Source organism: Helianthus annuus, chromosome 9, assembly GCF_002127325.2.
Source record: "Helianthus annuus cultivar XRQ/B chromosome 9, HanXRQr2.0-SUNRISE, whole genome shotgun sequence".
Taxonomy (NCBI): Eukaryota; Viridiplantae; Streptophyta; class Magnoliopsida; order Asterales; family Asteraceae; genus Helianthus; species Helianthus annuus.
Genome location: NC_035441.2, coordinates 104275309 through 104341719, shown reverse-complemented (window position 1 = coordinate 104341719; position 66411 = coordinate 104275309). Strand labels below are relative to the sequence as shown.

General features: G+C 37.3%; 1 protein-coding gene, 1 long non-coding RNA gene and 5 other non-coding genes across 7 annotated transcripts; all 7 read left to right on the top strand.

Annotated features, from left to right (window-relative positions):
- The first annotated feature begins 27960 nt into the window (after window positions 1–27960).
- Window positions 27961–33770, top strand: LOC110878183 (DEAD-box ATP-dependent RNA helicase 18). Its single transcript, XM_022126456.2, has 11 exons — window positions 27961–28298; window positions 29394–29630; window positions 29724–29984; window positions 30078–30157; window positions 30240–30345; window positions 31118–31231; window positions 31341–31439; window positions 31520–31609; window positions 31695–31801; window positions 32557–32700; window positions 32812–33770. The coding sequence occupies exons 1-11, from the start codon at window positions 28029–28031 to the stop codon at window positions 33080–33082; spliced, it is 1779 nt and encodes a 592-aa protein (XP_021982148.1). The 5' UTR covers window positions 27961–28028; the 3' UTR covers window positions 33083–33770.
- Window positions 33771–35088: 1318 nt separating this feature from the next.
- Window positions 35089–35161, top strand: TRNAK-CUU. Its single transcript has one exon. It is a non-coding gene; the product is annotated as a tRNA-Lys (tRNA).
- A 4894-nt stretch (window positions 35162–40055) lies between these two features.
- On the top strand, window positions 40056–40128 carry TRNAK-CUU. Its single transcript has one exon. It is a non-coding gene; the product is annotated as a tRNA-Lys (tRNA).
- Window positions 40129–41199: 1071 nt separating this feature from the next.
- Window positions 41200–41272, top strand: TRNAK-CUU. The gene has a single exon. It is a non-coding gene; the product is annotated as a tRNA-Lys (tRNA).
- A 4516-nt stretch (window positions 41273–45788) lies between these two features.
- Window positions 45789–48696, top strand: LOC110878185. The gene is made up of 2 exons (XR_002557657.2): window positions 45789–45985; window positions 48368–48696. It is a non-coding gene; the product is annotated as an uncharacterized LOC110878185 (long non-coding RNA).
- On the top strand, window positions 46342–46414 carry TRNAK-CUU. The gene has a single exon. It is a non-coding gene; the product is annotated as a tRNA-Lys (tRNA).
- Window positions 47257–47329, top strand: TRNAK-CUU. Its single transcript has one exon. It is a non-coding gene; the product is annotated as a tRNA-Lys (tRNA).
- Window positions 48697–66411: the final 17715 nt, after the last annotated feature.

The following is a 66411-nucleotide window of genomic DNA, read 5'->3' as shown; positions in this document are numbered from 1 at the left end:
TAGTCAACGAAGATCCATTGTATTTGTCTTGTTCTTCACGAAAACCCCATATATTCTTCGTCAATGTGTAACAATCGGTGGGCAAATTATTCAAAATCATTCTTCGTGGATTTGGGCTCACGAAAGAATTATTGGGCTTGAACCTTGAGTGGGCCGAGAAACACTAGTTATGGTATCACACTTTTGTCTGTTTCCCACGAAGACTATCATTTGTCCACCATCTTTCCTTCTTTTGTCTTTTTGTGCGGTCAAGTATCTCTCACGAAGAACACAGGATCTTGGGCTCATCAGATCACTTGTGGTGATAATATTTGGGCCTAATATTATTGGTAAAACATTTATCTTTTGTGAACATTCCTTGAAAGCCCACACCCTCACGAAGTACCCAAACTGTTTTCATATTATTCGTGGAATGTTGTTGGGCTCAGGCAAATTTTTGGGCCGTTTTTTTATTGGGTCTTCTTGAATTATTTCTTTGTCCATCAATTGGTTGTAAAGTTGTTTGTCTCACTTCACCATGATTTCAGATTGGTGGGGTTGGAAACATGATCCTAATGCGGATATGTATACGAGTAAAGGTTCAGGTCCAGTCCCTTCATGGGCTCAGACTCCCACGTCTTCGTCATCATCACAATCGAGTTCAATTACAGCAAACCAGTGGGCTTTTGTTACAAACCAAAACCAAAGTATTCAAAGTCTTCTTTTGAGCGAAAATGAAACCAGTAGTAACAACCGCCCACCAAAGCTCATGCATATGAACGAGTATCCCGGATGGCAAGAGAGATTTCATACGTATATTCTTGGGCAAAACACAGAGTTGTGGTTGTCTTTTACCAAGGAGTTCGATCAAGCACTTGAAGAAGTCGGGTCAACTGCCGCGACATTTGCGGATCTTTAGGTCGATTATAAGAAGACATATGATTTAGAAAAGAAAGCATTCTCAATTCTAACTCAAGCCTTAAACAAAGATATTTATCATCAGTTTGTGGGATTCAAGACAACAAAAAGTTTGTGGGATGCACTAAAGGCAAGAGGTCAAGGAAATGCGTCGTCACGCAAACTGAAGCATGATCTGCTAAAAGGAGTTCGACGGCTTCATGTGTATGGAAAGGGAGTCACTGGGAGACATGACAAGTCGATTTTATCACCTGCTGAGTGAGATGGGTAATTTTAAGGTCGCGGTAACTCCGGAAGAGGTTGTCACAAAGTTTGCCAACGCATTGCCAACTCAATGGAATGGTTTCTTGGAGATTCTAAAATATAATGGACGCTAGCTACAACCAACATCCATGATTTCATTCAACTCTCGGAGAACAAAAATCAAGATGAAATCAGGAAGGCAAAAAGAGTGCCGGTACCACAAAATCCCGAGATGTACTATGGAAATTGTGGAGGTACCAGCACGGTTGCAAGACCTGCTCAACATGCTCAGCTACAAACGGCATTTGTCTCGAGCACCGATATGTATGGAACACGACAACCAGTTGCCCTAGAGCAAAGCTATCATTTGACTGTTTTATATGCATTTGCATAATCAAACACATCATATGATTTAATTGTTTAAATTAATAACACTATCATCCAACATTTCGAGCCATAAAAAATATGAATGATAAGAACTACGGGGCCTGGTCCAGCATAACACTTCATTATATATATATATATATATTCTCAACTCCAATAGTCCTGCTATAGAGAGAGATCTAGTGAAAAATGGGTTTCTCAACACAGCCCAAGCTTCCAATTAAGTTTAAACTTGAATTCAAGTTCTTGGCCTACAAAGTGCGACGAAGTTAGACGTGCACTTGAAGAATACAGTTGCTTCATAGCCGTGTATATTGGTAGAGAGGTCATCATATAGCTAGTTCTTTTCTCGACACACTACAACTTAAAAGAAAACTTAATTTCATAAAAATATAATCCTACCATTCATAGCTGTTGAACAACTATACTAATTATACCAGCCGGTTTTTTTTATGAACCAGTGACTTAGGGTGTTTTTATATCCTTATTAGGCATGGACAAATGGAAGAATTGAAGCACCAACTCATAGGGTGATGATGGCTGGGGACAAAGACAGATGTATTGGGGCTGTTTGTGTCTTTCAGGGATCACAATATACAAGTACCGCAACAACTCATTGACGAAGACCACCCACTGCAATTTCGCGCATTTGATATTATAAATTCATACATTTCTATCACACTGATGAAAGGATGAAATCAGAGGCACCGTCAAAACTTACTGTGGAATTTGAAGCACTATTCACTAAGAAATGGTTGTTGTTGCATTTTATTGTTTTATACAATAAGTTATTAGACCTTATGCATAACTGTGTTTGCTCCGTTGATTTGTTATTTTCTTATCGCCTGCCCAGTTGGGTGCGTATTTCAAATTCACACATCGGGCTAGGATGGGTGTGCCGGGGTTGATTACATCATTGTAAGCTTGCTACTTATCGTTTTATTTCTTCTTATGCAAATGGATAATTAATTATTAATTTTGTAGGTCAACCGGCACACACAATTCCAAGACAGGCGGTGTTTTTTGTTGTATCAACCGATGGACGTAACCGCTGGTTAAGCCCTTTTTGTCATGTGACTGCAACCAGATACAACCAGTGGTGGGAAAAAGACGTTGCGACAAAACCATGATGCTTGTGCTTTTGTAGTACAAAAAAAATCGGTTGGGTTTTTATTTTTTTGTAAAAGCAGTATGCTTATAGTTGTAATAGTCTTTATCTTAGGAAAGCAAACAACTTTATTACTTTATAGTGTATTACATTTTGTAGCAAAGTGTTGTGTACTAGAAAGTAACAATATGTAACAACACTTGATGGTTAGTCTATGTTATAAACTAGTGTTATGCCCGCCCGCGTTGCGGGGCGTTAAACCGAATATTTCTTAGTTTAATAACATGTACATCTTATTTCGGTCACTTATACATGCTATTTATAACACAATCTAAAAATATATACATTGAGTGAAACAATTAAACCAAAACACTACTATAGTTTTACCAAAAAAATAACTAAAACGATGGCAAGCTTGTAGTTTAGAGCTGGGGGCAAAACAATAATTTGTTAGGACCAATTAGCGAGTGCTAGGCAGCTGTTTGGCACGAATAAAAACTACACTGAGTCAACCAAGTAAAATAAAACACTACTATAGTTTTATCAAAAAAAAAACGATGGCAAGATTGAACTGAGGTAAAACCGTAATTTTAAAATGGGGGCAAAATCATATTTTGAACTAAGGGCAAAACAATAATTTTATTTGAACCGGGGAAAAATCGTAATTTTTAACTGAGGGCAAAATCGTAATTTAAGTTGCGGAAAAAACAAAATTTTATTTTGAACTGGGGATAAAATCGTAATTTGGCAGGACCATAGCTGGGGGCAAAAGTATAATTTTATTTTGAACTGAGGGCAAAGTCGTAATTTTTAACTGAGGGCAAAATCGTAATTTTAAGTTAGGGGCAAAACCGAAATTTTATTTTAAACTGAGGGCAAAATCGTAAATTTAACTATATATATAAAAAAACAGACCTTGTATTGGTTGCCGCCACTTTTGGCCAACCAAGTAAAACAACTATTCCCGCCGAAATATCAAAGTTATGTTTGTAGTAGTTGTAAATGTTTTGCGATGCGCGGACATAACTCTAGTTAGTTTAATTAATCAAGTTATTCCGGTTGGATACACCTTGGCTAAAGGAACATATTCTTTGCGCACAAATTAGCTTCAGAAAAATTGAAAGAAAGACATTTCTTGATTTTAAGGGTAAACATTGACAAAATAAGAAGTATGTTGATACAGTTTTGTGTGAATGTGGTTCGGTTCGGTTCCCCAAGGCTGTCGTCGCAACATTCATCCGCCGTGCGCCCCAGAGATCGTCACACGAAACATGAAGAGTCGCGAACCGTTATCACCATGACACACTATGACATCACCATGATGATGTCATGACCTTTGACCAAAATGCATGCAACAATGAACTTTAGTAAATATACCATGCATGAAAACGTTGAATTAATGCATATTGGGCCATTTGCTTTGATTGGGCCTGTGTACTCAACGAAGAACCACGTTACCATAGTGGACGAAGAATCTAATGGTGTCAACGAAGAATCATGCAACGAAGAACCAGCATGTTTTCCATCCTCACGAAGAATCCTCTGGCGAAGAATCAATGCATGACGAAGAATCTAGCGAAGAACCTCCACGAAGAATCATCAATTCTTCGTGGATATTGATTGTTCGTAGACTGCACATTGTTCGTGGGCTTTGATCAGGCACAACTCTATTCTTCGTTGATCTGTGGATAAGGTTGATCATAAAAGGCATGTTGCAGCAACAGATAGAAGGATAGAACACAGTGTGAGAAATGAGAGAGTTTGAGAGCATTTTCTAGCTTTATATTTTTGTATCAAACTTTCTGAAAGTAATACATTGAGCTTTAAAACGTAGAATCTTGTGTGTATTGTGTGTTCTTGAGCTCGGTTTGCATACCCGTTTGGTTTCCGCACAACCGGGTGTGTTCGGTAACAAGGATAAGGTTTCTTAGATCCTCCTCTAAGGACCTACAAGTGGTATCAGAGCAATGGCTCTCATCCTTGTTAAAACTGTCACACCCCCAAAATCCACAAGCGGAGTATCACTGCAGGAGGCGTGACTGACCAGTATCCAGCCACCAATCATATTGAACAATATTATTAAATAAGTAAAAGTCCAAACCAAACAATATAATTGGTTTCAAAACAGTTTAACAAGTCTAAGTTATCAGCAGAAGCAAATAGTTCAAAACCCAAATCATAAGTTTAAAAGTTCATAAGTTCATCATGAACACTCAATGTCCATGCTCCACAACGGCACCTCCCATGCAAGCTCCAGCAAAAAACCTAATGACCTGTAAAGCATGTGGTAACGTGTCAACAAAAAGGTTGAGCGAGTTCACAGTTGGTTGTCTGTTTTAAAGTTGTTCCAAAAACCATAAGTTGTTTCGAAAACCACGAGTTATCCAATTCCTTGTTTCCCAAACCATAACCAGTGGGGACTTCCCCGTGTTAACCACTAGACCCGTTACCATATCGACTACTGACTGTAGTTATGTTTATGTGCCCTGCGTCAATGTCTATCATCATTGACTAGTGCCCAAGTCCATTAGTCCACACTCGTCCTCTGCGGCACGGTGTGAGGCTTGTCAAACCTAATAGCGCTATTTAACTAATGACCCGTTCGCCATTGGCCGGCGATTAAGTCGATATAAAAATGAGGGACTTAAGAAACTCCAAATTTCGTCAAATTACGACCCAGTTACAGCCGAGTAAAGTCGGCTATAACTGCGTGACAGTTTGTTGTTTTCACTTCCTGAACCCGCAAACGATCAACTAGCAAACCCGCGACACATCAATATTAATTACATGAGGTTATAGGTTGATTTATCTCAGATTTGTTGCACCATATCATCAATATCATAAAGCATAACGACCCTAAACAAACCATACATATCCAGAACTTAACAAAACCGAAATACCAATACTCCTATATGTTTCCCATGGTTTCTAATCTACCAATTACGAACCATAACATCATGTATTCACATAAACATTTAATATGAGTTACGTAACAAGAAAACGCAGCCAAGTAAACATCAAAACTAACAGCCAATACCGCAAATCACTAACCGAGAGGAGACAGATACGCGAGAGATGGATGTTCGACTGGAGAGAGATCGCGCTAGAGAGAAAGGGCTGCTCCCTTGGCTGCCGTAAGCTTGGGGAGAAAGGAACAATAGGGTTTTTAGTTTCTTTCTTTTATTTTATTTTATTTTTTTTTTTTGCTGAATGCTCCCAAAAACATGCATCCTACATAAATAAAAGGAGCATGGGGCAGTTGGGATTTCCTTTAGGCCGAATTTGCTTAAACCCATTTAAAATGGGTGATGCTGGTTGGGCTAATTCATACATAATTTGAGGTGTTGGTTGGGCTACAATCGTAGGAGGGGGCAAGGGATAATGGCAAATTTGGTTGATGCAAACTTTAATTTACTAACTTAATTAACTTTTTTTTACATACATAATAAATCAACTAATCAATATAATAAATCAATTAATCTAATGTATTATGATGATGTTAATACGATGAATACTAATCAAGTTATGGTTTGGGCCTCATAAGTTCGAGTTACGCGAGTTAAGCCACGGTTCAAATGGTTCGGGTCGTTTCAATTACTACGATAAGGATTTGACTTCAAGTATTCGTTTGTATATAATAAATTACATACATATAATTAATTCGTCAAACAGGTTTATGCATTTATATAAATGAGATAAGTATAACGGTGCTAACCTCGGAAGTACAGGTTGTCACAGCATCCCCAAGTTAAAAGAAATTTCGTCCCGAAATTTAGCAAACAGTTACTGAGGAAGCTAGCTTTGTTGGGCGTTTTCACGGATTGTCACATCATCCCCATGTTGGTTTTAAATTTCATCCCGAAATTCAGTAGTAGCTTTAGTACTAGACTCACCTTTCTTGAACAACTGGGGATACTTGCGTTTCATCTGGTCCTCTCGTTCCCAGGTGAACTCTGGGCCACGACGGGAGTTCCAACGAACTCGAACAATCGGTATCTTGGTACGTTTGAGAGTCTTGAATTCCCGGTCCATAATTTCCACAGGTTCCTTGACGAAGCGCAACTGGTCGTCGATCGTGAGTTCCTTGAAAGGGATATTAAGGGTCTCATCTGACAGACACCTCTTTAGATTCGACACGTGATAGACGTTGTGAACACTACTATGCTCTTCGGGCAAATTCAGTCTGTACACCACCTTGCCGATTTTCTTAGTGATTTCGAAGGGTCCGACATAACGCGGATTAAGTTTGCCCCATTTGCCCAAATCGAACTACACCTTCCCAAGGTGAGACTTTAAGTAGCACACGATCCCCAACCTGGAACTCGAGCAGTTTCCTACGCTTCCAACGTAGCCTTTCTGTCGGTCCCGAGCTGCCGTCGCTCGTTGTTGGATTTGGGCAATCTTTTCCGTTGTGTCGATAACAAGTTCCGGGCCAGTGATTTGGTTGTCGCCCACTTCTACCCAGCAAAGAGGTGATCGGCATTTCCGCCCGTACAAAGTCTCGAACGGAGCAGCCTTGATGCTGGTGTGGTAACTATCATTGTATGAAAACTCCACTAAGGATAGGTGTCTTTTACAGCCGTTACTAAAGTCAATGACACATGCTTGGAACATGTCTTTTGGAGTCTGGATGGTGCGTTCAGTCTGCCCATCCGTTCGAGGGTAATAAGTTGTGCTCATGCCTAAACGTGAGCCGAAGGATTTGTGCATCGCCTGCCACAAATCAGATGTAAAGCGCGGGTCACGATAAGAAATGATAGAAGTTGGCACTCCGTGCCTAGAGACTACTTCCTTCAGATAGATGTCTGCGAGTGTAGAAAACTTGTCAATTTCCTTGATTGCCGGAAAGCGTGCGGACTTGGTCAGTCGATCCACGATCACCCAGATGGTATCGTTTCCTCGCTGAGATCTAGGTAAGCCAATGATAAAATCTATGGACATCTGCTCCTATTTCCACGTGGGAATTTCTGGTGGTTGGAGTAGTCCTGATGGCTTCTAGTATCCAACCTTAACCCTAGCACAGGTCAAGCATTTACTAACATAGGTCGCTATGTTAGCTTTCATTTGGGGTCACCAGTATAGAATCTTGAGATCTTGGTACATCTTGTTAGAACCAGGATGCACTGAGTGACGAGACTTATGTGCTTCGTCCATCACAAGCTCTCGTAAGTCTCCATAGAATGGAACCCATACACGTTCCATGAAATAATAAGTGTCGTCTTCCTCGCATTCTAGTTTCTTCTCCATGCCCCGTAGGGATTCTGCTTTGAGGTTCTCTTCCTTCAATGCTTCAATCTGAGCGTCACGAATCTGGGTAGGAAGACTGGAGTGGATAGTAAGTTGTAACGCACGTACACGCTTAGGTTTGGTTTCCTTACTACTGAGGGCGTCAGCCACAACGTTGGCCTTGCCTGGATGATACTTGATTGTGCATTCGTAGTCATTAAGGAGTTCGACCTATCGACGCTGTCGCATGTTCAACTGCTTTTGATCCAAGATATGCTGGAGACGCTTGTGATCGGTGTAGATGGTGCACTTGGTACCGTACAAGTAATGTCTCCATATCTTGAGTGCAAACACTACTACTCCCAACTCCAAGTCGTGGGTAGTATGGTTCTTTTCGTGAGCCTTGAGTTGGCGTGATGCGTAAGCAATGACTTTCTCACGTTGCATCAACACACAACTAAGTCCTTGGATAGTCACGTCACAAAAACAACGAAATCGTTTGTGCCTTCTGGTAACGAAAGAATGTGTGTACTACCAAGTTTCACCTTCAAGTATTGAATCGCGGATTCCTGAGCAATCTTTCGAGTTAGAGTTGCGGGGGGTTTGTGCATACGATCGAGAAAAGCAGGCTTCGCACCGCCAAAAGTCGTTCGTTGGAAACTAAACATAAGGTTGTTTATGTTGTAGGGGCTCCATGGTAAGATGTAGGTATCGTTCGGATTCCTACCGGTTCCTTGAGTAGTTTCAGATGTCGTCAAAGAAAACAAGTGGCATATCCGTCAAGGTAGGCTGAATTCCAATGTCATGACTGAGAATCTATATTGGTCGTACCGAGTTCCAAGGACAGTGCTTGTGATATCATCATATCTGTGACATTCATGGCCCATTACTCCTCGAGTAACGTTCGTAGAGAGTAACTCTTCTAAGCGAGAGTTCGCGGAGAATGTTGTTAGGATGGGGGTCATAGGATTCGAGAAGTTTATCGCGACTGGATGTGGAAACATGCAAAAAGGGTAGTCGCAATCGATGCGTAGGTGTTTAAGAATCCATAGCAGGGGTTTGCCTGTTGTCGAGGGTATAGCTGGTCGTACACAAGTTGCATAAAGTTAAAATAAAGAACGCCGTTTGCCAAAAAGAGGCGCCATGTTTGTATATTATGCATAACAAGGATTACCATAGAAGAATGGTTGTTGCACGAGTTTGTAGAGTTATGGTTCACCGAGACTTCTGTCTAAGTTGTCGGGCTCGCCCGCCTGTGAAGAAGAAATAATTCACCTTGATCCATGAACTTAAATGAGTTTGCGATTTATCGAGTCGGTAAGCAACCAAATTCGGAGGAGTTTCCTTAGGTCGTGTGAATGAATCTAAAAATATGCCTGTGTAGTCAAGAAGTTTCAAAGAAAGGACGCGAAAACATGTTTAAGAGGGTATGATTGTATCAATAATACATCACCATTCTCAGGGTTTCAAGAAGTGATCACCAATGATCGAAAGTCGAGCCTTCCAGATTCTCTAAACTAGAGTGAGTTCGTATTAGTGTCCCTGCATGGAGAAGTTGGGATGTAGTGTCAATGTGGTAAAGGATTGATTGTTTTGTTGAAGTCAATAGTAAAAATTTGGCATGACATCAATTAACAAGTATAGGTAGATACAAAGGCCAGCGAAAAGGTTTCACATAATTAAGATAAACTTTCATAGGATCAAAATGCGACTTTGATAGTATAAGGGGGAAAGGGGTGAGGTGAATGTGTAGTTCATCGTGTCCGTCTGTAGGTTGAGCAATCCGTATCTCCGTCCTCGAATGTCCCGAAGACTATCCCATCATTAGGAGGCATCCACTTGCTAAGTTGGGTATACAAAGGTGTGAATCAAAGTAGAATTAGAATTAACCACCCAACAGGGCAATGTGGGGGGGGTAATCTTGTGATCAGTGGAAATCGTGGTATGGTTGTTAGCATTTCATTATATCGGTTGTGAATCGAAGAAACAGGAGGTTGGTGAGGTTCATATGAAGAATTGAGTGAAAACAAAAATCCAACAAATAACCAAAGAATCTCACCGACTATTCTGTTCTCCAAATACAATTCCAGTAATGTGGTGGCAACGACACGAAAGAAAAAAATCGTTGCATCATGGTCACGTGAGTATATCATTGGTCCGAAACAGAGTTTGGATGATAGGATTTCGAGTTGTACAACAACAAACGCGTGTAACTGTGACTGCTTCGTTTCTGGTGACGACGACTAGTGGAGATGATAGGGTTCGTCAACATAGACGCGTGGGTATATTGTTCTCCTAAATCCGAGTTCGTTGGGCCAGTTCTGGTCTACGTGAATGTCGACATGCAAACCAAGTGTATGGAGGGTCAGATATGAATTCTAACTGTAATGACGATGTCATGTCGAGACAGTCGTATGGATAAATAGAATGCATAACACAGTTGTCGCAGTGGGGTGAGGAGAAAACAGGAAAAGAATTTGATCACTACTTGTCAAGTTTCAAGCAAACAGTTGAGTGTCAAAGCGAGCACACTAGGGCTAATAAGGGCAACATGCTACTACGTTAACTAAGCATACCATAAACAACGCACCATGCAAATGTAACTAACAAGTAGGTAACATAATCATAGACCTTACAATCTAAAGGGTTGAGCCTTGCACGTGGAGCGAAGTGTCATTGTGGATCGTTGAGCACTGAACAGGTTATAGTCTGGTTTTATCAAAAAGATTTTCTTCCCTTTTAAAACCAAGTTCATTATAACCAATGGCTCTGACACCAATCTGTCACACCCCCAAAATCCACAAGCGGAGTATCACCGCAGGAGGCGTAACTAACCAGGATCCAGCCACCAATCATATTGAACAATATTATTAAATAAGTAAAAGTCCAAACCAAACAATATAATTGGTGTCAAAACAGTTTAACAAGTCTAAGTTATCAGCAGAAGCAAATAGTTCAAAACCCAAATCATAAGTTTAAAAGTGAGTGAATTTTAAGGATTGTCCTTTATATTTATACCCATTTTCAGGCGCTGTCCTTTATCTTTAAAATTGACGAATTTTGTACTTAATGTTTCAAAATCTTGCACGTTATGTCCTTTTAGACTAACCTAGTTTAGTTTTTTTGTTAAATTTGGTCATGTGCCTTGCACATGAGGGCATTTTTGTCTGTTCACCTCTGCAGGGACTAATTGTGCAAATAAATAACATCAAGGGACTATAGTGTATAGAAATGAAAAACATATAATATAAATAAATAAAAACATGTATTCACTTTCTCTTTCCTCTCTCTCTCTCACACACACAACTCTATCTTTAATCGGCGACTGATGTTGAAGAGCTGGTGGTGGCAGTAGGTGGAGGATGGCTGCGGCTATTGGTGAAGGGTGGTGGTTGGTCGATTTTAAAAATGGTGCTTGAAATTCACTCTAAATATGGTGGTTGGTGGAAGGTGGTGGCTGGTTCATTCTGGGTTGTTGGTGGTTGATGGCGGCTACGCTGGGTGGTTGTAGAAGGTGGTGGAGGGTGGGTGGTTGGTGGTGGTGGTGGATGGTGACGGGATTGTTCAAAATTAAGAAGGGGGTTTTCGTGTGTTGGATGGTGGCAGGTGGGGTTGTGGTTTGATTTGGTGTGTTCTGTTGGATGATGGCAGGGGCAGTAGTGAGCAGTGATGGTTGATGGGGCGGTGTTCGGCGGTGATGATTTTTTTTCACCTAACCCTTGCTGCAACCGCCATCGTCTTCTGTAACTGAATCATCTGAATCATGCTTTGGTGTTTTTTCTCAATTAAATCGGTCTTAAGTTATGTTTTTCCCCAATTATTCTGAATCAGGAGTGTTAGGCTTTGGTGGATGAGGTGCCCAACTTGAAATGGATGAGGTGCCCCACTTATGATTCTTATTTCTTTAGTTAAGATGAAGTTGTTCAAGATTCCGTTAATTTGTTTTTGTTATGAACCTGTTTTGTTGAGATTTGTGGATGTTTGGGCAATATAACAGATGGTAGAATGGTAGTTAACAGGTTAAGAATTGTAAATAACATCTAAAGGTAGTGCGAGGTTCGCGTGGATTAACAGGTGGTACTGGTGGGTGGGGGGAAGGGAGGGGGAGAGAGAGAGATGTTGGGTATATAAGCTATTTTCACATTTAGTCCCTATAAAGGTTAATAATGACAAAATTGCCATCACATGCAAGTCACATGACCAAATTTAACAGAAAATCTAACTGAGTTGGGGCTAAAGGACAAAATGCGTAGCATTTAGAAACATTAAGTACAAAATTCGCCAATTTTAAAAATAAAGGACAACGCCTGAAAATGGGTATAAAGATAAAGGACAATCCTTGAAATTCACTCTTTAAAAGTTCATAAGTTCATCATGAACACTCAATATCCGTGCTCCACAACGATACCTCCCATGCAAGCTCCAGCTAAAAACCTAATGACCTACAAAGCATGTGGTAACGTGTCAACAAAAAGGTTGAGCGAGTTCACAGTTGGTTGTCTGTTTTAAAGTTGTTCCAAAAACCATAAGTTGTTTCGAAAACCACGAGTTATCCAATTCCTTGTTTCCCAAATCATAACCAGTGGGGACTTCCCCGTGTTAACCACTAGACCCGTTACCATATCGACTACTGACTGTAGTTATGTTTATGTGCCCTGCGTCAATGTCTATCATCATTGACTAGTGCCCAAGTCCATTAGTCCACGCCCGTCCTCTGCGGCACGGTGTGAGGCTTGTCAAACCTAATAGCGCTATTTAACTAATGACTCGTTCGCCATTGGCCGGCGATTAAGTCGATATAAAAATGAGGGACTTGATGATAGAGTTTTGTCTAGTGTCTATCAATGTTACCACCCTTCAGTTAAGAGGGTGGGAGTACGTGTCCTACCCAAAGAGAACATGCAAGTTTCAATGTTGTCACCCTTCACCTAAGAGGGTGGAAGTACGTATTCTACCCAAGGAGAATACGCAGGTTTCCTTATTAAACGTTAACCCATTCCCAAACCACCGAGAATCCCATGCCTTGTAGAAAGTGTGAATTCACCTTAGATTAGCTCGGCAGATTAAGTTATTGAAAGAAATATGTAAGGTGGAACCAGTCAATCACGTCCTAACATGATTACTGTTTAAGGGTTAGTGGGTGTGCTCACGTGAAAACACGAATCCTACACGTATCTAGCACGTAGCATATTTTATCATACAATACCAATATCATGCCTACATTTATCATGACATAGCTTAGCGACAAAACAAGTGTCACAAAAGACTTAAAATACTCTTCAATAAATATTCAGCCATATAGTGCATTTTCGGCAGTTTTCGGATTGTTATCCGGAATAGTTCGTGTATAACCAAATTCCCAAAAAATTATAGAATGTGTTAAACGATCCAAATATTCTTGTGTCAAAATCTCGGGATCCAATTCATCACCAATTATTTTACATAATTCATTTACGGGGCTGCAATCAGATTCGTCACTTTCTGACTGCAGTCCATGGAAAAATTCATTTAAAATTCATCGTAAGTCCCATTGACGAAATTCCAGTTGGAGAATTACAATGACATCAGTGGCCATCTACAGTACAAATTTTATAGCAAAACTCCAATTACGCAGCAAGTTATGACCCAAAACATATGACCCATTTATTGCAGATTTTCACAGCTTCAGTGTTTGTTCGTAAATAATTCGTTAAACATATCAAACGGCGTCGAAAAATTATGATTCTAGTGCCATCTGATTCGTATTTCAAAATAACACGTTATAGACTTAAGAAACTCCAAATTTCGTCAAATTATGACCCGGTTACAGCCGAGTAAAGTCGGCTGTAACTGCGTGACAGTTTGCTGTTTTCATTTCCCGAACCCGCAAATGATCAACTAGCAAACCCGCGATACATCAATATTAATTACAGCAGGTTATAGGTTGATTTATCTCGGATTTGTCGCACCGTATCATCAATATCATAAAGCATAACGACCCTAAACAAACCATACATATCCAGAACTTAACAAAACCGAAATACCAATACTCCTATATGTTTCCCATGGTTTCTAATCTATTAATTACGAACCATAACATCATGTATTCACATAAGCACTGTATGAGTTACGTAACAAGAAAACGCAGCCAAGTAAACATCAAAACGAACAGCCATACCGCAAATCACTAACCGAGAGGAGAAAGATACGCGAGAGATGGATGTTCGGCTGGAGGGAGATCGCGTGAGAGAGAAAGGGCTGCTCCCTTGGCTGCCGTAAGCTGGGGGAGAAAGGAACAATAGGGTTTTTAGTTTTTTTTTTTTTTTTTTTTTTTTGCTGAATGCTCCCAAAACATGCATCCTACGTAAATAAAAAGGGCATGGGGCAGTTGGGATTTCCTTTAGGCCGAATTTGCTTAAACCCATTTAAAATGGATGATGTTGGTTGGGCTGCAATTCATACATAATTTGAGGTGTTGGTTGGGCTGCATTCGTAGGAGGGGACAAGGGATAATGGCAAATTTGGTTGATGCAAACTTTAATTTACTAACTTAATTAACTTTTTTTTACATACATAATAAATCAACTAATCAATATAATAAATCAATTAATCTAATGTATTATGATGATGCTAATACGATGAATACTAATCAAGTTATGGTTTTGGCCTCATAAGTTCGAGTTACGCGAGTTAAGCCACGGTTCGGGTCGGTTCAATTACGATAAGGACTTGACTTCAAGTATTCGTATGTATATAATAAATTACATACATATAATTAATTCATCAAACAGGTTTATGCATTTATATAAATGAGATAAGTACAATGGTGCTAACCTCGGAAGTACAGGTTGTCACAAAAACCGAGCCGTGTGTCGAGATTTCGAACTTTGTTATTGAAACTTTTTCAGAAATTTTATGTGTTTTTAAGTGTGTAATGGGTTAAATCTCTGAAAAACTTGGTTGTTTGTTAAAAATTTTCATAAAAACCTCATTAAAACTCACAGAGAGATTTGGTTTTTCTTAAAAGTTTTGGCAAAATCGTGTTCGGAAATCTGTCTGGTGAGTTGCTTTGACCGGAATATTCACCGGAATTTTCATGGTGGTAAGATAAGATCTCAGAAATCTTTTGAAAAGGGTGATTGTTTTTTTTAATATATTTCGTACATCTTTTCACAAACTTGGAAACAGTTCACCAACTTTTACCAACTTTTACAGTTTCCCATACCTGGGAAAAACCCCAGTCAACGAAAAATTCATAATAGTCAACGAAGATCCATTGTATTTGTCTTGTTCTTCACGAAAATCCCATATATTCTTCGTCAATGTGTAACAATCAGTGGGCAAATTATTCAAAATCATTCTTCGTGGATTTGGGCTCACAAAAGAATTATTGGGCTTGAACCTTGAGTGGGCCGAGAAACACTAGTTATAGTATCACACTTTTGTCTGTTTCCCACGAAGACTATCATTTGTCCACTATCTTTCCTTCTTTTGTCTTTTTGTGCGGTCAAGTATCTCTCACGAAGAACACAGGATCTTGGGCTCATCAGATCACTTGTGGTGATAATATTTGGGCCTAATATTATTGGTAAAACATTTATCTTTTGTGAACATTCCTTGAAAGCCCACACCCTCACGAAGTACCCAAACTGTTTTCATATTATTCGTGGAATGTTGTTGGGCTTAGGAAAATTTTTGGGCCGTTTTTTTATTGGGTCTTCTTGAATTATTTCTTTATCCATGAATTGGTTGTAAAGTTGTTTGTCTCACTTCACCATGAGTTCAAATTGGTGGGGTTGGAAACCTGATCCTAATGCGGATATGTATACAAGTAAAGGTTCGGGTCCAGTCCCTTCATGGGCTCAGACTCCCACGTCTTCGTCATCAGCACAATCGAGTTCAATTACAGCAAACCAGTGGGCTTTTGTTACAAAACAAAACCAAAGTATTCAAGGTCTTCTTTTGAGCGAAAATGAAACCGGTAGTAACAACCGCCCACCAAAGCTCATGCATATGAACGAGTATCCCAGATGGCAAGAGAGATTTCATACGTATATTCTTGGGCAAAACACGGAGTGGTGGTTGTCTTTTACCAAGGAGTTCGATCAAGCACTTGAAGAAGCCGGGTCAACTGCCGCGACATTTGCGGATCTTTCTGTCGATTATAAGAAGACATATGATTTAGAAAAGAAAGCATTCTCAATTCTAACTCAAGCCTTAAACAAAGATATTTATCATCAGTTTGTGGGATTCAAGACAACAAAAAGTTTGTGGGATGCACTAAAGGCAAGAGGTCAAGGAAATGCGTCGTCACGCAAACTGAGACATGATCTGCTTAAAAAGGAGTTCAACGGCTTCATGTGTATGGAAAGGGAGTCACTGGGAGACATGACAAGTCGATTTTATCACCTGCTGAGTGAGATGGGTAATTTTAAGGTCACGGTAACTCCGGAAGAGGTTGTCACAAAGTTTGCCGACGCATTGCCAGCTCAATGGAATGGTTTCTTGGAGATTATGAAATATAATGGCACGCTAGCTACAACCAATATCCATGATTTCATTCAACTCTTGGAGAACAAAAATCAAGATGAAATCAGGAAGGCAAAAAGAGTGCCGATACCACAAAATCGCGAGATATACTATGGAAATTGTGGAGGTACCAGCACGGTTGCAAGACCTGCTCAACATGCTCAGCTACAAACGACATTTGTCTCGAGCACCGATATGTATGGAACACCACAACCAGCTGCCCCAGAGCAAAGCTATCAGTCTACTGGAGTACCATCATATCTTGATCCAAATTGTAGGACCGGTTTTAACTCCGAAACGATTGCGAAACGAACGTATAACGTGCGGAATCCGTACACGAACGCGACCTAACACACGCGATGTAATATAAACGTGATTCTATATATGATTTGATAACGTACAGCACCTTGAATCACAATGACAACACTTTCTCTCTCTAGAATCTCTCTCTAGATCTAGAGCTTTCTAAATGTTAAATGAGCAAAATTCTTTTAATCTATGACATAATCTCCTATTTATAGTCCAAGGCATTTAATGAGATTTCTCATTATTACAATTATGCCACCTTGCCTTTTTGTCTAGCTATCACTTAATATAACGACTCGTTTTCTTCTGTTTCTCGCTACGGCTCGGATTAACGAAGGCTATAGACATAAATGCACTAACAGACTCCCCATTGGATATTGCCGCAGTCAATCTCGTAGCGTCTTGTCTTTCTCTCTCTCTCTCTCTCTCTTTGAGTCTTTTTGAAGCTTTAACACGTCTTCATCAACGTAGACTCTCTCTTGTTTGAACAGAATCCCCGTGGATCTGTCTTCAGCTTCAGCTTCTCCTTTCTGTAAACTCTTTTCTTCGTCAGGCTCCCCCTTTCGTCAAGCTTCCGTGCTTTGGGATCGACACCTTGCTTTCCGTATACAAGCTCCTTTAGAATAGTTACATGGCTTCTTGAATCCATGCTTCCTTTTGCGTTGAGCTCGTCTTCAGACTCCCCCTTAGACTCGGCTTTCAGGATCGTAGTCTGGTATAACATCTGCAACACTCAAACATTTATAAGTAACAACATTTTGAACATTCAATTTTCCAGAATTCGTAGTCTGGCACTATTCAACTCTCTAAATCACTCCCCCTATCAACAATCTTTATAGATTTTGCAGTGTTAAAGAATCCAACTCCCTCACAGTTAATCGTCCAAGTCCAAACTAATGACCTTGGAGATATCACAAACTGTTTTTGAAATTTTTGATTTTAATTCAAGTATCAAATTAATGAACTTGTTTTATTTTTAGAAACACAATCAGCTTACTTAGATTTTGAAACTCAACATCTCATACATCGGTTTATCGAAAATAAAGAAGAAATCAAAATCTTTTTGCATTTTTCTGAAAATATAAAGCAGTAAAGAAGTATATACAAACATATTTACAGACAATATTTTTGTTTGAGTATGCGTCAGAGGATCATATCAGTTTTTGACAAGTCACAAGTACCGTTGAGCTTAATTACACATTAAGAATTAAACAATTCACTTAGATTGTCGATATACTGATCCACTTAAATTTTCATACAAATTTCAACTGATTCAGGATACGATTTAGGTGTTTTAAGAAACTTAACTCAATCATGTGTCCCACTTCTTGAATATACTCCCGTATCCAGAATCTCAATATTCAGTCTTACAGGTGATTATACTACAATGATATCTGTACATAAATTAGGAAATGCGAGAACTGAGGGATCTCAGGTCGATACTTCCGTATGCGCAGAGAGATATCAGTTTCGACTTTTCGGTATGTCCCCTTTAGAGGATCTTTTAGCTACAACAGCAATGATTATCAATTTTATTGTCTAATCAGCTGAGGGCTTATGCTATGTTTCAAGCATTTGAGAAAAATATTATCCAAGGACTAGGTCAGAATTTCCATTCAGCAGAAGTCCCGGAATAATACCCCAGACATCATTGAGTATAAAAACCTAATATATCAGAATACGATACCTTTCAAACGAGATTTCAGGGGTTACCTATATATCCAAGTATCGTTCCCCACAAAATAAGTAAGTGTTTGAATTTAGGTTTATATCCCGAAAAGTTTACTAAATGTATAAAAACCTATCGGCATATCATCAGTGAGACTGTTTAACGCTATTTAATCATTACATTTCTTTAGCATACTGTAACTGTCTACTGATGTACTATCATTTCCTCTTTTTACACAAAACTCAATTTTTGAATTTTATCATGTTTTTGGCTTTTTCAAATTTTCTAATGTTTTTGTATTTTCTGACAATTTTTCCCTAAAATGCAAAACCATTAAAAGAAATTTGACAATAGCTTTGTCTCGCCATCCATGTTCTGCTTCTCGTGTACCGAATTACACTAAAATCGGTAATTACCCCCATGATTTACAACACATTGATTTTAACAGTTTGAAAACCGTTTTTCAATCTGGTGAAAGTAATCATGTTTGTTCAGCCGTGAGGGTTTCGGCGTATTCAATCAACACATATTTTTGTAATTTTCTATTTTTGACAAAGATTAAAAACACACATATTTTTGGTTTTTCAAATTTTAACAAACTAAAACATATTTTTGGTTTTTAATTTTCTAATTTTTAAAGTTTTGAAAATATTGTTTATTTATGTACAGAAAAACATATAAACTCCCTGTTTCAACCAACACAGGGTCCAGCAGCCTTTTCTTCCTCTTCATGTGCCAGGATGCTCCAACTTTCAATCTCACAATCTTTAGTATTCTTGAGCACCTGCACATTCAACTAATTCAATTACTTGAACAATTTAGCCCAGGTCTGTTGAACCTTAAGCATTTCAACACAATAATTTTCATTCAATGCTGGAAATTCTTTGTCATTTTTTACAAGAACTTTCTCAATTTTAACTTCAACTTTCTCATTTTTTACCAAATCAACATGGTTCTTAACACTCCATGTATAACCTTTCGGAGTACCACGTTTGTAAAAATGTGAATCTTTTTGAACACTTTGGTTTTGAACAACAACTTTTGGTTTCCAAAACTCTTGGGGTTTTGTCATATCAACTGATGTTTTCCAACTTTGTGTTGTTCTAAATCTGGGTGTGTGAGAATTCCAAGTCTGTCTTGAATCAAACCTGTTCGGGTTTGATTTCCAATTTTGATTCGAAGCAAACTTGTTTGTGTTGTACTTCCAAGTTTGTTTTGAATCAAATCTGGTTGACCTTTGTCTCACATTCTCAGATTTTTGTTTCTCAGAATCAATCTTCTTGTTGTCAACATCCATAGGTTTTAGATTTGGACACTTTCGTGCAAGATGTCCTTTTTGATCACATTTGAAACATGTTCTCATGGACACATCTTTGACCTGTGGTTGTTGCTTTCTCTTTTGTGCCTCAAACTCAGCATTAGACTGTCTCATTTTGAGTTCTTTTTCTTCAGCTAAACTGTTTCCTTGAACAAAACTCATTTTAGCCTGATAATTTGGCACTTCATTTTTGTTCCGGTGTTGTTTCTTCTTATAACCCAACCCAGCCTTCATGTTTTTCTTCTTGAAACCAGGTTTGTTATATGAACCTTTACGACTCTTACCAACAAACTTTGAAATCTCAGACTTCTCAATCTCAACCATTTTGAAAACTTTATCAACCTTTTCTGAAATCACATTCTGAATCGGGAATACAACATCTAAGAATAATTTGTCTGATCCAATCATGGTATAAACCAATCCCTTTGAATCATCATTCAAATTTTTCTCAGATTTTGTGTTTTTCAGATATCCATCATGAAGATTTCCTTCATCTTCATCCTGTGATTCAGATTTACCTATATGAACCGACTCTTCTTTCAACACACTTTCAACGACTTTACCTACCACCTCTGAATCATGAGAATCATCAGATTTGGAATAGGTTATGTCAATGTTGTCTGGCAATTGGTCTACCATGTTGAAAGCTTTTTCGACCTTTTCCTCATCATAAAATGCAAACTTTTCCGGTGGTGGAACTTGATGAAACTCTGAGCCAATGCCTTTCTTGTTTTGCTCAGACTCACCATCTCCCGGTTTTATATTGAAAATTTTCGTTCCAGCACATATGACGACACGTGGTAACTTTTTAACTTGTTGTTATCCTGTTCTAAATCAGCAATCTGTCGCTTTAACTTAGCAACATCCTCAATATAGGAATTAACAACATCTTGTTTTATAGCATACATTCGTTTAAGCTCTTTAGTTGTTTCAGAAAGATAATTCATTCTTGATTGAGCATATTTCATTTCATCTTTCACTTTCTCATATGACTCTTTTGTAATATGATATGCTAATTTCATTGAGTCATATTCCTTTTTCATTTCTTGACAAGCAATTTCTTTTTGAGAACACTCTTCTGTCATTTTAGAAACATTTTCTTTCAAAACTTCATTTTCTTTTTCTATCTTTTTACATTTTTCGGAAAGTTTTTCCTCATTTTCTTTAAAAACTTTTTCTTTTTCTAACATTTCTTTGCATTTTTCTTTGAAAATGTTTTCGATTTTTGTGAATTCAAGATCTCTTGTTTTGAATTGCTCATCTTTTTCAGTACAAGCTCTGCACGATTCCATGCATTTCTTGCACTGATCAATCAGTTTTAAGTTTTCAGAATCAGAATTTACCTCAGTGATAGGCACCTCGGTGTTTTCAGCATCTTCTGTCTGCTTCTGATCAGCATCATCTTGTTTCCCTTCAATACTGACTTCCTCACCAGTATCACCATCTTCCAATTTCTCATTCTTTTCTTCTTTTTCTTCTTTCTTCACCTCTTCTTCAATTTTCTGTTCTTCAGTAACAGCTTCTTTCACAACTTCAACTTTAACAGTTTCTGTTTCAACCTCTTCAGCAACCTTCTTCAGATTGTTCACCATCTCTTCAACATTCTTCTTCATTCTCTCTTCATCCCTTTTTCTTAGACATGATAACATAGTATATCTGATCTCTTTTTCAAGCCTCTTAGCATATGTTTCATCTTTCATCACATGTCTATAGTATTCGGCTCTCAACGGGACAACGAGAAGAACATCATCAAAGATTATGTCTTTCTTTGGAACAACCGGTTCACCTTCTCTGTTGTAGTAGCACTCTCTCTTCTTATCCCATCTTCTGTTGCTGACAGCACTTTCATACTCTTCCTGCATGTCATCCATTCTATTGTAGACCATGTTTCTTTCTCTGTAAGTCTTCTCACTCAAGATCTCTTCTCGAGTTCTCTCCTTGATTTCAGCCATGATGTTTTCTTGAATTTCTCGAATTACCTTGAATATCTCGAATTACCTTGAATCAAACAAACAAACAAGATTAGTTCAATCACTAACAATCAACTGAATCAAAATAATACTCGAACTGGTGAATATTCTGTGCAGATTAAAGGTTGACAGACTATGCAGACTGAACTTGATGCGAACTGAGATTTAAGTTGTCAAACCGTACGAAGTGCTATGACCCGGATCAAATTCAAACGACCTTTTCCAATGACCTGACAAGGTTCAAATGAACTGGACCACCTCTTTTGAACTGTTATGCTTTGAACTTGATTAAAAAAAATACTTTGAACTTGGCCAAGAACTGTTTTTTTTAATAAATGGGCCGCTTGTTAAGTGTTCACACACTATAGCATATTAGCACCTCATTGGACCGATGACATTGACCAATAACTTGGGCCAATTCAATTAGTGGATCTGACAATGGTTATTTATTAAACTTATCAATTCCAACGAATATGATTTATTTTGTTTTTATTAAACGAATGTGATTGGACCGGAACTGACCAACAAATATGATTTGGCAGCTAACAAACAACTTGAAATCTTATGTTTTTATTTATAACTCTTGACACCCGTTGACTTGATTGGATTTGATAGGGCCGCACCCACTAACCCAACAACATGATTGGGCCGCAAATATCCACAAAAAAATGATCACATGTAATTCTAACTGGGCCACCAATTTCCACTAAACCAATACTGATTGGACCGAGACTAACTCACAATTCATGCAATCTGATTTTTTTTTAAAGTTGCAGACAACTTTAATTGTTCAACCTACTTGGCCAACAACTTTTATTACACTTCAATTCTCATTGGGCCACAAAATTTTAGTGGGTCGGTGATCTTTAAATCAGTTACAAATTTTTAATATGTGTCGACAAGATTAAATGTTCACCCAAATCTGATTGAACCTCCAAATTGATTAGAGAGTCACATGCAAATCACTGTTAAAGTCCGACAAACAATTTACAAGTAACTTTAATTGAATGCCTGACAATCTTTTAAATGTTCAGATAATATGATGACGATGACAGTTATAAGCGAACCACCGAGATGACTAATAAGCGAAACCTATTGGACCATATGAGCGGAACTACGAATTGTCACAAAAGCGGAGCTATGTTGTCATATGAGCGGACCTTTGGAGCGAAACTACTGAAAATGTTCGAATAAGCGGACCTTTCATGCAATTTGGAGCGGACTTAAAAGTTTGGAATGTCCAAATAAGCGAACCTATATTGTTCGTAAAAGCGAACCTGCAATTTTGACGCGAAATCGAACTGAAAATCTTAGATTTCTCCTAAAAGGTTTGGAATTTGGATCTGAAACTTGGTAGGGTTATAGATCAGGTGTTTACGCACAACATATCAAAAAATCAGACTATTTGGACCGTAAAAACCCGTTCAATTTGATGAAAATCAGTAAAAAAACATGAAAAATATGAAAAAGATGAAGAAATAGATGAAATCCGGATCTGAAATCGATGAAATCACGAGCGGAAATGTGTGTTGGATCAGTGCAATCGAGCTCCTGCTCTGATACCACTTGTAGGACCGGTTTTAACTCCGAAACGATTGCGAAACGAACGTATAACATGCAGAATCCGTACACGAACGCGACCTAACACACGCGATGTAATATAAACGTGATTCTATATATGATTTGATAACGTACAGCACCTTGAATCACAATGACAACACTTTCTCTCTCTAGAATCTCTCTCTAGATCTAGAGCTTTCTAAATGTCAAATGAGCAAAAGTCTTTTAATCTATGACATAATCTCCTATTTATAGTCTAAGGCATTTAATGAGATTTCTCATTATTACAATTATGCCACCTTGCCTTTTTGTCTAGCTATCACTTAATATAACGACTCGTTTTCTTCTGTTTCTCGCTACGGCTCGGATTGACGAAGGCTATAGACATAAATGCACTAACACAAATAGTTGGTGGTTCGTCAAAGCGATCGGAATAAATATCCCCACTGCTTGAGTTCGGAAGTTCGATCCTTGGTTCCTCATAATACTCATATGAAGTAGATGGTTCATACCATTGTTCCTCATTGTAAGTATATGATGGATAAGGGTCGTAACTTGGTTCTTCATAATACTCATATGAGGTGGGTTGTTCACGCCATGGTTCCTCATAGTAAGTATATGAAGAAGAAGGCTCATACCTTGCTTCATCAAAGTATGAGTATGAAGGCTCATACCTTGGTTCATCAAGATATGTGTATGAGGGAGAAGGTTCATACCTTGGCTTTTCATAGTATGTGTATGAAGTGGTTGGCTCGTACCTGGGCTCCTCATAGTATGTGTACGAAGGGGATGGTTCGAAGAGGTCACAATATTGTATCGAATGCGGATTACCACAAATCGTACAATACTCTTCTTCATAATCATCCTCCTCATAGTTGTAATTGTAACATCCTGAGTATTGATCCATAAGAATCACTCAGCAGACCACAACAGAGTCTCGGGACCAGAAAACAAAAATAAAAACGGAAACAGAGGCTGAGCATGACCCCGTGTTCAATGAGCACGGCCCCGTGGTCAGGTTCTATATATAGGCGTTTTAAAAAAATTTGACTGGTTTTGTGCAGCACGGGGGCGTGTTCAGTGAGCACGACCCCGTGTTCAGACTCTGTATCTAGGAGTTTGTTAATTTTTATGCAGCACGGGGGCGTGTTCAGTGAGCACGACCCCGTGTTCAGACTACTGTAATGCAAAAACTACCTAAAATTGTAAAATGTGCGCGCAGTTTTTTAAAAAGGTTTTGAAAAATGATTAGGCCGTCGATTTTAAGCTTTCTTAAAATCTTGTATCCCCTACCACGGTGCCAAAAACTTGGTGTGTGTAAGGTGTGTTATGATTTTTATTGATATTTTAAGCCCATTTTACACCTTAGTCAAGTTTTAAATTTATAAAACACGGTATTCTACTAACACTAAACACACACATGGGCAAGTGCACCCATCGTGAGCGTAGTATAGCGTTGGTAAGATACCGAGGTCGTCCAAGGACACAAGAGCTTTTAGTACCGGTTTATCCTCAACGTCTAATTAAACTAAAATTTTTGGAAAAGGTTTTAAACATGAAAATTAAAAACTAAAAATGCTGAAAATAAAAATAAAATAAAAACACATAGACAAGATGAATCACTTGGATCCGACTCGCCTTTAATGTATCCTTTGATGATTTCCGCACTTTTGCACTTTTTAAGAGATTATCTTAGTTATAGTAGTAGGCCCCTCTTTTGAAGGTGACGTTACCCTCAACCTAGTGGTTTGAGTCAGCAAGGATACAATCCCAAATGGTCGGAATATTGAAAGATAATTAATTAAGTTATTAATGCGAAAAGTGGTAGGCCCCTCTTTTGAAGGTAACGTTACCCTCGGCTAAGTGGTTTGAGTCAGCAGGGATACAATCCCAAGTAGCCGGTTTAATGTATTAATAGTAGTTTACATATGAGGGGATCAAGCCATTCGCACCCCCGCCATCCAATACCGGTGGGTATTGAAGGAGGTCCTAGTAAGTTTGACCCAGGTCCTTGCAGGATCTATACACTGAACAAGGCAAGAACCTTACTAAACCATTCCCTTAACCCCCGACCAGGTAGCCAACATATCTCTATATAGACCGTAGAGATACGAATGGTGAAAATCTTTAACTTTATATAGACAGTAAAGTAATGCCAAGACACCACGGACAAATGATAAAGAAGTTTCACCTTCAACATAAGAAACTAGTTATTAAAGTCATTAATACAAAACCAAATAAAAAGTGCGAAAATATTAAAAATCAAAAGTAATACAATAAATGTTTGTCTTCACAAAGTGATGTAAGAGACTTAGTCAAACATGGCCTTTGATTAACAAGAACTCTTACGATCAATCTTGGATCCCGAGACTACTACACACACTCTAAGGTGGATGATGGATGATGGTGGTGGATGTAGGTGTTGTAGTGGTGGCAAAGTGGGAGAGAGGCGGTTTGCCAAGGGATGCCTTTGAAGAGAACCAAGCACCCCTATTTATAGCCTGAACAGAAGCCCGACCACGGCCCCGTGTCCGCTGGACACGCCCCCATGGCCATCTCCTTTCTCTTCCTTCATTAATTGCAGTTGTCTGTATTAGGCTCCACACGACCCCGTGTTCGCTGGGCACGGCCCCGTGTACAGAAGCGTATCTGTACTATCAAGATTTGCAAGATTCTGCAAATCTTAGCATTGACCACGCCCCGTGCTGAGCTGGGCACGCCCCCATGGTGGGCATAGAAGCTTACACAGCTTTGTCCATTTCTGTAGACATCTGACCACGCCCCCGTGTCCAGTGGGCACGGGCCGTGGTCAGCCTTCTGTTTCTTGTTTTTGCTTGTGGAGATGTTGTCGAGGGGTCGGGCATGCCACGTTTATTCCTTTTCTTTGTATTTATGTTAGATTTTGCTGCATATTTGTTTCTTTTGTTCGTTTAAGCTCATTTGGTCCTGAAAATACAAAAGGAAGACAAAAACACACTTTTTCCAACATTAGTACTAAAAAAGGGGTTAGTTTTATGCTTCATTTGATTTAATTTATATGTTGCATTTTACACATATCACTAAGCATGCATGATGAGTATGTGATCATAAAATGATGAAATTGTTATGATATGACAAAAATGGTTTAAATCAAATTATGAACACTAAAAATATTATTATTTGATGTGTTATAATGGTATGAAACTTTGTCATAAGTTAGATAGCTTTGCATGTGGTACATGTAGCTTGAAAAGTGGTAAAATGGGTGAAACTTGTATGATTTATGTGACTTACATGAAATCTGAATTATCATGAGTATGACACCATTTTATTCAGTAAATAACATGCATTATGTTAAAATATCAAGTCGTTACGATTTGGTATGATTTTTTAGTGAAATTCAGTATGAAACTATGCGGTAAAAACGGTTAAAATCGGCTTTTTAAGTGATTTTTATAAAACTGTTTTAGATCAATATATAAACTGATATTTTTGATATAAATATGAGTATTTTAACTTATATTAAGTATCCTTGGTGTTTGGTTAGTCATACGTGACTTTCGACTCCCAAAAACGTTACTGAATCACTAAAATACGCGTATTTCAATGTACACTAAAATGGGTTGTTCATGGGTGAACCTTATGTGATACAATGTGTTATGTGATTTAAATAAGTGTATGATGATATGTTAAGTGTTGACATGATAACGGTGATTAAGAATATGCATGTACACTTGTGTGTTTAAAATGGTAACATCGGTAAAGTCACATTAAATATGTAACTTATTTGTCGAGCATGAAAATGATACATAGGTTAACTTAATAAGTTACTTCATATATAAATGTTTTAAAAATGGTAAAATATATAAGTTGACGAGATACATATATTACGATATTGATAATGTGTACACGTTTATGTATATATATATATATATATATATATATATATATATATTACGAAGTGCAAATCATAGATATATTGCTTATAAACGGGTGTGATAACGGATATAATATAGTGAGGGTCACCAATAAAATCATTCGAGTCGCAAATATTTTAATATATATATGAACGCATATATATAAATACGCCAACATAGTCAAAAATAATGACTTTCCGAGAAAATCTCCAAGTTATGTGAAAATTCTAAGTATTGGAGAAACTTAGGTATTTTGTGAAATGTTGATTATTAAATCGTGCCTATGGAAATTAGAACGTGTAGATCAATTGTGGGATTGTGCTAATATAATACGCACCCAAAGGTGAGTGTCACTAAAACCCCCCTCTTTTACTGTTTTATATACTGTTTTGGGGGAAGAACACGCCTTAAAAAGGATTAAATATGTTTTTGTATAAAACATACCTTTGATTATATTAAATGTATATTTTCGTGGAAAATATATGGTTTTGATTGATATAAATATGTTTCGGGAAGGAAACAGTTTTGATGATATAAATATGTTTCGGAGAGAAACGGGGATTATTACGGTGTTTGGGAGAAAACGACCGTGTAAATTTAAAAATGCTTAAATCAGGTTATAGGCTTATGTTTCAGTGGGGACTTCGGAGAATTCGTACAACACAATTGGTCATTTTAATAAAATGGCCATTTTGATTCGAGTTAGAATGAGTTTAGCTTAGAAGATGTTTGGGTCAAAATAAGTTCACGGGTTGTTTAAAAAATGGCCACTTTTATTCGGATTAGAACAGGTATGGAACAGAAAAACTAATATGTAGTCCAAATCAACCCCTGTTCTTGTATTAAAAGTCCAAACCAACCCATTGTTATATGTTAATTGTCTTTATTCTATAATAACCCCCAAACCCTTGCTTCTTCTTCTTCTCCACCGCCGTTAGCTTCAATGGCGTCAACTGAATCTTCAAACCCTAACAGAGCATTAACCGACACTCGTTTCTCCGACCTCAATCCCCCGCTTTCCGCCGAAGTCCTTGACGCCTTAACTTCTTCTGGATTTGAGTTCTGCACTCCGGTTCAGGCCGCCACTATACCCTTGCTGTGCAGCTACAAGGACGTCGCCGTCGACGCCGCCACTGGTTCCGGTAAAACTCTAGCGTTTGTTGTTCCGCTCGTTGAAATACTCCGCCGCACAACTTCTGTTAAACCTCACCAGGTTATTTTATACATTTATTCACTTCATTTAAAGTTACCTTAAACTTATTGATTTTGTTGGTGAAGAACTGTTAATAACTGAATGCTGATCATGAATTTGATGTTAGTTTCTTATCGATTATGAATACAATCAACAAAATTTCTATGCTTCCAACAATTGTTGTTTATATTGAAGGAATCAAGTTTCTATTTTTAGAAATTGGACATAAGGTGGATAATGGACTAAGTAGTTAATGCGGTAAAATATCGGATATCGGTGAAGGACCGATATTTGGGATATCGGTTATCGCTGTGGGATATCGGTAATTTTAATATCATGCTAAATGTATATATATAGCAATTTAACACTAACAATTGTAACAAGTAAGAACTGACTAAGACTTAAAACACTAATAGCAGCAATAAGAAGAAAAATGAACGGTAGAAATAAGAAGAATGGTACTGATATCGGGAAAATCGGTGATTTATCGATCAAATATCGGACAATATCGCTGATACTATTGGTACTGATATTCTGACCAATATTTTGTACCGCTATCTCGGCGGGGGACTGATAACCGATATATCACTGATATATCGGGATATTAACCTGTGTTTAAAAAAGCGCGCTTTAAGCGTGAAGCGCTGAAGCGCTGGAAACATCGCTTTTTTTGGTCTGAAGCGTTGCATTACGTGAAGCGCTGTGAAGCGAGCTTTAAGCGCGAAGCGATGATGGTTTGAAGCGACGCTTCAGCCCAATCAGGTCACATTTGGGCCATTTTTTAAGCCCAACAGTCTTTAAATAGGGTTAAATGAGGCCTGTTTCTTTACCCTCGACTTTAATTTATGTTTTAACTATGTTTTTTATGTGTTAAGTGTGTTTTTTAATCATGTTTTTGTGTTTGTTATTGATTAACAAGTAGAATAGGTCATATTGATGTGTACAATATATATATATTTTTTTTAGTTTTGAGCGCTTCGTATACGTGAAGCTCTTGCTTCGCGCTTGAAGCTTCGCTTAAAGCTTTTGGAACCAAAACGCTTCGGAGCGCTTCGCGCTTTTTTAAACCAAGATATTAACTACATAGATAATGGATTATGTGTTTAATTGTTACAGGTCTTGGGGATCATCATATCTCCAACAAGAGAGTTATCATCACAAATATTCCATGTTGCACAACCGTTTATTTCATCGCTTTCCGATATTAAGCCGGTGCTCCTTGTCGGAGGATCAGAAGTTAAATCAGACATGAAGAAAATAGAAGATGAAGGAGCTAATTTGTTAATAGGTACACCCGGTAGACTACACGACATAATGGATCGCATGGATATCTTGGATTTCCGTAACCTTGAGGTCATTATCATAATAATTTTAAGCTCCATTGGTGTTTAGACTATAGTTTTCTATTAGAAAAGTCGATTCAACAACGGTATTTCGGGTTTGCAGATTTTGATTTTGGATGAAGCTGATAGACTACTGGATATGGGGTTCCAGAAGCAGATTAACTCGATAATTTCGTGCTTACCGAAGCTACGTAGAACCGGTCTTTTTTCAGCCACTCAAACTGACGCAGTTGAAGAACTAGCGAAAGCAGGATTGAGGAACCCCGTTAGGGTTGAAGTTCGTGCAGAGACTAAATCGTTAGGATGTTCTTCTTCATCAGAGCACCCGACCTCCTCAAAAACACCTTCAGGTCTACATATTGAGGCATGTATGCACCCAAAGTTTCATATTTTAGAAGTTGTTTCATATGGTCATATTCGTAACAAGTTATAGTTCTTGTAATGTTGTAAATTGCAGTTTATCAAATGTGAAGCGGATAAGAAGTCGTCACAGCTAGTAGACTTCTTTATTAAGAATAAGTCGAAAAAGATGATAGTGTGAGTTTGTTATCATATGCTTTTTAATAAAGAAACTATTCGATAAAATATAAAGTAATTATGAAATGATTTTTGTGTGCAGCTACTTCATGACTTGTGCGTGTGTTGACTATTGGGGAGTTGTACTTCCACGTCTTGCCGCTTTAAAAGGGTTGCCTTTAATTTCTCTTCATGGGAAGATGAAGCAGGTGAGACGATTAGTTCTGTAAATGAACCGAACGAACACGAACATGTAATCGAACACATTATGTTCATTTATTAAGAAAGTGTGCATGTTCGTGTTCGTTTATGTTCGTTCATTTAAAACCTAAACGGACAGTTCACGAACGTAAACGAACATAAACAAACAAACAAACTTAAATGAACATAGTTTAACAAACCATAAACAACACAAATGAACATAATCGAAGAAACATAAATGAACATAATTTACTAAACATAAACGAACATAAAGTAATTTTTTTTTATAAATTAGTGATTAATTACAATAAATTCCATTGGAAAACCATTATTATTACCAGAAAGCCCAATTACCAATTAGTTAGATTAAGCAGTTAGAAAGTTCCTTTTATTTCTAGTATTTATATAAAACTAAATTACTCATGTTTTTAAAATGAAACGAACAAACATGAACAAATGTAAATAAACTAACATAAACGAACACAAATGAACGAACATAAACGGACGTTCATGAACATAAATGAATGAACAAAATGTGTGTTCATGTTCGTTAGTTTAATCAAATGAACAAAAAATTGTGTTCATGTTTGTTCGTTTATTAAATAAACGAACATAAAAGAACTTGCTGCCGAACAAGTTCACGAACAGTTCATGAACATTCGGTTTGTTTACAAGCCTAGAGACGATGATACAACGTATGAAGATTTAAAACCGGTTAATCGTTAAAAGGGCAACCTTTTATAATATTTATAATCTTACACTTCGTATTATCTTTGATAGTCAGCAAGGGAGAAAGCTTTAGCGTCATTTACATCTCTTTCGGGTGGCATTCTTCTGTGCACTGATGTTGCAGCACGTGGACTCGACATTCCAGGCGTCGATTGCATAGTGCAGGTCACACTACCAGAATCATTTCAATCAATTAATTAATTATTCATTTGAACAAAAAGATTTAGGATTTCGGCTGTATGGCATTTTCCGATATATAATTTGTTGCGTGCAGTATGACCTGCCTCAGGATCCTAATGTGTTCATTCATAGAGTTGGCCGGACCGCTAGATTAGGACGACAAGGAAGCGCCATTGTTTTTCTTTTACCAAAGGTTTCGAGTTTAATTCTTGTTCATTCATAGAGTTGATCTGTTTGAGATTAATCATTAAACACAACCAATATTTCTTGTAGGAGGAAGCGTATGTAGAGTTTTTGCGTATTAAAAGGATTCCAATAGAAGAGAGTATGTGCTCCGAAGAGGCACTTGATGTGGTTCCTCACGTAAGTATCACCTCTGTATATTTTAAGAACTTTACAAAATGACCTTTTTACCCTCATTTTTTTAAAACACAATTGCTGTGTTCAGTTGCGTGCTGCTGCACAAAAGGATCGTGATGTCATGGAAAAAGGACTAAGAGCGTTTGTCTCCTACATTCGTGCTTATAAAGAGCATTACTGCAATTTCATTCTCAGGTTATATTTAATTTCTATATGCTCCATAGGCCTGTAAATGAACCGAACAAACACAAACAGAGGCATGTTCATGTTCGTTCATTTAACTTTAACCGAACACGAACATATAATCGAACACATTTTTTTGTTCATGTTCGTTTATTAAGAAAATATGCATGTTCGTGTTCGTTTAAAACCTAAACGAACAGTTTACGAACATAAACAAACTCAAACGAAGATAATTTAACAAGTAATAAACAATACAAATGAACATAATTGAAGGAACATAAACGAACACAATTTACTAAAACATAAACGAACATAATATATTTTTTATATAAATTAGTGACTAATTGCGATAATTTCCATTGGAAACCCCATTTTTATTACTATAAAGCCCAATTGCCAATTAGTTATATTCATATATGTAGTTAGGAAGTTTCTTTTATGTTTAATATTTTTATAAATATAACTACTTATGTATTTAAATTGAAACGAACAATTAACGAACAAACATAAACAAATGTAAATAAACGAACATAAACAGATGTTCACGAACATAAATGAATGAAGAAAACACTTGTCCTTGTTCGTTTGTTTAATATAATGAACAAAAAATTTTCTTCATGTTCGTTTATTAAGTAAACGAACATAAACGAACTTCCCGCCGAACAAGTTCACGAACAGTTCATGAACGTTCGGTTCGTTTACAGGCTCCATCATGTGTGTGACGCATGTACCTTTTTGGTCTGATATTGCGATTTCCATGTAATCAGATGGAAAGATCTAGAGATCGGAAAATTAGGCATGGGATATGGCTTATTACAGCTACCGTCGATGTCGGAGGTAAAGCAAAACTCACTTTCGACTGACGGTTTTATCGCTGTTGAAGATTTAAATCTGGCGGAGATCAAGTTCAAGTAAGTTTGTTGAGTTAATTACTTCTTTCCATGCTGTTAATATGTATAAAAACAAATATAAGGGATATTAGCTTCGCTTAGGAGTAATATTTTACGTTTTTGTTGTTCTAGGGATAAAAACAGGGAAAAACAAAGAAAGAAAAACTTGCAGGTGAAGAAAGAAGTGAAGCAGCAAGAAGCAAAGACTCACAAGGCTAAAGACAAAGCGAAGAACACTGTTACCGTCATGAAGAAGCGAACGGCCAAGAAAAGACGCGCTATACAGTCCGCTGAGGATGATGAAGAACTTACTAGAGAATATCGTCTTCTGAAGAAACTAAAAAAAGGCACTATTAATGAAAGCGAATATGCAAAGTTAACTGGAACTGAGGATTTGCTTTGAGACTATGCTTGACCAGTTGTATATTTTTCTGGAGAAGATGGTTGGTCGGGTTTAAGAAGTACTAGGACCAATTGCAGTAGCAGGTAGAGAGATGATGCCGTTTTGAGGCGGTAACTGTGAAGAAGCTGTCGCTAAGAAGGTCAAGATAGTATTTGTTTTTACTAAGCTTTTGTCACTAGTTTTTTGTTTTTTTTTTATATTAATATTATGGATATGGACTAAGTAGTTAATGCGGTAAAATATCGGATATTGGTGAAGGACCGATATTTGAGATATCGGTTATCGCGGTGGGATATCGGTAATTTTAATATCATGCTCAATTTATATATATAGCAATTTAACACTAACAATTGTAACAAGTAAGAACTGACTAAGACTTAAAACACTAATAGAAAAATGAACGGTAGAAATAAGAAGAATGGTACTGATATCGGGAAAATCGTTGATTTATCGATCAAATATCGGTCCCATATCGGACAATATCGCTGATATTATCGGTACCGATATTCTGACCAATATTTTGTACCGCTATCTCGGCAGAGGACCGATAACCGACATATCACTGATATATCGGGATATTAACTACATAGGATATGGATTAATCTATGTGAAGAGATGAGCCAAATCAGTTCTGTACTGATGCTGGTTATACCCTGTTCGGTTTTTGGTTCAAAGTTTGATCTAAAAAGGGTCTTTAGATATGGATTCCTTTAAAGATCGCTTCAGTGCCGTCAATTAGAAGCATCAAAAACGTCTCTCATAATTCGTTGCATTTTTTTTACTATGTGAAGTCTTGTTCGTCGTGGGTCTCCTGAACATCTACAAACACTCCCTATCTCCTGAACCTCACAAACATCAAAAACTTCACCCGATTTTATTTAGTTGAAGCAACCGGTTGTTTAGAGTTGTTGAATCTGTCTTTTGTTTTGGTTGTTGGACGAAGATGATCCGATGCACTTGGGTTTTGCCTACAAAATGCATCGTGCCTGGATAAACTGGTGATCTTTACGTTTTGATTATCTTTTAGTGTTCAACTCTACTGGGTGGTAACTGATACGGATCCTCCATGACCGATTATACAACTCTTGCATCCATCAAAATTTGTATTATAACATAAGAATATAACCCATCGAGAAAAATGGCTAACGCCCCCCTAGTTGTTTTTGAAGATCTGGGAAGAAGTTACAGGTTCTCTATTATGTTGATCTTAATCAAAAGGTATTATCTTCAATTATGCAGTTACATGTTCTTGAATTCTTGCTATATAAATTCGCCATAAAAAGTAATCACTGTTGAGATCCACCATCGATGCAGTTTTATTTCAAAAGATATAAACAGTTTCAGATCAAACATCAGTGTATAGACATTGACCGATGTGTTTGGTTCGTAGTTAATGTTAGAATTATAATCTGAATTCCGTTCTTGATGTCTTTGGTGAAAAATGAATCAAGATGGAAATAATATTAAATTCCCCCAAAATTTCTTCTTACAATAGAATTTAACATTACTTTCAAATTGTGAAGGAATTCAACCAGGCATAAACTGGGCTTAGCCAGAATTTACAGTATTTATTAATCGTCAATTTTGATATTTGTTTCAATCTTTATGTTTACCTTTAGGTTTATTGAACTTTTTGTCTAGATTCTTTAAATTCATGATGAAAGATTCTATTTTTTAAGACATGATTCCCTCTCTCTCTTTTTTTACCATGAGAATCATTGTAGGAAAACTCACAGGGCCGTCAATGCCTAGCTAATCAATGAGATAAGGTGAATTATATCTTTTGCTGTACAGGTGACCTTCAAGAGGTTACATAATAAAACCATTGAAAGCAAAATTTGAACTCATACCACCGTGTAGTCATGTACCACACCTTGAAGGTTAAGATTCTTTTCTTGAATGAAAATTCTTTGTTTGTGATGGAATTTAGTGTAGCTTGATCTATTTTTAGCTGTTGCATAGAAGTTAACCAATGACAAAAACATCACTTTCAAAGGGTAACAAAAGCCCGTCTAGCTCAGTTGGTAGAGCGCAAGGCTCTTAACCTTGTGGTCGTGGGTTCGAGCCCCACGGTGGGCGACTTTTTTATTTTTCAATATTAATCATCTCAGCGGTTTTATCTTAACAAATCTGTTGTTTTTTTGAAAAACTAAAAATATAGGTACTATGTAAGAGAGAATATGCAAATTAACTGGAACCAAGGATTTGCTTGGTTGGTCGCGAAGTACCAACTGCTTTAGCAATTAAGAGAAATGATGCAGTTTTGAGAAGGTGACCATGAAAAACAATCACTCAAGAGGGTCAAGATGGTTTTTTAAAAACTTATGACAAAAAGAGACGCTAGTTCCGTCCCTTTCGGTTTCTGGATAAAAGTTTTATGTAAAATGAGTCTTCAGATTTGGATTTCTTAAAAGAAAGATCATCAGATTTGATTTAATTAAAGCAATGGGTTGTTGGAGTTGTTGGGTTTCGCATACACAAGGCAGTATGTTTGGACAAACGTTCAATGATCACAAACATGTTTAAGTTTTGATCCTTTTATTGCTCAACTTTCTTTGATGAATGATATTTATATTAAAACATCTAAATGTTCATCGAACGTGACATCTTAGAATCATATTTATTTTTGAGTTACTGATTGATTGAGTTAATCACGGGTCAAGTTATCAGGTATTCGTTGATCGTGCCGATTCCACTTAGGTCGGTTATGTCGAATATTTCATTAAAACATCTTGTTAACAACTGACAAACCAACCTACCTAAACGAAAGAGGTTGATTGTTTCCTATCATTACAACCCGATTATAAGTATCTTGCATTTTTGTGTGTTTCTTTTCTTATTTTAATTTTCAGTTTAAGTGACCAGTTACTTAATCAAACGCACTTTTTATATTTCTATAAAACATCTTGTTAACAACTGACAACAGCCACAACGGCGTCGACCGTCCCCTTCAACTCTAGTGAGGCCACACTCGGCCGCCACCTCGCTCGCCGCCTTGTCCAGATCGGAGTCTCCGACGTGTTCTCAGTTCCCGGCGACTTTAACCTAACTTTGCTGGACCACTTCATCGCTGAGCCAGGGCTCAACCTTGTCGGCTGCTGCAACGAGATCTCTCATCCCTCTTTCTCTCTCTTAAAACAGGTGTTGATTGTCGATGTTATTAATTCAAATTAGGGCTTTATGAATCAGGATCGATTATTGTTTAGTCTACCATTATCTTCATGAATCAGGATCGATTATTGTTTTTTTTATGTTGATGCACAATTGGGAAGATGTGGTGTTCTGTATTTGGTTGACTGTTGTTGATTAATGACAGGATGGATAATGGTGGTGGTGGTGGTGGTGATGTGGTTGAGAGAGAGAGAGAGAGAGAGAGAGAGAGAGAGAGAGAGAGAGAGAGAGAGAGAGAGAGAGAGGAGGAAGTGTTCACTGTGTAATAATAATAATAATAATAATAATAATAATAATAATAATATTATTATTATTAATAATAATAATAAAAAAGAGTATTTTATTCTTTTAATAAAAAGTAACAGAAAATTCAAACGAAGTTAAAAATTTGAATTCAAATGGTTAAAGAAAATGCTTATAGGGACTCAGGACGTTAAACTTTTTGCTTTTGAACTCAAATACTTAAAACCTATAAAACACAGGGCTCAACAACTAATTTACCCTTTTTTATGATTTTCCTTTTTAAAGTAATATACTAAAGAGTAAACTTCCGTTTTGCTCCATGTGGTTTAGTCGTTTTAACGGTTTTGCCTCAATCCTTTAAAAATAGCCATTTTACTCCCTGATGTTTCGGTTTTATCGCAATTTGCTCCACGGCTATAACTAAGTTAAAATTTTTAGTTAAAGTAAGGATATATAAGTAAATTTATATATAAGTATTTAATTTTTTATTCTATTATCAACTCCAAAAATACAACACATCTCTCTGCTTCTTCTCCTACCACAACTTGCAGAGTGCAAACAATCACCACCACCCCTACCCTTTCCCTTGCCGCCACAACCACCTCGTACAAACACCACCACAGCCGCCGAAAAAAGGTTCGAATTCTCACAAATCTTCGGTTTTCGAATGCGATTGTTTCGATTGTTACCCTAATTACTGGTTTAAACGGGACACGTCACCTAATAATGAGCTAATTCATCAAGCTAATGAAGCATTTGAAGAAAATTTAACCAGTAATGAACAGATTAACAATAAGAAATCAAAGAAGAAACAGAAAATCACTCACCGGAGGTTCGCCGGAAAGGTTATCGAACCGCCGCTGCAATACGGCGTCGCATTGGTTGAACCGAAACCGGAACCGAAACTGGAAGCGGTGGCGGAAGCTGGAGAATGTACGGAGGAAGACGGTGAAGTTTTGAATGTTGCGGCGGAGGAGTCGCCGGAGACGACGGCGGTGACGGCGGCGACGGGGAACAGAGGAGTGGGGATAGGGATGGCAATGGGTCGGGTTCGGGTCGGGTATTGGTAATCCCATACCCGTACCCGGTTATAAAATCGTGTCCCATACCCGACCCAATACCCGTCGGGTATTTGTCGGGTAATTACCCGTCGGGTATCGGGTATACCCACGGGTATCGGGTTTACCCATTAGTTTGTTAAAAGATATACGTTCGGATTTCTAAATACATTTTTTTACTATTGTAATTATTATATTATTTTATTTATACAACAACTATTATAAATTAAAAATGTACATTACATACATATAAGTTTTATCATAAATTAATAATACGTTTATAATACTTATACACTCACATGCATATACTTCACAACATACAAAATATAAATACTATTATCAAATGTATATACTAAAGGTAAAATTATTTTTTTTACATTATGAACATACTAAAAAAATCACTAATAAACAAGGGTTAATGGAAATAAAAGTATAAATTAAAAAAAAAATCGGGTATATGATCGGGTATATAGTTCGGGTAAACGGGTATGTGATTTCGGGTAATCGGGTCGGGTATCACCTAATCCCATACCCGACCCATACCCGCGAAAATTTTTAAAATTAATCCCATACCCGGCCCAATACCCGTCGGGTATCGGGTATACCCGTCCCATTTGTGTCGGGTTTCGGGTATACCCGTCGGGCTCGGGTTTTTTTGCCATCCCTAAGTGGGGAGGAAGGTAGTGCCGGACGTGATAGGGTGTTTCAGCAGGAGAAAGGGTGTTTCAGAAACAACAATTTTACAGATTTGTGCATTCTACACCTTCTCGAGTTTTCGCTTATACATGTACATCAAATTTACTAGATTTGTGCCTTTTAAAACCGTTCTTATGCGACCGTGAGATCGGAGGAATATGGTGAAGTTTTGAATGCTGCGGCGGAGGAGTCGCCGGAGACGATGGTGGTGACGACGGCGACGGGGAAACAGAGGAGTGGGGAGAAAGGTAGTGCCGGACGTGATAGGGATATTAAACTGGCATTTATGGAGTATTTGGAGTCTAAATATTGTAATTACCATAAAAATGGATTTAAGGAATTAATAATGATTTTTAAAAAAAATCAATTTAAATACATATTTATAGAATTACCATAATACCCTTATCTTTAACAAACATTTTAGACAGAGTTAGAGGCGAGGAGTGAAATGGAGATAAGTTAAATAAATCAAAAAGTAAAATGGCTATTTTTAAAGGTGTGTGAGAAAACCGTTAAAGTGATCAAACCATAGAGAGCAAAACAGAAGTTTAAGACCACCTATAATACATCATGAATTTCCCTCACATTCCAAATTGTGGATCCCCCTTTCCAGGTCGTTGACCGGTTTTCGATCCTAATCCGATGGCCACAAAACCCAGATCGTGTGATGAATTATGCATCATCATCAATCACCGATTTAACGCCCCCGCAGCGAAGAAATTCAAGGGTCATTGTCATGTTGATCTTAATGAAGAGGTATTATGTTCTTCAATTATGCATTTACATCTTCTTCATTTCTCATTTCCATTAAAAGTTATCACACGAACTATTGCTGGATCCAGCATCAATACAATTTATTGTTGGATGCCCTGTCAACTGTCATGAAAAATGCTTAATTTAGTAGAGGCCCTCAGTTCGAGTCTCGCCTGGAGCAAAAATGCTCTGGGATGAGCCAGGGGTTTTACCATAGTAGGCTTCCGGTGGTGGGTTTCCTCTGGAATGGTGATGGGCCGGGTCGTTTGCGATTGTGGGTGTGGGTGTGGGTGTGGGTGGCTTTTTGCCATTGGGTTTACCTAGGTGACCGGGCTTTTGTTGGCTGTTTAAAAAAAGTGGATAATGTCGCAGTAAATAATTCCAGATCAAACATCGATATAGATGATTTAAAATAGTTTAGTTTTACAAGGTTTATGATCATGATTCTTTTGGTGACAAATAACTTGGATCACAGAGTGTATAATTTGTATGTTTTTGTATATATTGAGACATTAACTAACCCTGATATGCTATAAGATCATAATAGGTGTGTATCTTTGATAAACAACATACACTAGACATAACCTATCGATGACGTTAACCTGTGCTTAACCTGAAGTTACAGTCGTTATTAGTTTCAAATGTTAATTTTCTTATATTTCTATGTTCTAATCCATGGGGCATGGGCGGAACTAAGTGGGATCAAGACGGACAACTTACCTCCGATCATTAGAATTTGTTGGATTTTTATGTATAAAGTATCTTCTCCTAAACAAACACATGAGTTAACTGACCCCTAATTGTATCCAACACGGAAAAGAACCTACCCGATTAAAAAGTTCTAGCTCCCCGCCACTGGTTCAATTTTTATGGGTTATTTTTCTTAATTGTTTTAACTCACCGATCATGCTGCTGATGAAAGATTCTATCTTTTGGACACGATTCTCTTTTTTGAGTGAAGTTACCTTTTTTTTTGTTTGTGACAGATTTATGTAGCCTGATCTTTTTATCCCCATGATAAAAAAAACTTCAACTCTATTTAAAAAACAAAAGCCCGTCTAGCTCAGTTGGTAGAGCGCAAGGCTCTTAACCTTGTGGTCGTGGGTTCGAGCCCCACGGTGGGCGCTTTTTTCTTTTTGTTTTTTAACGAATGAGTTGATCTTAATCCGATGGATAATGTTGAACAAAGTCAGATCGTGTGATGGATTATAACTATCAGTCACCGATCTAACGCCCTCGTAGTTGTTTTTGAAGATCAGTGAAGAATTCAAGGGTCACTATGATTTTGATCTTGATCAAGAAAAAGGTATAATCTTCAATTATGCATCTACATGTTCTTGGATCCGACAATGATACAATTTATTGTTGGATGCTCTGTTAACTGTCATGAAAGTGCTTAAATTAGTGATAATGTCACAGCATATAATTCTAGATCATACATTGATGTAGATTTATTTTAAGTGAGTTTAGACGTTTAGTTATACAAGTTCTTTTGATCTTGTCTCTTTGGGTGACAAATAAACTGGATCCTGGAGTGTATAATTTGCATATTTCTGTGTGTATATAGAGACATAACCTATAGCTGATGTGATCTGAGATCATAAAAGGCTGTATCTTTGATGAACAACATACGCTAGACATAATCTAACCATGACGGTAACCTGAATTTACAATATACTGATGACATGAGGTAAGCACTCCGCCAGTCCCTCTTATTCCGCCAGTCCCACTTTTGTTCCGCCCATGAATTTACAATATTTCTTAGTCTCAAGTGTTATTTTTCTTATTAATGTCTAGGTTTTAATTTTAATAATCCATGGTCGGAACAAAGTGGGAACAAGAGGGACTAGCGGAGTGCTTACCTCATGTCATCAGTATATATAAAGTACTTTTTGTAAATAAACACATGAGTTGACCCCTAATTCTATCCAACATGGAAAAGAACGACCCGACTAAAAAGTTGTAACTCCACCACCAGTTCAATCTTTATGTTTTTTATGGATTATTTTTCTTAAATGTTAGAACTCATTGATAACACTAAGGAAAGATTCTATTTTCCGTGACGGATTTGAGTACAGTCTGATCTATTTATTCCATGGCTCTTTTGTTTCTTAGCACCAAAGCCAATGTCCTAAATAAAGCTGTTGCATCAAAGTTAACCAATGACAAAAACGTCACTTTCAAAGAGAAACAAAAGCCCGTCTAGCTCAGTTGGTAGAGCGCAAGGCTCTTAACCTTGTGGTCGTGGGTTCGAGCCCCACGGTGGGCGCGTTTTTTCTTTTTGTTGATTTAAGGCTTTTATGAAAAAACACTAAAAAGGTACAAAAACTTAAAAAAGGTACTGTATACAAAATGAACTGAAACCAAGGATTTGCTTTGAGACTATGCTTGACCAGTTCTGCATTTGTCTCAAGAAGATGGTTGGTCGGGGGTCTCCTTTCTATGTGGAACCCGGCTGTGTTTGTAAAATCAGGAGTTGTAGAGCACATAAACTTTCTCCTAGTTTCTGGGAGTTTATGTGCTACGGGCGAGGATATTAATGTCGTTAACATTTATCCCAAAATGATCCAATTGCTAGGACAACTTTATGGACAGATCTGATAGCAGTGAAAAACTTGTATCTTGGATTGTGGTTATTCCTGGGGGATTTTAACGACGTTAGGTCCCCCGAGGAAATGTTTAATTCAGAGTTTGTGGCTCTGAATGCTTCGTTTTTTAACAATTTGATTGAGTTTGCAGATCTAGCTGAGTACCAAATGGGGGGGGGGGGGGGGGATTCACGTACCACTCGGATAATGGTTTAAAGCTTAGTAAACTAGACCGTTTCTTGGTGTGTCGGGGTTTTATGAACAAGTGGCCGGAGGCGTCAGTGGTGGCTCTATCTAATGTTGTGTCCGACCATTGTCCCATCCTTTTATCTACTATTCCAGTGGATTTTGGGAATATTCCATGCAGGGTTTTAATTCTTGGCTAGAGATTCCGGGTACGGTGGATTTTATTCTGGGTAGTTGTGACACTTTTATCTTTGAGGGGCCGGCGGATTTTAGGCTCGCAACAAAATTAAAGTGGGTAAAAAACCGGGCGAGGGAGTGGGTGGCGAATTACAAAAGGGATAAGGGTGGGGTGTACAAGGAAAAACTCAATGAACTTGATTCTTTGGAAATTCTAGCCGAAAATAGGAGCTTACTACCACAAGAGTTGGAGGCAAGGATGGAGTGTAAATTTTTTTTTTACTAGAGGCGGATAGGCTCAAGTCTATGGACCTCCAACAAAAATCAAGGGTTAGGTGGGCGGCAAATGGGGATGAAAATACGGCTTTTTTCCATGGAGATATTAATGCAAACACGAGCAATAACCGGATTACCGGGCTCAGGATAAATGGGGATTGGATCACCTCTCCTCTGTTGATTAAGGATTTTGCTTTTAACTTTTTCTCCGATAAATTTAAGGAACCAATGGTTGTAAGACCGTCTTTGGTTTGCCCAAATCTCAACCGAATCTCGGATGAGGAGGCGGCTTGTCTCATTCAACCGTTCTCCTTATTGGAGATTAATAATGCCATATGGGAATGTGATGGGGATAAAGCATTGGGTCCAGACGGAATTAATTTTCATTTTATTAAAAGATGTTGGGATGGGATTCAAAATGATTTTTTCAAGCTTTTCGACGAATTCTTTGTGAATGCATCAATCATTCCGGGTTGCACACCTTCATTCTTGGCCCTTATTCCAAAAGTTAACGATCCGGGAGGTTTGGGTGATTATCGGCCTATTAGTCTCATTGGGTGTGTAAATAAGGTAATCTCTAAAGTGTTGGTGAATAGAATGAAGGATGTGATCCAAAAGCTTATCTCGGAGGAACAAACGACTTTTCTAGCTAATAGGAGCATCTTGGATGGCCCACTCATGTTAAACGAAATACTGGCGTGGTTGAAGCGCACTAAAAAGAAAGGCATGCTTTTCAAGGTGGATATTGAGAAAGCTTACGACACGTTAAATTGGACTTTTTTGGACTCTATATTGAGTCAAATGAACTTCCCCAGCAAGTGGAGAAGTTGGATCATGGCAATTGTTTTATCGCCTGTGCCTCGGTCCTTATTAACGGGTTCCCTACCTTGGAGTTCGATTGTTATCGGGGCCTAAGACAAGCAGATCCGATTTCTCCGTTTTTGTTCATCATTGCTATGGAAGCGCTATTGGGGGTGGGGGGGGGGTACTTAAAAGGCAGGGGCTCTTGATTTGTTTCGTGGGTTGTCGTGTCTCGGGGACGACCCGTTGGTGTCCCACTTCCTCTTTGTGGACGACGTAGTCTTTATAGGGGAATGGTCGGATGAAAACTCTCGGAATTTGAATAGAATTCTTAGATGTTTCTACCTTGCCACCGGCTTCCGTGTAAACCTCGCTAAAAGTGAGCTATTTGGGGTGGGTGTGGAGGATAGCCACGTTCAAATTATGGCGTCTTTCCTAAAATGCCGGGTTGGGTCGATGCCCTTGAAGTATCTCGAGCTTCAAGTTGGGGCGAACATGAACTTGGTAAAAAATTGGATGCCGGTTGTCGACACATTCCGCAAGCGTCTATCTATTTGGAAAGCAAACACGGTATCTTTTGGTGGACGTATTAGACTAATAAGGTCGGTTATGAACTCTCTCTCGACATACTATTTTTCTTTATATAAGGCACCCGCACAAATTATAAAAGAGTTGGAAAGATTAAGGAGGCAGTTCTCATGGGGAGGTACTCCGGATCGGCAAAAACGAAATGGGTGGCTTGGGACGACGTGACGGTTGATTTATTCAACTTGTACAATATATGAGGTTTTTTTAAAGATATAACTTTTTTTTATTATTTAGTATACTAAAACATGTCTTGACGACTACATATGTTAACCAATTGCATTGTATTTATTCAACTCGTGAAATACACATGTTTTATTCAACCTGTGTAATCAACGAGTTTTTAAACATGTATTTTTTTATTACTTAGTATATAAAATTATATTTATTCAACCCGTGTAATACACTTAATATAATTATGGAGGGGCGTTCATTTAGAACCATGAGCCAATGTGAGGCTAGCCCACTTGGTAAAGGTATATGTCTCTAAGAGTGGAAGTCTTAAGTTTAAACCTGAACAAGGAGAAATAATTTAGGATGTTGGTGTAAAAAGCAACATTAGCCGTTCAAAAAGAATTTTTTAAAGCCATGAAACGTTAAGATTTGTGAAAACCGTATAATGTAATTGTAACTTTTACTTTAACTATAAGGGGGAATGGACACTACGTTAAGGTAACCTGACCTCCTCCAATCCTGCTGTGCCACATTTTACCCGCAATTATGCTAAAATACCTTAACAGGCGTCAACACTACCCTAAATAATGAGCCTACCACTTTTACACTATTCTCTTTCTACATTCTTTATGTCTCTGTCTGTGTCTCTCATCAACACACACAATACACAACCAATTACCCCTACAAGAGTGACCAGCCCCGGTGTAGCCTATCAGGTAGAGGCTACCTGATGGGATTTCGGCTAGTGTCCTGAGCCCCCTAATTCAAAAGCTAGTCACATAGCCACCGGGGATAAAAATGACATATAACACTGCTTATAACTAGTATAAAAGAACATTTTGGTCATAGAAAACAATCTCTCACCTTTTGTTTTCTCAAAATACAGTACAATAATCTAGCACAAATAATACAATAGAAAAAGTAAGCACAAAAGTTTAGTATAAAAAATCTAACACGAAAATGTTATATACAATTTGGGAACATAAAACATTTTTTTAGGAATTTTATTTTTATATGGCAATATAGTAAATGTTGCTTGATTGTCTAATACAATTAATTTTTTTTTGTGTGTGAAATAATAGTGTACAAAAAAGTTATAAACGTTTAAGAAACAAAAGATTAAAAAAAACAAGTAAAATAATAGTATATAAAAAAGTTATAAATGTTTAAGAAACAAAAGATTTTAAAAAACAAGTTAACATAAGTGGTTTTTCTAAAATTACCTATATATCCATATTTTTTCCTACATTCCGATATTAGGGTCTGTTTGTCTACCTTTTAATGAGGCTCTTAATGGTTTGGACATCTTACTTGTTCAGCACTTAATGGTTTAGACTGTTTGTTTCGCGAGCAGATGTCTGAATGGTTCAGACATTTGTCTCTGAATGTTTAAGCATTATACTGAGTCTGAATGGTTAGGAGCTCTAATCTGAATTGGTCAGACATTTGTCTCTGAACGCTTAAGCATTATACTGACTCTTAATGGTTTAACATTTAATGATTCAGAACTCTTACTGATTCAGTACTTAAGTATTCAGAAGTTGCCAAAAAGCCATTTAGTTTTATTAGCATAGTTAAACAAAATAATTTTGAAGGTTGATCTTAATGTACCCACGTATATAATCCGTTGAGAAATGGTGATTTTTTTAGAGTAAATTACTTTTTGAGTCCCTGTGTTTTAGTGGTTTTAATCACTTGAGTCCAAAATCAAAAGTTTAACGCCCTGAGTCCCTAGCCATTTATTTTATAACTTTTTGAGTCCAATTTTGTTCATTTTATAACGATTTGAGTCCAAAAAATTGGACTCAAAAGGTTAAAATTTGGACTCAAAAGGACTCAAATGGTTAAAGAAAATGCTTATAGGGACTCAGGTCATTAAACTTTTTGCATTTGGACTCAACTAATTAAAACCACTAAAACACAGGGACTCAAAAAAGTAATTTACCCTTTTTTTTTTTTTATTTATTTACACGTGACATATTCACATCATGAACATCCGTCACATCCCAAATCGTGGATCCCCTTTCTAGGTCGTTGACCGGTTTTCGAGCCTAATCCAATGGCCAATGTGTAACAAAACCCAGATCGTGTGATGAATTATGCATCATCAATCACCGATTTAACGCACCCGTAGTTGTTTTTGAAGATCAGCGAAGAAATTCAAGGGTCACTATCATGTTGATCTCAATCAAGAGGTATTATGTTCTTCAATTATGCATTTACATGTTCCTTCATTTCTCATTTCCATTTAAAGTGATCACATGAACTATTGTTGTTGGATCCAACATCAATACAATATATCGTTGGAAGCCCTGTTAACTGTCATGAAAATGCTTAATTAATTTAGTGGATAATGTCAGAGCAAACTGTTCCAGATCAAACACTGATATAGATTTATTAGTTAGTTTTACAACGTGACAAATAACTTGGTCTTGGATCATGGAGTGTGTAATTTATGTCTCTGTGTGTATATAGAGACCTAACCTGATATGTAGTCATAATAGGTTTGTATCATTCTCTATCTTTGATAAACAACACAGACTAGACAAAAGCCCGTCTAGCTCAGTTGGTAGAGCGCAAGGCTCTTAACCTTGTGGTCGTGGGTTCGAGCCCCACGGTGGGCGTTTGTTTTGTTTTGGTTACTTGGTGTGGTAGACGTGTTGCTGCAATACTTTTATTTTGCATCACGCGTCTATTAATAGAACCATTACCTCCTTGAGAGTTGAGAGGATCCTTGACCTCGAGGATCAAATGCAAAAGCAAAATCCTCTTAGCAATCATTTCTACATTCTCCCACAAGCGTGCCAATTTTAACAGTTCCTAATTAACCCGTCTGACCCGATTTCACCTGTCCTGAACAAACCCATACCCAAAAACCGATTTGCATCATTTAGACCTTTAAACATCCAAAACCTAAGTAACCTCTTGCAACGCTAAGACCATGCGTAGTGGTAAGGGTGAATAATGCCCCAACCATGGATTAACCTCTTCCTTCTGAAACGCCTGAAGTAACTTATTGCTAAAACCATAAGACCAATGCCAATGTCTAGATTCTTTGAATTTTTTGTCTACATTCTTTAATTCATAACGAAATTATGAAATATTCTATTTTTTTAGGCATGATTCTCTCTCTTTTTAAAATTCTTTCACCATGAGAACCGTTGTCGGAAAACCCACGGCCCCATCAATACCTAGCTAATTAGTGGGACAAGGTAAATTACATCTTGTGCTGTGCATTATGCAGGTAGCCTTCTAGAGGCTATGATGGGAAACCAGTGGAAGTAACTTTCAAAATTGACACCTCTTCCTAATGCTTACCACTGCACCATAATTTGAAGGTTATGATTTGTTTTGAATGAAAAATTCTTATTTGTCATGGATTTTAGTGTAGACTGATCTATTTTTAGCTGTTGCATCAAAATTTACCGATGATAAAAATAATTTTAATTCTACTTAAAAATCAAAAGCCCGTCTAGCTCAGTTGGTAGAGCGCAAGGCTCTTAACCTTGTGGTCGTGGGTTCGAGCCCCACGGTGGGCGCTTTTTTTTTCTTTTTTTGGTAGAGATCGGGGGGTTCAAGTCTCATTCTGTTGTAGTCTGTTGTTATTTGGCGTGTTGCTGCAAAAGCAAAATCCTCCTAGCAATCATTTCTACATTCTCCCATAGGCGTGCCAATTTTTCCGGTTCCCAATTAACGCGTCTGACCCGATTTCACCCAACGCATATCCAAAATCGGATTTGCATCATTTAGACCTTTAAACGTCCAAAACCTGAGTAAGGGGCTGTTTGACAACTTCTGAATGAGTAAGTGCTGAAGCCGTAAGAGGTGTGAACCATTAAGTGCTGAACCAGTAGAAGGTAGAAGGTCTGAACCATTTAGAGCCAGTATAATGCTTAACTATTTAGAGACAAATGTACCAATTCAGATAAGAGGTCTTAACCATTCAGACTTGGTATAATGCTTAACCATTCAGAGGCAAATGACTGAATCATTCAAACATTTGTTCGCGAAACAAACAGTTTGAACCATTTAAGTGGTGAATTAGTAAGAGTAAACAAACAGCCCCTAACCTGAAACCCAAATACGTATATTATCAACACCCCTATTCCCATGTAGGATCCTTTGGTAGAATAGAATTCTATTGAGCTAATCATTGAACACATGTCCTATTATGTCTTTTCAAAACTTTGGTGTCCAGGATACTAGTAGACATTTTAGGAACTTCACCATTACCTAGAAACTAGAAAGCATATGGAAGATGAAGTGATGGAGGTTGGCCATATATGTTGTCAAAAGATGTGGACCTAATAGCTGAATGATAACTACCAGAATTCTGCTAAATATAACCAAAAATATTACCCAATTGTTTGCTTCATGAAAGTACATACGTCACAAGTAATTTTCTAAGCATCTGTCTCTGACCGTGCGTTTGTGGATGATAAGAACTAGAAAGACGTCGCTCCACAGTCCACCTCTTGCAATGCTAATAGATCCTTCTGAAACTCCTGAAATAACTTATTGCTAATAGATGAAGTAACTTCTGAGATAAATTACATCTTGTGTTGTGCGTTGTGCAGGTAGCCAGCCTTCAAGAGGCTATGATGGGAAACCAGTGGAAGTAACTTTCAAAATTGACACCTCTTTCTAATGCCTACCGCTGCACCATACTTTGAAGGTTATGAATGAAAAATTCTTATTTGTCATGGATTTTAGTGTAGTCTGATCTATTTTTAGCTGTTGCATCAAAAAATTAACCGATGATAAAAACGCTTTTAACTCTACTTAAAAGTCAGAAGCCCACGGTGGGCGCTTTTTTCGTTTTCTTTTTCCGAACATGGTTCGTTGGATTCAGGGTCATACAGGATCTAAATGTTCAGCAGCGGTCAACATTTTTTTGTTCTTGTGATTGTTGGTTTTATTCTCTGGGCAAATGAAGTTTGATTACTCCTAAGCCTTAACCGTCTTACGCATGTTGTGTCTTGATGACCATGTTATAAAATTCTGCAAACACCAATGTTCGAAGTTACTTGTATCTAAATTTTTAAAACCACTAAAACATTTGGCCAAAGCCTAAAGACTATTGCCACCAAAAGCTAGAACGGATGGGCAATGTCTCAAGAAAAATCAACTCCACCCTCCTGGGACAGAACCGGTCGGACCTAAACCGGACACAATGTTACGCGCCAACCGGATTTGATGGATGGTGGTTAACCATTTCTCTGAATTATTTTTGCATGTTATTGGGTTTGAACTTGGGATTTCTAATACACAAACAGTGGCGGACTTAAAATTCATTTTATGGGAGGCAAAAATTTGTAAGGGTTATTTGTTTATCATTATACAATACATTTTTTTCACTGCCGGATTAGGTCATATAGAAAAGAACTAAATTCTATGTAATCAACAAACAAAAGTACGTCAAACGTCATTATAAATGAGTGATTTACTTAAGGACTTACATAAAGTCAGAATTTTTGCCGGAATTCAGTGAAGAAGAAGGTCGATCGGTATATGACAGTGGGTTTGGGCACTACCCGCTGTTGTTCTTTTTTCTTCTGCAATTGCCACATATATATAAGGTAGAATTAATTGCCCGGATGGTCCCTGTGGTTTTCCATTTTTTCACTTTTAGTCCCCAACTTTTCAAAATAGCATGTTTGCTCCCCGTGGTTTGCTTATTTGTTACTCGGACAGTCCCTAAAGTGAATGGGAGTTAACTTATTCAGTTAAGTGTGTGTAAAGTTACAAAAATACCCTTATAATTGAAAACTAAAATAATAATGAAGAAATTAATTAAATTAGTGGTTTGTTGTTTTACACTGTTATGGTGTTACACTTCGCGTGACGCGACGCCTTGTTTAGCCAAATCAGTTGTTTTATTGCAATTTAGCCCCGTGAACTTTGGTTTGTTTATCATTTTATGCTATAACTTCACAATTCAACATGTTTTCGAGTATAGAACGCATAAGTATGCATAAGTTGCGTATCGTGAATGTGTGGACGACATTTCGAATGTATAACAAGTATTAGTTTGCAAGTAAACACATAATTAACGATTGATTGCATGTATAACACATATGTACGAAGTATGGAATTTCATTATGATCAAATTCTCGGATTACCAGGTTGGGAACGAATACGAATACAAGTTTTTAAAAATAGAAATACGATTACATCTTTCTAAATAAGGAAAGTACAAAAATACGGAGCGTTACGCAAACTTTCTTCCATTATTCGTCAACTTATTTTTTTATTTTTTTAGGGAAGAAGTGAGTTCACAGCGCTATCTATATTTCCAAACCACTGACCGAGTCGGCTTAATGTTTGATTATTTTAACTTTAGTTTTAATTTGTTACTTTATGTTTGTATGCTTACTTGTTTCAAATAGCAACTACGTTAAGCTGTTTAAAAAGGCTTCTTTAAAATCACTTAAATAACTGCTTCCACAGTGCTAGTGGTTATTGACCACCCTTTCATCCTCTCTCATCCTCCATCAGGGCTGGCTCAACCGTTTTAGTGGCCTAAAGCGAAACAAAAATTCGGGACCTCCAATTTTATTTTATTTTTTGGATTTATATTTACAGTTTTTACTTGGGGTAGAAATTAATAATAAAAAACTCATATAAGAAACTAAACGACACTTATAAATTTATAAATTACGTGGTTTTTTTGTTAAATGAAATTGTATAGCACCGGATTTGTAGCAAAAATTAGAAAAAATAATTAAGTAAATAATAAACCCAAAAGTTAGGAACGATGATTAAGAAAAAGATTTTTTTTTGATCAAAGATAGGCCTTAAATGCTGATAATTATTAAAAGATATGAATTTATAGATAACAGGGATTCCCACACATGCCTACACACAACAAAAACAGAATTACAACCACCAGATATAATCCGATTTTATGATTATAATTATCAAAGTATATTTAATATTTAGAAATTTGTATATTTTTCGAGTCCCTAAAAATTTGGAGGCCCAAAGCCCTAGCTTTAGAATAAGGCAAATTGGAAAATAATAATCCAATCTTTCTGAAATTAGCCGATAATAATCTCAAGTCAGTTATTAGCCAATAATAATCCGACCTCGTCCATTTTTTTGTAAAATAGTCTGCCGTTAAAATAGCATAACGGAGTTAAGTTTTTTTCCGAATTAAAAACCGATGCTTTAGGGCTTTGAGAACGAGGATACGAGTCGATTGATGTAAAACTTACCTCGAAATACTGCCCCCAACCCACGAAAACGGTGCTTTAATTCGGGTGTTTAACTTCTAATTAACAAAATTCAAGCCATTTTGAACACAATTTCGAGGTAAGTTTTACATCAATCGAACCGTATCCTCGTTCTGATCAAAAGCCCTAAAACATCGATTTGTAATTCGGAAAAAAACTTAACTCCGTTAAGCTTATTTTAACGACGGTCTATTTTACAAAAAAATTGGACGAGGTCGGATTATTATTGGCTAATAACTGACTTGGGATTATTATCGGCCAATTTCAGAAAGATGAGATTATTATTTTCCAATTTGCCTTAGAATAATGGCCTTGGGCCGGCCCTGTCCCCTATCACAAGTCCTCTCTCATCCCCTCACATACTGAAGGCAGGGGATGCAACTTTGTGGGGGCAGTGGGGACACCCGACCTCCAAACTTTTCGCTCGGTGGTGCCTGGTATGTAGTTTTCGTATATGATTTTTAGGTATATACGTTTTCGACCCCCAGGTTTTATAATTTTTTTAGGTATATACGTTTTCGACCACCGGTTTTATAATTTTTTTAGGTATATACGTTTTCGACCCCCGATCGGAAATCTCAAGTTTCGCCACTGACTAAAGATCCATAGAACTCCTCTCATTCCCTCTTATACCACCACATACTTGCTTTCTGTTTAGCCATGTAGGGGTCTACGACCTTAGAAATGTCATATTTAGTGATGCTCTAAGTAATGTGTGGTTTAAAATAAGTTTGGTTAACTTTTCATGCTCTTTATAATCCTCAGACTCGTTTTTTTAACGGATAACTGTTTTCCACATGTAAACCCACCCTTTCGGAGTTATGTCCAAAGACCGACTACTCGATCACCGCTAGAAAGCGTAGCACACCCCTGATGCGCGGAAACCCCGTGGAATGGGTCAAATCTTATAAAATAAAGTGTATGCATTCAAGGATCTCTGCATTGTTGTTCATTTATTGGAATAACAAGAATCACTGGAAAATTACCAATGGGTTTTAGGGTTACACTTCAGTGTGTGAAAGTGGAGATATAATATGAACTTCTTGTGTTAATTTATTTGGTTTTTCCATCGGTTAATCAAGGGTTAGCTTCCTGTTCATATGAAACCTAACCTCTAAAGCCAAATTATTATTATTATTATTATTATTATTATTATTATTATTAAATACTTATACAAATTAAAAGAATAATAATATTAATACCAGGAAGACTCCAAAAATCACAAAAAAAAAAAAAAAAAAATTGGCCTTGTGCGAGATAAAAAATTGGGTCATATTCATTAATCCATTATGTTTGTTTATTGATTTGGGCCAAGTGATTAATCCATTACACACTAAAACGGTTGGGCTTTTGAAGTTGATTGGCCAAAACAATTGGGTTTTAACGTTTTTGGTTCATAAATTCAAACCCTTTAATAGTCACTGTGTTTAATGATTTGGGCCAAGTCATATAATCAAACTGTTTGTCAAAGGTCTTGTGAATCGTTGTGCGTCTATAGCATTCAATTCAAGAGTCGTTGATTCTTTACTGTAGTTGATCTTTGGGTAACCATGCATAGTCATGGTTGTCTCCAAGAATGTGAAGTCCCTTAAGGCCCTGTACGAATAGGAAGAATGAGCCTATCTATTTTCAAGTAATTACGTGTTAATCTCAATAACAAATATTAAGAATTAACATAAACGAACAATTAAACAATTTAATATAAACAAAAATTTAAGTTAAACAAACATTTTAATATAAATAAGACACTTCTTGCAAATATAAATAAAACACTTCTTGCAATGATAAGATACATTAGTTTTAACAATAATATTGCACTCCAATTTATTAAACCCATACATTAATTATAATTATAACTAGGATTTGTACCCGCTACGCGTTGCGGCAACGAAAAAACATGGCATAGAGCTTCAATGTTAGAGTTAGTTTTTTGAGTCTTCAATGTTACATGAAATCAACCAAAGTGTTCCGAACCAACTCTATATTTCATTTTTCTATTTAGCTACATACTTGAAACCAATAAATACAAATTTGTTTATGTCATTTAAAATATTCCTAAGAAACTCTAATAGACTGGTTATACAGTTGTAGTCATGAGATTTGAGAGGCAAAAGTTATGCATGTTGTACAGAAGCAAACCCTCACTTTTGACATAATATAAAAGTGCTGCAAGTAAAATGATGAGCAGTACGACCCTTAAAACTCCTGCTGAAATAGAAAAAAAGAAAAGAAACCAAAACGGTAGTAAGAGTGGTAGATACACAACACACGCACGGATATGTATGTGTGTGATTTAGAGGTGGCAAGTTGATCGGGGTAACAGGTCAAGCATGTTGGGTCATGTAAATTGACCCGCAAGCGCTTTGTGGAACCTTTTTTTATCAATAATAAATGCGTCATCTATGAATACAAGAACAGTTAAGTATTTAACTTTTTCCTTAAGATCACTCATATATTAAAATTACTCAATAGGGCACCCAAATTGTACCAGTTTCAACCAAAAACATATCTGAAGCTTAACTTGCCCTTAAAAGATTTTATAAAAATAAATATCTTACATTACGAGTCAACATATTATAGGTTTAAATTGTTGTCTTTTTAAATTTGAAAATGTGGGTAGCCTTCAAAAACATTTTCTTAAAACTCAGTTTCACCCATTTGAGGTAGAAACATAACCTAAACTGATTAACTTAAATAAATGGCCCCCAAAGTGAAGCATATTCATTGTCACTCTTGCACATGAATCTAAAGAAGCTCTCTTGCACTTGATCTAAAGAGACGAGGCTAAAGCCCTGTATATAAAAATAACAAAAATAAGCAATATGTTACACATAATTAAGCTCAAGATAGTTATTGATAAAAAAGAAAATAAACCTTGAATAGGTTCTTTCCTTACTGAATCGGTTTTTAAGTTGGTTTAACAAAGGGGTTCCCAACTTGAAATTTCTCTCATAAATTTTACCCAAATTTAGAATGTGGGAATAGAGAACTAAAACAACTAAACTTAGAATGAGTACCGTTTGAAAGATAAGTATGGATTATTGAACTATATATCTTCATCACCTAAGGTTTACCTCTTGGAGAGAAGATGATCAAAGCAACTTCAGCATTCTCCTCATTTGAGTCTTCCCTCTCACCAATCAATTTTCTTGAAAAACTTAAGCTTTCAGCCTATACAACAAAAAAGTTAATAAATAAAAGGTTAAGATATTGTGAAAATGCAAGACATTTTACTGTCATTCAAGTAAATGAATATGAGGGAGAACCCATTTGATTAGGCTAGAGGGTATGGGGTTCGTCCCCACCCCCGTCGAGCTCCAACAACACCGGCACACCATCCCCCCCCCCCCCCCCCCCCCCGGTCCTCACCGGCTTGTTCTTGACGTTGGTGACGACCCAATTATGGTGGGCCCCTCCTTCAAATGTGACCGTTAAAATAAAAAAAAAAAATTCTAACATTTAATTCAAATCCAACGGTTATAAATTAAAAAAAAATAGCCATTTCACTCCCACTTTTATAAATACTCATCTCTTTTACACCATTTTTCACAACTTTTCACCCACTACAATCTCATATCTCTCTCACATTTTATAACCCTTCTTCCCTTTTTATAAAAACTCATCAATTTTTATACCATTTTTTACCCACTACCATCCCATCTCTCTCTCAAAAATTACCATGGCTTCACCTTCTTCCATTTCTTCATCTTCTTCGTCTACGTTGTATTCATCATCGTCGGAAGAGGATGCAATTATGCACAACATGATTATGAACACGGCTCAGGTCTTCATGGCGGGTGATGAAGCGTCGTCCCAAGGGCTAACTAGACGAGCAAAATTAAATCGAGACCAAGAAGGTACTTTACTATTTTTTCCTTATGTTTTATATAGATTTAAAAATGTATTTTATAATTAATTTCATTTATGTTTCGCTTTAAATTTATAGCCGCCCACGATAAACTAGTAGCCGATTATTTTGTCGACGAACCCGTGTACACACCCAAGATTTTTCTGTTCATAACATGATCATCGAAGACGAAGGTAGAACAATATGCGAGTACGACGAAAACGCGTCTACTGGAAATTCTGTTCCAGTTAATGGGGAACAACAAGATTTGAACATGTTCTCTCTACGTAACGAGTACATACATCATAACCTACAAGCGGACTTGGTGGAGTATATTTGGAACAGCGCTCAAAACGAACCCGACGACGACATGGAGGACGAAGACTAGTAGCTTATTTTAATATATTAGGATTTTTTTAAGTTTATGTTTTTTTTAAAGTTTTTTTTTAAAGTTTTTTTTAAAGTTTATGTAATGTTTTTAATATTAATGAAAATATTTTGTTAGTTTATTTGTTAAATGTTAAAAAAAGTAGAAGATTAAAAAAAATAAAAAACATAAAAGTGGTGGGGTAGAATCATCTAGGACCATCCTCCATACCCTCTAGTTTTGTGGGATGGACCATCCTTGGGAGGACTATGATGTGGCGCCTACATGGCGGATCATCCTCCCTTGGAGGACCATCATCATACCCTCTAGCCTTAACTGATTAAGATCTCTCAAACAAACACCCATATCAGTTCTTGAATCAAGATAAGTTCCAGCAACCACTGTTGCCATCCGTCCTTTGTACCCACGCTGACTTCCGGATACGGGTCATCCACTGATCTTTAAGATTTAACAACATGCAGACCCAGATCGGTAACCGGAGAAGTCGTCGGAGCTTAACCGGAGGCCTGTAACATCGAAAATAGCTTCAACGTACACAAGATAGACCCATCTAACTGAAAAAATAAACATACAACTGAATCGAGGCTTACCGGAATTCATGCAGGAGGTAACCGGTGTCTCGTCAGAACCCTAGCTCGCACCGCCTTATCGGATTCCTTGTCTTCTGCTCTGTAGGTAGGGGTACAACACTCGCCGATGCTGAGAATACGCCGACAGATCCGCCGTGGCTCCACCACCTAAGGTGGTGGCTAGCCCCACCCTGTCTCTCCGTTTCTCACACTCTATCTCTCTCCAAGACTTTGTGTTGCATAGATATTGTTAGTGCATTATCTGTCTATCGCTTCCGTCAATCTAGTCCGTAGCAGAAACCGAAGAAAACGAGGTTTATATTGTCATATTAGTGATGCTTAGTCATAAAGGCAAGGTGGCATAATTGTAATTAATGAGAAATCTCATTAAATGCCTTGGACTATAAATAGGGAGGTTATGTTTAGTTTAGGAACTTTTGCAACTTTTGCCACATTAGAGCTTGGAGAGCTAGGTGCTTAGAGAGAGAAACTAGAGAGAGAAAGTGGCAAAACGTGATTCACGGAGCTTGTATTCGTCACATCATAAATAGAATCACCGATTAGTGTACGTTATTGTGTGTTCGGTCACGCACGTTCACGGATTCCGCACGTCGAACGTTCGTTACGCAATCGTAAGGTGTCAAAACCGATCCTAGAAGTGGTATCAGTTTGTCACTTCCTACAAGTGGTATCAGTTTGTCACTTTATTTGTACAGTTTGTTTTCAAATTTTCCTTGAAAATCAAAATTGCAACATATTTTGATTTTAGGGGGAGAAAAATTTAAAAAAATTAGAAAATTTGAAAATACCAAAAACATTGAAAAAGCAAAAATGAGTTTTGTTGATAAAAGAGGAAATGATAGTACATCAGTGGACTATCACAGCACGCTAAAGAAATGTAATGTCAAATGTGATAAACGGTCTCACTGATGATGTGTCGATAGGTTTTTACACATTTAGTAGATTTATTCGGGATATAAACCTAAAATTTCAAACTTGCGAAATTCGTGGGGAACACTACTTGGATATATAGGTAACCCCTGAAATCTCGTTTGAAAGGTCTCGTATTCTGATATACTAGGTTTTTGTACTCAATGATGTCTGGGGTATTATTCCGGGACTTCTACTGAACGGTAGTTCTGACCTAGTCCTTGGATAATGCTTTCACCAAATGCTTGAAACACAGCATAAACCCTCAGCATGCAGATGAAACAATAAAATTGATAGTCGCTGCTGTTGTAACAAAAAGATCCTCTAAAGGGGACATACTGAAAAGTCGAAGCTGATATCTCTCTGTGCATACGGAAGTATCGACCTGAGATCCCTCGGCCCTCGCACACCTAATTTATGTACAGATATCATTGTAGTGTACTCACCTGTAAGACTGAATATTGAGATTCTGGATACGGGAGTATATTCAAGAGGTGGGACACATGAATTGAGCTAAGTTCATAAAACATCTAAATTGTATCCTGAATAGATTGAAAATTGTGTGAAAATTTAAGAGGACAACTATATCGTCAATCTACGTGAATCGTTTAGAACTTAAAATGATTAAAGCTTAACGGTGCTAGTGATTTGTCTCATGAACTGATATGATCCTCTTACACAAACTCACAAAAATATTATCTGTATATATTTGTTTACTGCTTTTCATTCAAAAACAAAAATCCAAAAAGATTTTCGGAGTGTTTTAGCATAAAATTTTGAAAATTCAAAAAGATTTTCGACAGCTGATAGTGAAGAGCTGATATTCAAAATTCGAGTGCTAAACATGATGAACAGGTTTGGGAGAATATGTTGAAAACTTTGAATGTCATATACAAATGTTTTAAAAGGTTGTATGCTTAGTTAATCAAGGTCATTTATTTGAACTTGATGTAACTATACAGTTTGATGAATGAATGATTTCTACCAGTAAGTTTCTTAAATCTAACTGTTATAAATTTGTGAAACTTATGTTGAGGTAGAGGATGTGCATATTAACCAGGTTTCAAGTCCTGAGCAGATGCAGAACAAAGTCAGGAATTGATCCTGAACTTGTGAAACGGTGAAAGCCAGACTACGATCCCGACAGCTGAGTCTAAGGGGGAGTCTGAAGACGAGCTCAACACAAACGGAAGTGTGCAAAGAACCAGATATCGTTCCTGGAAGAGCTTGTAACCGGAAAGCCAGGTGTCGATCCCAAAAGCACGGAAGCTTGACGAAAGGGGGAGCCTGAAGAGTTTACCGAAAGGGGGAGCTGAAGCTGAAGACAGATCCACGGGGATTCTGTTCAAACAAAAGAGAGTCTACGTTGATGAAAACATGTTAAAGCTTCAAGAAGACTCAAGAGAGAGAGAAAGAAAAGGCGCTACGCGCTTGACTACGGATTGACTGCAGCAATATCCAAGGGGGAGTCTGTTAGTGCATTATCTGTCTATCGCCTCCGTCAATCTAGTCCGTAGCAGAAACCGAAGAAAATGAGATTTATATTGTTATATTAGTGATGCTTAGTCAAAAAGGCAAGGTGGCATAATTGTAATTAATGAGAAATCTCATTAAATGCCTTGGACTATAAATAGGGAGGTTATGTTTAGTTTAGGAACTTTTGCAACTTTTGCCACATTAGAGCTTGGAGAGCTAGGTGCTTAGAGAGAGAAACTAGAGAGAGAAAGTGGCAAAACGTGATTCACGGAGCTTGTATTCGTCACATCATAAATAGAATCACCGATTAGTGTACGTTATTGTGTGTTCGGTCACGCACGTTCACGGATTCCGCACGTCGAACGTTCGTTACGCAATCGAACGGTGTCAAAACCGATCCTACAGATATGTGGACATGTGTATAAAGCACAACCACATATACCATATTTTTTTTTGAAAAACACCCAAAGCTAAGGGTACAAGCAACCGAAGCTCAAAGTTGTTGCTTATTTATAGGTTTTAATTTTAATAATGCAGTTCAATTCATCGTTATATCAATTTTGTTAACAATTCTAGATACACGTGCAAAAATAAATATGAATGGGCTTCAGGGCCCAAGAATAAATGAAAACAAAACGTACGAAGGCAAAGAAATTGATAAAAGGTTTCGAACAAGAGACCGGTTCGTCAACATACATGCGTAAAACTAGGGGTGTTCAAAAAAATCCGAATCCGAAACCGAATCCGAAATTCCGAATCCGAATAATCCGAATTTTCGGATATCGGAAAATTCGGATATCCGAAACTCGGATATCCGAAAATTCAGATTCGGATTCGGATATTGACTTTGAAAAGTTTCGGATATTTCGGATATCCGATATCCGAATACTAATTAATGATAATTTTTTATTATTTTATATATAAAATATATATACCCATGTTTCCTTATTTCCTAAACCCTAGATCTAAATCAGATACGCCACCTCTCTAACTCGCTTCCTTAGATCTGAATCTCACTCTGGCGATCTGAATCGTCACTTCAATACTTCGTCGATCTGAACCACTACTTCGTCGATCTGAACGAGTACTTCGTCGATCTGGTTTATTCAGCGACGGCGAGTGGAGAGAAGAATAGAACTCATCATCTCGTTGATCTGAACGCATCCCTGTCATTATTCCGGCAACCGAACTCATCATAGGTATTACCTTCACAGATTGTAATATCTTCATCGATCTGAACCAGTAGTACTTCTGTTAATGTTTGCTCAATGTTTATTGTTAAAATTCTGTTTTTCCTTCACATATTGTAATATGTTACAGTTTTATGAAAAATGGCAGCCATAAAATGTTACAGTTTTATAAACTGGGGAGCACCAGTAACCATTTTAATCCACTATACATTTCAAAAAAATGGCTATCCATAAAATGTTAGAAACTTCCGTAATTCTAAAAAAATGATTTCTGCATATCCATAGTTCCATACTCCATCTAAATTTGGGGAAAATTCAAAACACTCTCATGAAATTGTTTTTTCCCCCAAAAAAATATGTTTTTATGTCCCACCAAGCTAAAGAAGGAAACCGTTTTGAACGTGCTTTCTCGTTAGGCAACAGTTTTGAGCTAGCCAAGTTAAAGAAGGAAACGGCTTGATTTGCACGAGTTTTGATTTTGAACTACGAATTGTCTTTATTTGCCTTTTTTTGAACATCTTAGTATTTGGTTTGTATTAAGACTTTAATTTGACTGGACTAATGGTTACTGCTGGATTGTTTTGGTTTGTATTAAGACTGGACTAATGGTTACTGCTGGTGATGTAGTATCAAGACTTGAATTTGAATTTTTTTTTGTTTTAAAATTCGGATATCCGTTTCACTATCCGAACGGATATCCGAATTTCGGATATCCGAATTTTCGGATACGGATTCGGATAGTGATATTGAGTATCCGAAATTTTCGGATATCCGAAATTCGGATACCCGAATTTTCGGATATCCGGTTTTGAACACCCCTAGTTTGTATACAAAAAGTGGGGTGGGTCAAGGACGCAAGAATCCCACAACATAAAATTGGGCTTTTATTTGATACAGTTCTTTTGGGCTACTATGCCATCGTTACACACAAAATAAAAGAAGAGGTTTTGCTTTTCTAGAGTACAAGTTAGGAAGATGCAAGAAAGAAAAATAAATAGGGTTTTATTTCCTTTGTGGTTTAGCGGCTGACTTGAAGACGCAACAGACGAAGAAAGAAGAAAAATCAACATTCCTCGTTGATGATACCTTTTACTCGTTCACTCGTTTTTATTTATTCCATATACTTGAAGTAAGTTTGGGCTAAGTATATGGTGATTTTGTACACCTCTAGTTTTATCTAGATTGTATTACTATATTTTGGTGATAGTGGATTTACACTCTATTTCCGAGTCTCATTTAACAAGGGAGGGGAAAGAAAATAGATGAAAATATGAAAAAAACCATGTTCCCGAGATTTTTGAAGGATGGAAGGGGAGGGGAAATAAGGGAAAAGGGAAGAAAATTTGTACGTATATTTATCCTCTCAAATCGGAGAGATTAGGAGAGAAAATCTTATCAATTACTAAATTACCCTCATATCTAATCGTTGTTATAAACACCATTAAAGGGTATAATGGTAAAATTGTTCATTTCTTTTCTTTCCTCCTAACTCGGGAACACATAAAATGCTTGATTTCTTCTCTTTTCCTTTACTTTTCATTAAACTCGGGAACATGAAAAAAATCACATCTTTTCCTTCCTTTTCTCTCTTATTTTATTTTCCTCCCCCTCTCCTGTTAAAGCGGCTCTAGTAGTCCCGTCTTCTGTTTCCTTTACTTTTCATTAAACTCGGGAACATGAAAAAAATCACATCTTTACCTTCCTTTTCTCTCTTATTTTATTTTCCTCCCCTTCTTCTGTTAAAGCGGCTCTAGTAGTCCCGTAGTTATTACTCTCCCTTTTTGAGAGGTTATCTACGCTAAAATTTGGTGTTTCTTTATTGTTACTTTCATACATTTTTGTTTGCATCCTCACAGGTTCATTCGAGTTGGGGAAATTTTTGGTTAAACGAAGTTTGCTTCTGCGTTTTTATTTACAATTTGTGACTGGATTTTGCGTTTTTCCCATTAGATAGAGACATTGGCTCTTGTTATTGTGTTGAAACTTGTTTGAACAATGGAAACTAATACAAGTAGGATTTTGAATTTGAATGGTTCTGATTATCATGTTGGAAAGGCAAGATGGAAGATCTCCTTTATGTGAACAATTAATATATGCCTTTGGTTAATACCGATAAACCTGAAGGTAAAATAGGTGAAGAGTAGAATATCTTGCACGGAAAAGTTTGTGCTTATATTCGCTACTAGGTTGACGATAATGTTTTGAACCATATTAGTAGGGAGACTCATGCGCGTACTTTGTGGAACAAGCTTGAATAGTTACATGCTCAAAAGACTAGGAAGAATAAATTGTTCTTGATTAAACAGTTGATAAACTTGAAGTACAATGATGAAACTCCTTTCACTAATCATTTGAATGTTTTTCGGGGTATTATTAATCAGTTTGTAGGAATGGGTATTAAGTTTGATGACAAGATACAAGGTTCATGGCTCCTTGGTACTTTATCAGATTCTTGGAGACTTTTATGACTTCATTTTCCAATTGTGAAGCAAATGGTATTATTATTGTTATGGAAATGGCGATATGCGGTCTTTTAAATGAAGAGATGAGAAGAAAATCGCAGGGTTCCTCTCCACATTCAGATGTCTTTGTCACAGAAAGTAGGGGGAGAAATCAGAGTAAAGGTCCGAGTACCAAAGAGAAGCATCGTAGTAAGTTCAGAGGACGTTTGGTGATTGTGAGTGTCGTTGTTATGGTAGGAGAGGACACACAATTAAATTTTGCAGACAACTGAAGAAGGAAAATAAAAAGGCTAATTACAACAATTAAAAGAAAAACCATAAGAAAAAATGATGGTGGCAACAACATTGCTGAAGTTAATACTGCTGTCGTTCTTTATTTGTTGTGATTATGATATAGTGAACATTACACATGATGATTCAAGTTGGGTTGTTGACAGTGATGCTACGTGTCATGTGCTGTCACAAAGGGATTATTATTCATCTTATACACCTCATGACTTTGGGATTGTTAAGATGGGTAATAACATGCTATCAAAGATTGTAGGTGTTGGGGATGTTTGCTTGAAGTTTGATATTGGGATATGGAGTTGGTTTTACACAATGTAAAACATATTCCAGATATTAGTCTTAATTTGATCTCCGCAGGTTTACATGATGATGATGATGATTTTCCGAAACGGTCTCGAGCTAGCTCATTAGAAAGGAGTGTAGAGGTGTCGAAACTCTGTCTGGTTGATCATATTCCAGATATTAGACTTAATTCTGATTAATACCACCGACAAACTAGTGCCTAGCGACTCATACAACACTGCTACTAACTACATGATTTCGCTGTAATTTTCTAGTAAAACAAAATATATGTATACTGATTTTTACTATGATGTTGATCATAGAAGCAGTCCACTATGTTTTCTTGTTTGCATGTAGTGGGCCAAGAGGATAACATAGTTACGGAACATTAAGAACATGATTATGTATGGGTCGGTGTGCTTTTTAGTAACCAAAACAAACCCACAAACACATATCAAGGCCCAAATTAACATGGCATAACCAATTGTGGGCATGTGTAGCTAAAAGTAACTTATTAAGGTCGATTAAGTTAAAAAAAAAGTTGTGTGCATATTTAAATTAACTCTTGTTAGTTCGTGTGAATCTTTAATTTTGTATTATTAACACTGATTAAGTTTATTTAGGTGAAGGGTCACTTTTGGTTGCATATACAAAAAGTGGGGTGGGTCAAGGATGCAAGAATCCCAACATCAATCGAATGGCAATCCGATCGGATAGCCATCCGATCGAACTGCCATCCGATCCAGTGACTGACTCGACACTTTGCGCAATCTCGTTGTTTTGCCCGATTCTTATCTGCTGTAATCTAATCAGGCTAAACCTAAAGAGCTCCCTTTGATCCAATAACAGTTAATCTGTTAAGCAATCACTGTGAGTATACTCGATCCCTTTTTGTTTTAAACTTTGGGATGCAACACGTATTCTATTAAACTATGATACTTGAGACTTTTGGAAACTAAACTTTATCCTATGTATGTGAAACTTGTGATTCTTGTATTCTATTTTGTGCAATGTGGACGTCTAATCCAGGGTGTGTAGTTCCGCCTTAACAATAGTAGCGCTATTGGAGATGCACCTCCCCATTATTCTTGGGGGTATTGTTAGGAGGATACTAGTTTTCCTTGAGACTTGGGAAAACACTAAAGCATCGGGAGACTTGGGCTATCACTTGTTGGACTGCGAACACTAGCATGGCTGAAACTATTTTGTTTACATTTACATATGGATATGAGTCTTTTAATCTATTATGCTATTACTCAAACTTGTATACTCACCGGTACATTTTTGTACTGACTCTATTTTAATACATGTTGCCGGCTGACAGGATGCTAGGACTCATGAAACATGGTAGGATGCTGCTTAGAAACACATCGTAGCTAAATCAGAAACTTGAAACTATTTTCATGATGATTTGTAATTGATACTTGGTGGTTCGTACTTTAGACATTGTTATCATGCAATCAATCTAATTTATATTGCAACTATTTAGTGTTATGGAATCTCATGAGCAATCTAAACGCTAAGTGCTCGCACCCCGACGTTTCCTCCATCGGTTGGGGTGTGACATATATTGCACGGAAAAGTTTGTGTTTATATTCGCTACTAGGTTGACGATAATATTTTGAACCATATTAGCAGGGAGACTCATGCGTGTACTTTGTGGAACAAGCTTGAATAGTTATATGCTCAAAAGACTAGGAACAATAAATTGTTCTTGATTAAACAATTGATAAACTTGAACTACAATGATGGAACTCCTTTTACTAATCATTTGAATGTTTTTCGGGGTATTATTAATCAGTTTGCAGGAACGGGTATTAAGTTTGAAGACGAGATACAAGGTCCATGTGTGACATCTATGCCTCTACGACCATCATACAAATACGAATCCAATGAAATATTGTGTTTCATTCTTGGGATTTGTATAAATACATGTATCATTGGCACATATTGATTCTTGTTCAATTTCGAGCTTTAAATCGCTTTCTAGAAAGTTATACGCGAACTGATGCGTAAATGTAATCAGTTTAACGTGACAAACCTTTCGAAATAGTGACATAGGATTAACATTCCATAAATAACCCTTACATAACTTAGAAATAAGTTTTGGATGGTTTGGTGTGTCGAAAACAAGTTTATTCGATCGCAGGGACTATTTGTGTCAAACTGCGAAAGTATACCGATTCGTATAGAAAAGAACATTCCGGAACTTGATCATAAGCTAAAATACCCTAAATATCCTTTACATAGCTTAGATATAGACTTTGAGGGGTTCGTTATGCAAAAATATGCTTATTTGATCAATAGGGACTAAAAGCGTCAAAAAGTGCATAAGTTTGCATTTACGCGCATATCTTACGTTCTGAACATATCTGGGCATCCAAAAATTTTTGTAGTCATTAAAATATTTTATTTTAGTGTTTGGAATGCAAAAATACCATTCGTCGCGTAATTTAGATCGTTTTCGCGTCCGTTCGAGTTTCGTTGTAATTAACCGAACAACGTAACTGTACGACCAAATGAACCGACATTCGAGATGTTTTCAAGCATGTTTCAAGTCCCCTATGATTTAACATCCTTGTAGAGCCTTGCAAATGGGTTAACGGGGTTTAAACGCGTCGAAAATGGCTTAAACATGCTGCAGGGACCATTTTGCCAAGTTTTGAAAGTTTCTGGCTCAGGTAAGCCATGGCGTCGTGCCACAACAAGGGGGGGGGGGGGGGTACCCGTGGCGGCACGCGACGGCCCTGTTTTGACAGAAAGTCTATTTTCAGCAACCAGCTTGAACTTCAGGGTCTTTTATGAAATTTTTCAATACTATGGACTTGTTTTGAGAGCTCCCATTGTATTAGAAACCATGTTCCACAAGTGTAGGGTCAAGATTGAACCTCCTAACACATGGAATGATCTCCTTGATCCAAACTTACTATAAATAGAAGTGGGTTTCTCATTCATTCCTAACATTTGATTCAAAATCTACTCTAAGTTGAAGTTTAAGACTTCATACCTGAGTGTTTTGGATCAATTCTTCCTTGCTTGGACCCTTTGTAAGCTTCTTTCATGCTTGTTTACGCTTTTCAAGCGTGAAAGTCAAACAGTGTTTGACTTTCTGCTTTGACCATGAATTGGTCAACATAAAGTTCGTTCGAACTTTGCAACGTGAGCGTAATCACGATGGTTATAGTCCCTTGTGACTATACCTACTGATTACCACGTCGATTAGTCGAAGTGACGAGTCAAAGTTTCGGTCAAAATATGTGTTTTTGCGTATTTTGCGTCGAAGCTATTTTCGGGTATCAAAACACTTTGTTTTGATATCAAACTTATTTTCTAACTTAGTTAAACATGTTTTAACATGTTTAACTCGTCACATTTAGTCTAGTGCTTGTTTAGGGTCGTAAGTCAAGCGGTCTTGACAACCGCTTAGACTTTGGAACCCGGCCCGTTTGGTTGATCGTTAGGATCCAACCAAGCATATATTGTGACCATAATTGTATAGGGAATAACCTTCTGAGGTTATACCTTATGGTCACTTAGTTTAATTAGTTGTATGATAGGTAGTTTATATGCCTTAGGAAAATGACCAAAATGCTCTTTTCATGCATAATTGGAATTTAAGCATATGTAATCTAAATTTTGTCACTTAAACTGATTATGCAACATATTTAAACATGTCAGGGCATATAATACTTGTCATAGGACTAGTCAGGCGTCTCGAACGCGCATTTGCGCGAACGATGCGTTAAAGTAGCGTAGACTACCTTAATGGGTCGTAACGGGTCGTAAGCACTTAGGATAGGTTCCGACTTAGAATGTAGGCTTTGTTAAACCATATCACATGAGTTCCAATACTCATTTGGTTTACGAGACCTCATTCTATCTGATTTTCCGATTTAGGTGTCGATTTATTAACTTAGCGATCCGATTACTAGGTGCTACTTGAATTCCTTGGTT

What these genes read in the sequence shown, in the direction of transcription:
- LOC110878183 (XM_022126456.2), top strand. Translation starts at nt 28,029, where the DNA reads ATGGCGTCAACTGAATCTTCAAACCCTAACAGAGCATTAACCGACACT. An exon ending in CTTCAGGTCTACATATTGAG is followed by an intron (nt 29,985 to 30,077) that starts GCATGTATGCAC and finishes TGTAAATTGCAG; the next exon opens with TTTATCAAATGTGAAGCGGA. An exon ending in CACTTGATGTGGTTCCTCAC is followed by an intron (nt 31,610 to 31,694) that starts GTAAGTATCACC and finishes TGCTGTGTTCAG; the next exon opens with TTGCGTGCTGCTGCACAAAA.